The 52862-nt window shown below is 39.6% G+C and overlaps 3 protein-coding genes and 1 long non-coding RNA gene across 9 annotated transcripts in view; 3 read left to right on the top strand and 1 right to left on the bottom strand.

Moving 5' to 3' along the window:
* Positions 1–388: 388 nt before the first annotated feature.
* Positions 389–2855, top strand: LOC147652628 (uncharacterized). Its single transcript, XR_015288058.1, has 2 exons — positions 389–535; positions 1601–2855. It is a non-coding gene; the product is annotated as an uncharacterized LOC147652628 (long non-coding RNA).
* A 1198-nt stretch (positions 2856–4053) lies between these two features.
* On the bottom strand, positions 4054–25146 carry LOC111929581 (uncharacterized). 2 transcript variants are annotated; one of them, XM_086893258.1, is made up of 8 exons: positions 24980–25146; positions 14303–14424; positions 13075–13213; positions 12147–12223; positions 10297–10407; positions 6907–7013; positions 5433–5523; positions 4054–4264 (listed from the first exon to the last, which is right to left on the bottom strand). In XM_086893258.1, exons 1-8 carry the CDS (start codon positions 25074–25076, stop codon positions 4148–4150), a joined length of 861 nt encoding a protein of 286 aa, XP_086749384.1. In that variant the 5' UTR covers positions 25077–25146; the 3' UTR covers positions 4054–4147. The 2 variants fall into 2 exon arrangements, with proteins under 2 accessions (XP_086749384.1, XP_086749383.1); XM_086893257.1 differs by having other exon boundaries at positions 12102–12223.
* A 6-nt stretch (positions 25147–25152) lies between these two features.
* SRP54 (signal recognition particle 54) lies at positions 25153–41012 on the top strand. 5 transcript variants are annotated; one of them, XM_086893251.1, is made up of 17 exons: positions 25642–26106; positions 27712–27778; positions 29162–29270; positions 30659–30750; positions 31293–31377; positions 32287–32391; positions 34024–34090; positions 34204–34261; positions 34949–35099; positions 35988–36136; positions 37265–37365; positions 37473–37559; positions 37977–38050; positions 38315–38423; positions 39174–39344; positions 39823–39918; positions 40549–41012. In XM_086893251.1, the coding sequence occupies exons 3-17, from the start codon at positions 29193–29195 to the stop codon at positions 40638–40640; spliced, it is 1515 nt and encodes a 504-aa protein (XP_086749377.1). In that variant the 5' UTR covers positions 25642–26106; positions 27712–27778; positions 29162–29192; the 3' UTR covers positions 40641–41012. The 5 variants fall into 5 exon arrangements, with proteins under 5 accessions (XP_086749376.1, XP_023783656.1, XP_086749377.1 ...); XM_086893252.1 differs by lacking the exon at positions 25642–26106 and adding an exon at positions 27327–27391; XM_086893250.1 differs by lacking the exon at positions 27712–27778 and having other exon boundaries at positions 25153–25650.
* A 3285-nt stretch (positions 41013–44297) lies between these two features.
* Positions 44298–52862, top strand: part of FAM177A1 (family with sequence similarity 177 member A1) — a 15816-nt gene continuing 7251 nt past the window's right edge. Inside the window, exons 1-2 of the mRNA XM_086893263.1 lie at positions 44298–44479; positions 48486–48662. Coding sequence (XP_086749389.1) covers positions 44411–44479; positions 48486–48662 — 246 coding nt within the window. The 5' untranslated portion in view covers positions 44298–44410. The remainder of the gene's footprint in view (positions 44480–48485; positions 48663–52862) is intronic.

Here is a 52862-nt window from a genome sequence, read left to right on the forward strand (position 1 = left end):
TAACATACATTTGTTGGAAAAGCAGCACTGCCTTTTTCTCTCACTTATTTCTACAAATACAACCCACTCTACTGCAGAGGGTTTGTGACAGCCCAAGGGCATATGAGAGGCCATTTATTAAAATGCTGGCAAAGAGTACTGGCATTGTGCACATCAACTCCTGCTTCATCCAGGGTGGACAGGGGTAAACCAGACCCTGAATCTATTGTGAGGCCTCAGAGATGAGATGGAGCAGGGTCTGCTCTTTTCACTGGAGTCCCCACCAGGAATTCCTGGAGAGTACAAAGCAGCCCCTTAAAAATGTTTCTGTCATTATTCCAGCCTGAAGAGAGCCCTAGAAGCTGCTCTCTGAAGTTACCGGTCACATTTGCTAGTATTGTCTTCCAGTAACAGATAAAACGTGCAGGCTGCAGCCACACTCAGGCACAGCTCCTGTTGCACCACGGGCTGGTCCTGGCACTGGCAGCAGAGAGAGAAAAGACAGCTGAAAAGAAGCAAGAGACAGGAGAAACCCAGGAAAGAGAGGATACAGATGGTGAGGAATGAGGGAGCTGGATTTGGGTTTTTTCAAGTTTGCTCACTGTCAGGTTTTCCCAACCATGGGTCATTAGCCCCTTCCAGTATTGCTTACTGTGAAAAAAAGCACCTGGAGAATGACACACCTTTGAGAGCCAGGCTATTCTCACTAAACATTTGGTGATTTTTTGAAAACAAAGTCTCAAGTAAAGAGATTTGCAACATCCCCTTTCTGCAAAGTAAATCTTATCATTCTTATAGCTTGACCATTTTTTGTGCTACTACAGTGGATCCAGAGTCTTTTTTTCTTTTACTACTACTAATAATTTTTAATGGGTTCAAATTTCAGATAGCTCTTTCTTTAGAAAACAGGGTACTGCATGGTACTTAAGCTATTGGGGAATAGCAGAGCTGCTTTCCATGTGTGTCAGGAACTCCTGGTGATTATAAGTGCTGCAGATGTGCATCTCCTTCATTAATTTTTTCTAATTCAGGCCTACGAAAGTGAAATTTTGTGATTTACAAGTTGTTCATGACCACAGTGTACTGCTGCTGTAGCCAGGGCTGGGGCCTCTGTCAGGCTGCACAGAGCTGTGTTTTACAGGCAGCCGCAGCACACACCAGCTGTGCAGCACCAGAGCTATGTGGGGCAGCAGCAGCTTGGGTTGGCAGCTTGTGGCAGCCACCATGACATCTCCAGCAGCTGTCACAGGGCTGCCCTGCATGCAGGCCCAAAAATCTGGGTGCCAGACTCTCCCCTCTCCTTTCTTCCCAACACCAGAGACCATCTAAAAGCAAGAGCAGTGTAAAAACTGAGAGCACTAGGAAACAGCTATTTATGCATTTTCAACACTGTACTATGGTTAATCTGTGCTTCCTTTTCAATGCTGTCAGGTGAAGGAAAGAGCCAGAAAGTATCTCAGAGAGGTATTATCTTTGCCTTTCAGGTCTTTTAAATTAGGTCACTTATAAAGAAGAGCTCTGCTTTTTAACATTTTTTATATGACAATCTCAAAGCAATTGATATTCAGTTAATTCACAACCTTCTCTGATTTTGGATTTGTTGTTCTCATTTTCACTGTAGACATCAAGGAAGAGAAAAGCTCAATCATTGGCCAAATACCATGCAATTCAGCAGTAGCAGAACTAAGAACAAGGACTCGACATGCTGAATATATTCTGGCAGCTTCCTCAAGCTTAACAAGCGAAACCTGAATTGAGGCGATACACACACTCTTGGGAGGATTTCAGCTGATGTCTGAGGTCTTCTGAGCAAGCACAGGGAAGAGTGATTAGCTCCGTTTCACATGAGGTTTTGCAAACCACATCACACTTTACCTTTGCTACCCTTGTGTGTGGGAATGTGTAACAGGACTGAAGGAGGACAGCTGGAAAAGAGACAATTACTACCTTCTTTCATACACTAGTTGTTTCTAGTCTTCAGTAGGTGAGTTAGGCAGCTCATAACATCCTTAAGAATGGCCCTATGCTCCCTGGCCCTATGAAGTCAACTTAGGAAGAGGCTTCTACAAGGACAGAAGACTCGTAAAGACAGAAGAATTACCATCACCTCTTCTCAGTGAACATGTCAATGTGAGGGTTTTAACTAAGGAACCACTAAGGGCAGGGGAGGAAAACACACATTTCAGCCGCTTGAACTCACCTCTTGAATTTCTCCTGATGTCTAAAAAAGACAGGGGGAGCTTCCCTTTTGCACCCTCTGTTCCATATGAGCTCCAGATGCGTGCATGCTATTTTCAGAGTCAGAGGATACAGATGTCATTAAGTATGCTGGTGATCTGCTCCAGTCTATTGAAATTTTTTTAATCTGAGATCAACACCCAAAAAAGTATTTGAAGACTCAGCATGAAGAGGGGAAACAACTACAATGAAAGTTGTAGTTCCCATATTACCAAAACAAGGTGCAGGGCACAGATCATAGCCAGCATCATGAGCCCTAAGTCCTGACAATTGATTTGGGATATCTTGCAGGACCTCTGGAAAAAGCATAAAACATTCCAACATGGTGTTTTCTGCTCACATGGTAGTAGGGTTATGAAGTAGCTTTTTATGACCCATTCAGTTTTCCTTTTATAGCAGCCTATTTATACACTCCAATTCAGTCACAGCTTCCACTGTACTGATTACTACAGTGCTCATTTCCTCATTCTGAACTGCGCATGCATTTCTTTTCTTCATTTTTGTTCTCTCCTTATTAGATCTATTAACCTTGCATTACTCCTCCACCCTGTTGCTTAGCCTCTCCTAGGCTTCTTTTCTAGGGGCACTTGTCTCACTGACAACTAAGTAACCAATAAAATAAAATGTTTTAAGAAAAACTTTTCATCTTTTTTTCCATTTTTAAATGCATGAAGAATAGATCCAACACAGTATTTGAGCAGCGGCTCAGTATCACTTAAGTTACAACATCTTCTTCCACTCTGAACAGGCCATGAAAGTAACACTTCTTAAAACTCACTATGCTTTCTACAGTCCCATTTAGTTACTGTGTTGGTGAGTGCCTAAAGGCCACTGATCCTATTTGCTTACATCATGTATTATCAAAGTCACTGACCTGTACATCATTTGAAGACTGAAATCCAATTTGATGTTTTCCCATTTACACCAGACATAAGTTGTGCAGCAAATGTTTTAACAATGCTTCTAAATTCACAACACACTCAGTCCAAAACTCCTGAGTTAATATTTTTGCACTTGGGATTGTTAATGTTTGCTAAAACCTGAAACATTCTTCAGCTGACTAAAAGCTTTACATCCTTAGAATATAAAATCTAAATATAAATGTGGTGGGCGTATGTGGATCTTTTCTCCCTGAGGAGGCTCTGTTACGAATTTCCACTGTTTTACGCCACCACCAAGTCTCTTCTAAGCTGTGACACCTGTTCAGAATTTTCAGCTTCTTAACCCTTTATTATACTTCCTACCATCTGCAGCAGAAGTGCAGGAAAAGAGTTCCATCATCCTGGACTTGCTGTATTAATTCTCCATGACTCCTTGGTGTCCTTCAGTATTTTATATTAATACCCACCTTAAGGACAACTAACTAAATAGAGGAACTTGCCTCCCTCATAACATATGCCAGTAAATAATCAGGCTATCAAGCAGACTCTGGGAAGAAAACCTACAAATTCCATAGGAGGAACACCAAAGATAATACTATTAATAAATATTATTACTGATAATAATAAATGGTTTATACAAAAATGAAACAGCACCATAACTTTCATGTAACATTATGCTAAATACATTCTTATAATTCACATTTACAAGGATTCCCTATTCTTAGGTTTGATATATTTAGCAAACATTGGCAGTGCACAATGCTACTGACCAAAAGTTCTTTAAGCATTACTATGCAGATGCTCTTTTTAACATTTCTGGAAAAGACAAACCATGAGGATATCTCCTAGTTAAAAGTCAAAATACCATGTTAAGACAAAATGACTCTGTAAGAAAACATGTTTCAAAAGACTTTTTCATTAAAAACCACATATATGACTCAAATTAACCACAAAATGGATTTTGACTGGATTTATTCACACAGATCAATCCAAATTCATTTTAGGCCCAAAATATATATCATAAGGATACTAGTAAATTTTCCCAGGTACTAGAGGATCTTGTATAAATGTATCTGTTCGAGTGCTTCTCTGTCAACATCCTTTTCCATATACACATCATAGTTTAGCTGCACCTCTTCGACCCACTGACTGAGCTGTACATCTGTCTGAAACAATGAAAGCAGATCCTTAAATGAACACCATGTTAAGAAACAGCAGGAGTTTCAAGGTTAAGGAGTTTCAACATTAGGAAGGCAAGACATAAATAATATGAGAGATTAATCATTCCAAATTATATGGCAATGATAAATTCATTTATGGAAAAGCCATTTTCACTCAAATAGGAGATAATAAAGGTAACTTTAAAACTTATCTCAGTCAATAGTCTAGATTATTTTGTTAGCATACTACAACTGCTTTTCTTTATGCATTTGTATAAGCCCCAAGCATCCTGATCAGAAGGTGACATTCTGACAGACGTGCTGAGGGAGCAGCTAACAGTATTGTGGAAGAATCACAGGTATTTTCTTGTTTCACACCCAGGAAGTATTGTATTAAGGCTACAAAGGGCTTCTCAGCTGCTCTGTGACTACAGCCTGCTCCATGAAAAGTTCAAATAACACCATTGCTCTTGGGGATGACAATCTACTTCACCCATCAGCATACAGCAAACAGGTGATTCAATTTCTCTAAAACTAACTACTGTTGTGAGCAAGTCACTTTGTACATTACCTTGTCATGTCTGATCAGCATTTTGTTTCCAAGCTAAAGCTAGACCATGTAATTTGACTAGGTGTCACACAGACGATCTAGCAATGACCGATGGCAGAATGGAAAGAGAGCAGAGCGTGGCCGATCAGGTGTGTTTACTACTCAGGGAACACCACAGAGCATTCAAACATGTTTGAAAGATGCACTGTCGTTATGTTTGCTTCCAGCCACAATTTAAAGCTATGTAACTGATTCAAGATGCCTGATGGCAGTCACTTGGCTAGCTGGGAGACCACATCCCAGTACTAATCTGTACTTCCAGAAGCTCATCCTGCTGTATTAATACTCATGTATATACAATACTCATGTTAATACAATGATTCATGCAGCCTACTGACATAGGCTGGGATTTTCCTTTTTACAGGAGGACAATTGAAGTACGGGAAGATGTGTTGGTGGTCAACCTCAAAACAGAATCCAGAGTCTTCCACCTTTTAATTTCTGCAAAATATTATATATCCTTCCTTACAGCAATACTGGCAAGCAGCTAACTTCAACTACAGAAATGCCACTTCCACAGAAATTAATGATGTCTGTCAGCTAAAACAGGCTGAGGGAACTTACCTGGAGCTTTGAAAGTGATTCCTCAAGACTCGGAACTGTCACTAATAAGGACCCTCTTTTCCTTACATTACAAGCAATAAATTCCCAAGCTCTGAAACATATTTAAAGGTAGATGACCAATTTTTTTTGGGAAAAAAACAACAATATTCGATATACAATGAATCTAACACATGCAGTTTATTGGCAAGAGACTAACCTTAAAGACTTGCAATACATGTTTATCAGTCATTATTAATATCTAAGCAAATATATTTGCAGGAATAAAACAAAGCTTTGTATTAAAACCACAGGGAATATATGGTCTTACAATGTTAGATTTTGTAACTTTATAATTCTCATACATACATGCATATAATTTAGTATTGCCAAGACTTTCACTTTGAACAAGGATTAAACATTGACATTTGGCCCCTTTAAATTTTTGGGTTTGAAGAAAATCCAGTCCTGAAGTGCAGTCCTTTATTAAGCATCACAGTAAGTTGCTCTTTACATACATACATACATACTTCGTGTACAGTCGTGACAAAGTACTTCTCTTAAGACATTAGTAATCAGTGTTTAAATACAGCCCCCAGCGCTCCTTTTTTTTCATTTTGCAAGTAAGATAATTTCTCACAGCATGGCAATTCAGACTAAAAAGAATTTAATTTCCAGCATTCTTCAAATGTCATTTGTCTTCATGCTAGTAATGCAACACTAAACCACTATCCCCAAGTTATGAAAGAATCAAATGAATTCTCAGTCATGTGCCTGGAAACATATCTCCTGGCATTTTGAAACACCCACTTATCCTTTACCCATCCACTCTGTGCCTATGGTTGGCATTATCACTTGGTATCCTGGGCAGCAGGGTAAGCCTTAGCTGAAGCTGGTACAGAATGTCAGACTTGGCTGGGACAAAGTGGAGACACAGGTACTCCTTTTTGACTGCCCATTCTAAACTTTGGATGACCAAGTTATTTACATTTTAAACGGATGCTGCTGGATTAGGAAAAGCTCATCTGTGAGTGTCTTGTACCTGAAAGTGAACCTTAGCCACATGTTTTTTTGCTACCACATCCTTATTAATATCTATTAGAAATATCATTTATAACCATGCTTTGTAGTCTGTATATATTAAAGCTCTGACATCCACAAGTGAATGACTCATCTTATTTCTGAAGATTAAGCTTTATGCTGATACAGTTATTTCAGATTCTTTAGCAGCAAGATACTATTTTAACATATCAGTGAAAGGATTCAAGCCAAGGTTTGGGTAAACAAAGCAGCAGTGTTTAGTGGGTTTAACAATAGACAACTGCCAGAACACCTTAGCAGCTAAGTATAACAATTAAAAGTAGGCAGTATGAAACAATTTCCTTATATAAATTATGTATGTGCCTTCAAAAAGCACAACCTTAAGGTTTTCCATAATTCACAAGGTTACACACATATTGCCAAAGGAATAGGTAACTTGTTTGGACACAGAGCTTACCTGGCTTGTTCCCGTCTGTCAAGAAAATATTCAAAGACATTATTCATTACAACAACATCAGCCTTCTGCAGAAGTGAGGGCTGAGTACAGATGTCTGCATGAACCACCTGAAGGAGAAAAATTTCCCAAGGCATAAATTAAGAGATGAATACACCCTTTGAGAAGTCATGAAGCCTGTCAGCCTAATACAGCACCTGCTACCACCCTTTTGAACCAGTCACAAAAACAGGTATTTCACTGGCTTCACAGAAGATAAAACTGACATGCACAACGATTAATAACTTTTCAAAAATGAAAAAAAAAAAAATCAGATTTAACTCCTTTAATTAAAATACTCAATCCATTATGCTAAGTAAAATAAAGTGCATCGGAATTTTGGTTTAGAACCGTGTGCCATAAAAGAGGAGATGATATATGTGATGACTGTTACACTTCACTTTCCTATATTTTATCACAAATGTCCAGTAATTTCAGGAAAGAAGTTAAGCAAGTTGAAGCTATTTTGAGGACATTAAAAGGCATCTCCCAGAGTCAGTGGGTTACTGAAGGATTATAGCTAGAAAAGATACTACAGACTCAGATTTGACAGCTGAATTCTCACAATGCATATTGGGACAGGGAATGCTGGAAAGGCAGGATGCTCAGCAGCTCTGAAGGATCCTACTAAACAACTGCCTCTTCAGTCAGCACAGGAGGAGCTGTTTTGATTTCATCTACCTTCACCTCCCAAAAAGGGTATTAGCACATCATGTCATTTTTCAAAACAAGTGAGACAGGAGAATGTGGATGCTCATTAACACTTTGATGTGTTTGATTTCCTCTTAAAGACAGAGAAATCTATCAATCTGACTCAATGATCCATGTGGGTCCTTTTCAACTCAGTATGTTCTATTATTCTGCATCCCAAATCTGATGAGAAATGTAAATTGGAATATCTTTTGAAGGGATAAGTAGTAGTCAGCATAGATTCACTAAAGTGAAGTCATGCTTAACCAACCTGATTGACTTCTGTGATGAACCAGTTACCTAGATGGATGAGGGGAGATCAGTGGATTTTGTCTATTTTGACTTCAGCAGGGCTTCTGACATATTTCTCACATCCTCACAGGCAAACTCAGGGTGTGAGTGGGCAGTGAGGATTGAGAATTGACTGAATGGCAGATCCCAAAGGGCCATAAACAGTGGCACAGGGTCTAGCTGGAGGCCTGTCAATTCTGGTGTCCCCCAAAACTCAGTACTGGGTCCAGTATAGTTTAATTTATCCATGAATGTCTTGGATGAAGAGCAGATGCCTCCTCAGCAACTTCACTGATGACAGGAAGCTGGGAGGTGTGGCTGACACCATGGAGGGATGGGCAGAGAGGAACCTTCTGAAGTTCAGCAAAGGCAAATACAGGGTCCTGCACCTGGGGAGGAATAACCCCATGCACAGGATAGGATACTAATCATAGTCCTAGTATTTTAAACTACAATTCAGAAAGATCCTTGAACTACTGGAAAACTCTGAATATATGTTGATGTTTCCTTGACTTGAATGATACTTAAGACTTGACCTAAAATTACTCTGTATTTACAGAGCAAGTGACCATACTGACCAAGTCACCTAAGGGTCACTCTCCCCAAACACATTCCCCCTTAGGAATTTGGGACCACATAAGCATGTGTGGCTGCACAATGAGCCAGACCCAGGTACTGCTCTAGTCAAAATCCCAATTTTGCAGATTTTGGTTCTCTGTTCTGATCTGCTTGGCTGTGTGCCAGCACAACAGAGGAGGCAGCAACTGATTTTAAAACTGCCCTGTAGTCCAACAAATACACACCAAGCCTTTCATGACTACAGGCAATTTCTGAATTTCTGAATTGAGATCTAAAGTTTCCTAAGATCTGTTGAACTGTTTACTTTCCTCCCAGTATCTAAGTGTTTCCTCAAATGGCAAAAGATGCTGAGCAACCTTCTATGTACTTTAACAAAACAAGTGTTTACCAAAGAAACACAAGGTTCACTCAGAGATTAAGCCATTAAAGATACCATTTCACTTTGCTATCCTTTAGGAACATATTCTAGTAAAAATTCAGAATATCTTGAAAAAAACAATCTCTATTTAAGAAGAGTCTCTAGAAAGTTTTTCGAACTTGTGTCATGAATTATGACCAGCATCTGGATTCTCACAACTTTTCAAGCTGAATGTTCCTCTAGAGAGGATTCATTTGGGGGTGAAATAAAAATCTAAGATTGAAATGTTCAAAGCAGTGTGATAACAGGAATCACATGACTAAATTAGCATTTAATGAGACTCAAATAGCTAAGTCCTCGGGCACTGCTTTGAAAACCTATTATCTTATCTTTATGCTCCAAAATGAATACTTCAGCAGAATTACAAGGTGTGAAGAAAATACATAAAAGCTTATAATAAAAAATACACAGGGCTGAAAAACATGCTTATAGATCTCCAGCTCCACTAAATTAACTTGACAGAGTTCCTAACTGTACTTTCAGTTTCATCACCATAAAGTGTTATGAACACAAAACATACGCAAAACCCAAAGGTTATGGATAAACTGTCAGCAACTGCGACTGAAATGAGCAACCCAATGATACTGCTTACCCTGTGTTAAATATTTTATGTTTATTTTTTCTTTCTAGTTTAAAATTGGGTTACCTTAATACCAAAGAAATTACTATGCTCAGCAGTTTGTGTGACTTCATTCAAGAGCACATGCATTCAACACAGGATTAAAGCCAGTATTCTACTATGCATATTCTACTTACTAACTTTTGCTGGTAACAAAATAATAGGTATGGTCCAGAAAGGATTTTTTTTTTCTTCTTTAATATATTGGTAGCTATTCCCATAATGAAACTAGGGAAATGATGCCCATAATGATAGCATTTTGTCTGAAACCCATTTTGTTTGTGGAAGGTACATATACATGGACATTCTATGAAAGGAAATACAGATAATTCTAAATCATTTAGGTGTCCTTAGATGCAAATTTGCAAATCCTACCAACATTTTTCTGCTAACAAAAGTGAATCACACACATTTACTTTTGTGTTTGTGACAGAAATTCCTTATACACTCAACTTCGCAGAAGTGAGTGGCAATGATGTAATTGATTTCACTGGGAGAGTCAGCTAAGATGTATCTGTTTTCTGTGAACCAATGGGTAAGTCCAGTCAGGAAAAAGGCTAAGAGATTCATATTTTGATAATTTCCCTCTTCCTCTCTACTGTAAGATCTTTTTTTCCTAACGCAAAGCCTTTGTTTATTATCAAAAGAAGCAAAGGCAGAAATTTCTCAGAATGCTGGCTTGCCAGCCACTCACTTAAACCAGATACCTTGCACATAGTGGTTAAAAATACGTAAACTAAAACATACTATTAGTTACCTTTATTCTGTCAGTGAACTCATACTTGGTAATCATCATTTCTTGCAACTGGCAAAAGTCTGCATTCATTTCTACTCCATACAGCAGGGAAGCTGAGCTATAAAGATAACCCTACATTAGGAAAAGGAAATTTAGTAACTGTGATGCCTTTAAAACAAGTTCAAAATTTTCATTTAAAAAGAAGAGAATAAAACACGAGTTAAGATTAAAAACCATTTTAAAATAGTGAGTTGAGAAATGTCTTTCAGTGGATGTGAAATATTTTTCAGGGCTAAGCTCCTGATTTGGCAATTCCCACTTAAGCCTCACAAATTTTAGTAAGAGATCCAAAGTGACACATCAGCAAGAAGGAAAGGAAAGCTCCAAGTTCACCTCAACTACAAAACAGATGGAAAATAGTCTAAGAAAGAAAAAAGGTGTACAAAACAAGTTATGAAAATAGTGTTTAGGGAAAAGACTCTACTGTAGTTTTTGTTTTTTGGGAGAACTGAAGAAAATATCAAGAGAAAATAACAAAAATATTAAACATAACATAGTCAAAATGAGTGAAAATGGAGGACAATGTACCAATAATATAGTGGGATATTTTGATATCAAGTCTTTGCCAGCACCTCTAAGTTACTGTATTACTGACATTTTCAGATGCTTCATGCAAGTACATATGCAAAAAGAAAAAAAAGCTAAATTATGATGTAATTTTAAGCCCAAAAAAGAGTTTAGTTTTGGACTAAGATTTTGGGAAGTTGTTGGAAATGTTAAAAAAAAAAAGTACAAATACTTGAGCATACAGTGCTCTAACAAAGATACTGCTTTAAGTGCCACTGTCTCCATTGAGCACAATAATTACACTTTGCCAGACAAATAATGCTGATGATACAGAATATCTAAGATTCACATGTATTACAACTTCATTATTAAGGTTTTCTGAAACTGTTCAACTCAGAAAGTAGAAAAGCAACCTGTGAAGTCACTCCTCCTCCAAGGCAAGACCATGTTACAAAGCAGAACTCTTTTCTGAAAGAGTGCTTCCAGAGTATCTTCTGCTATAATAATACAAGGATTTAAATACTTCAAAACAAAATCAGCCTAGCCTAGTGTTACCATTTAAGGACCCAATTCTGCAAATATTTACAAATGGGAGTAACTTTCCTCATTTGAGTAATCCCAAAATTAGACTATTCAAATGAGTAAAATCACATGCTCAAATGTTTGCAAGATTGAGCCCTAAGCAGACACTGACTTTTTAAAGAAAGTAGTAATGTGTGTTTTGCATTGCTGTTGGCCATATGTTATACCAGCCATGCCAAAAGCAATCAAAATTGCACTCAAGTTTCTCGATGAAGTATTTTATGTGCATTTTAAAATGCAGAGCAGGACAATATGTTTTTAGAGACAAATTCATATCAAAGCCTTCCTTTGTGTATTTTAACAGTTTATCAGCTTCATAAAGGAATTTAACATAACTAATCTATATATAGGCATGGTCAAGACATGAGAGGACAAACTTACTTATGAAAGAGACAGCAGGAACAAGCAAAAGAGCAGCATGTGTGACAGCAATATGCTACTCTGTTGGACAACAGACTTTTTCTCTCCATAAGCAAGATCATTTGTAGTCCCTCTTGTGAGGAACAGAGGAAGAACTGAAATTGCTAGTAAACAGCACCTTACACTATTCAGAGAGTCAGATCGGAGGTGCCTCTCAGAATGACCCATCCAAGATTGAGTAATGAGAGTAGGCAGTCAGAAGAGAGGGAAAATGTTTGTCACAGTAATAAAATATGAATTCCTGTGCTGGAAGTTACCGCAAATAGCACTGCACCAAGCCTGGAGCCAACGTCAACCACTACCTTTCCTGTCAGGTCAGGCAGTACATGTTGATAAAGAAACTTCAGTTCCATGAGGGAAAAGGAATGCGAAATAAACTCTGGGAAATAAGAACAGAACAAAGGTGTTGGGTGGGCAGTACTAACTACTGTGTAATTAACCACTGAAATAGTAACCTGAGGAATTATCTTCACTGAAAACTTGTGTGGTTTCTTGACTGAACTAGTGCTGGGCACCCTGGAACACCAGGGTTTGCAGATCAGAGGTAATCAGCCAAGCAGCCTGTCCCAAGTCTGGAGATTCCTTGCCTTACATGGAGAATTTTGAAATTCTTCATGAAACTGAATTACCTGTTTCTGCACAGTAATGTGTAATGTTAAAGAATACAAAACAAAGTAACTTGGAACTGTTTAACTGAAAAAGGAAACGTAGTACCTAAGGCTCAACACAATTTGTGCAGAACTTTTTATGGGCAGACATATTAATAGCTTTAATTTCAACTCCAAAGTTTTAATGAATGGAATGTTCTCCATATAAACCATTCTTTCAATGTCTCTGCTATACTGGCACTGATCTGTACCACACCACACACAAGCTTTAAGACAGATGGTGCTTTCTACTGTTTTTCAGCATGTGAAAGGAGACTGAGGCTACTGCATGGACTCTACACTCTACACTTTCTCTTGCATCTTCCTCTCCAATGGTACATAGCCTGCCTCTTACCTGCCCAGTTTTTGGGCAACAATTGTCACTCATACACTGCAAATTAATTCAACTTACATGTGTAGGAGGCTCCTTCCATTGGTTATGGGAAATAATTCCGGCCTGTGTATTGCACCAGTCTGGACAAAGTCCTCCATCAGCTGGATGTTGTCTTGTCCAGCTGAGTCGCTGCACAAACCAGTTTAGTTAAACTCAATTTGTTTCTCTTGTTCCCGAAAGAACACTTACCTAGAGATGCAGTTTTGTATGAGCCACACTGTGTGCAGTAGCTCCTACTCATTTTCCCCTCCTCACACAATGAATCAACAACATCATCATCATACAGGAATGCATCAACATGAATCATGGGCAGTGGATGCTGGTGTATCTGAGAAGAAGAACAAAACCTTAGAAAGGCATAACCAAGTCTCTTAACTTCACTTTCATTGTCACATGTTAACTGTCCCACCATCCTACCTTTCCCAAAATCCCTGAGTTCCATGTTTTTCCCTATGCAACAATTACAAAAAAAAAAAAATTAAACAATAGAAATCCTGCATGTAAATTGGGTATTCAAATTCCACTGAAATAACCAGTACGTGGCAGATGACAAACGAAAGAAAACTGGTTTTGATACCTGAGTATCAAAATTATACCTGAGTAGGGCATCTGATGTAAATTTTGTCTCTTTAGTTCTTGCTTGGCTATAGAGAACATATAGGGTAAAGGAAGCTTCTTCTCTTCTTTTAATGAGGAGAATGTTACTTAAATTTAGCAGAAAGATCAATTCTGCTTTTCAGCCTCAACTGACTATTTTCATCATTGTGCCTTATGCCTCTATCTAGAAGCACCCCTGATTAACATGGGTGTCACTTTCAATCAGAAGTAAACCAGTTCTCATCATTTCAAAGGGCATAATCTTCATCCTCCTATTCATCTTTCCTCCCTTTTCCAGGCTTGCTGCATTGGCCAATCCACTTTTCCCACTGAAGAGCCACGCACCACTTTTCTGGAAAATGCATTAACTTTCCTTATATACTGACAGCTCAAGTAGAAAAGGTGCACTCTCTTCCCACAGGACTCACAGCCCACCTCTTTCTGAGCCATCAGAATCTGAAAAGAGCTGGAGATCATCTCTGGGCTGCCCACATTATAGCAACAGCAAAACACTGTCCTTGTGTTACTGTTGCCTTTAAGGGGGCTGTTAGAGTCTATTATGGAGCTAGCATTAAAGAGTCACTGTGACAGGTGCCATACCACACAGAATGAAAGCTATCCCAAATACATATGATCAAAATACAAAAACTATGAAACAACTTTCTTGGAGTCATGCAAATATAGAGCAACAGACCTGAGAACCAAACTGAGATTTCCTATACTTCAATCCATGTTCATTCTCTATTATGAACTACTGCTAAAAATGGTATCAGAATAAATGATGTGGTTCAGCAAAAGCAAACCATAACAATTAGCTTACTTTCTGAACAGCTTGATGTTCTGAAGTAAACATTGCCTCGATGGGTAAACGATTCCGCAAATCTTCAGCGATATTTCTGAGCACAACATCATTGTTACTCACCACAAGCTCATCAAAGTCATCTATAAATCAAGACAAACAAAACCCTTGAACAATCATATGCAGATCATGTGGACTAAGTGATGACCAGTACAATACAGTTGCAATACATAAACAACACCAGATGGATAAGGTTTTTTATTTGTATGCATTTTTCAGCCTTTGTTAGCTTTTCCAGCCAATGACAGATTCGGATTGTAATAACTTTGCCACATAAAATAAATGCACTGCTTTTCTGAAATCCTAAATTATTTTCATATTTATAAATTTATAACTCACATACGATAGTCTGGGCTGCCACCAAAGTGATACTGTTTCAGCTTAAGATATAAAAAACATCAAAGATGTTTTTGAACTATTGGAGAAATTACAAAAACTCAATAGTTGCCTGAATGCAGCCTCTTTTTTTTTTTTTTTTAATTCAAGTTTCTTTTTATACGTACGATCTTTCTAATAGACTTACAGAAAAATCGGGGATAATGCACAGTTCAACTCACAATATATTTTACATTACCTAAACTATCAAAATATCTCAAATGAGAAGAAAAATAGGAATGGATGTAAACCAATACATTTTTGCAAAGCCACACTGTAAATTTTTGCTGTTTTTCCAGAATATTTCTGCATTACTTTAGCACATTTTTTGAAGACATCTAGAAAAAAGATTGAGAAGGAAACCATGTGAAGACACTACTCATTTCTTCTATCAAGGCTCAGACAATACCAAGTGTCATTACGTCTCCAAACTGCTCTTTTAAAAATGATTTTTCATGCTGGAAACTCTACAACCACCATTAGCCGTCTATTCCAGTGCTTGACTAACAATATTAGAAAGGTATACCCTTTTTAATTACTGATTTAGATTTCCTCTGCCACTAATAACTATTTTCTGCCCCATTCACAATGGAAATGGAAAACTTTGTTCCTCTCCATTATATAGCAACTATTCCCTCCAGACTTATCATTTGTCACATCAGTCGTCTTTCCAGGAAAAACCAAGTTTTGCCTATCCAGACCTATCTGGATTTTTTTCTTCCTCGAGTGTAATGGTTCTCAACACTTCCCTTTGGATCTCCTGGACTCTCTTCATCCTTTCTGACCTGCAGTATTGAGAACCAGACACTCCAGCTGAAGGTCTGCTTGCTCTTACCAGACTTTTAACATCTTGCTGCCAACATCCTGCTTATACCCCTAATTTCATGTTAATAGTATGATGTTCCTAACTGGCATCTGCTGTATGCCTGTACCCTGCTCTTTTCTTGTTATGTTTTCCTCAAAAGAAGGACTAGATGAAATTCCTATTTGTCTGGACATCTCACTGCTTTGAGGATGCTGAACTGATTCTAAACAAAAGCACATCTCAGGTCAAAGTTGTAAAAGACAACTAACACCAACAAAAAACAACCACTAATCTAATCCTGAAAAAATATACCAAACCCATCTACTAAATCTAGTCTAAAACTGGACATGTATGTCCTCTCTTCCCCATACCTTCTGGTTGGCTTCTTGTTTTATTTAGACTGTAAACATGTTGGGCAGCAACTATGCTTTTTACATATACGTGCATCACTCAGAAAATCTTACAGCTTTTACAGGTGTTTTTAAAAAAGGCAATGTTTACCAGCATTGTTGTTCCAGGTGGGAACATTAGTACAGAAAAGCCTGATGGCAAACAGGTTAAAAATAAATCTACAGAACACACTACAAGTTTCTCTATGCTAATATATTTAATCTTTCCTGTGGATCACAGGAAATGCTAGAAAGAGTGAGAAATTTTAAGGCTAATATAGGAATCAGAAACTTACAAACCTTTAAACTATGAAATGCTTCTGAAATACTTCTTTTTGCCTAAACACTGTAGCGAGAGCAATATGATTAAAGAAACCATCATTCATTGGTGCAAAAAGCTCTCTTCTTAAGAGTGGAAATATAAATGGTTCTTTCAACACATCCAAGAATTAACCCAAGCAGATAATCCCGAATCACCTGTAGTAGGCAGCAGAAACTTTAAATTATCTGTATTCCCTTAAGATCTATTTGATCTATAATTTATTAAACGTACAGCAGTAATGCTCCAAGGCCCTGATGGGCCACTGCTACTGGTAGTTGTTACACTCCAGGAAGGCAATTCACTGCTCCAAAGTGCTTGCAGTTAGGCTCTCCAGAACCACAGCTCCTAAAGAGATGCACACTTTGCAGCCAGGAACACAGGAGGGACAGAGGCAGCAGCTGCAACAGCAGCAACACCAATACAACAGGTGCAACGCAGCAGCTCCAGCTTGTCAGCATTTTAATTTGAAACCTCTGATGAGCACCCATCCTGTCAAACTCACAGCCCATCCAACAATTTACAAGTTTGTCTGAACATCCCAGAAGCACAGCGATTTCTCCGATCAGCTTAGGGGAAGATTTCTATGGATGTGACTCAGCAGAGAAATAAACCCAGATATTATGGGAAGGGAAAGTGGGAAAATCTAACTGCAACTTAACTGAGACCATCAGCACCACAATATGCCCTCAGAGTGCCAAGGCGCCAGTTTGCTGAGGTGGATAACATCTGAGGGAGCAAGGGGAAAAATCCTGCTACAGACAGAACAAGAGAGTAGAAAGCTGATATTAGCAGCTGAACAGATCAGTGCCTGTGGGCAATAAGCCTCTACATCTGGCACTTGCTTTAAAACAATACTATTACTATGCAAGAGAGCTCATCCAGCTGTTATAGTGCCTGTTAAGAGTATCAAATTCATACATAGCATTTAATGAAACACAGGAAGTGTTCCTAGACCACCAGGCTAGCCACATCACACTGCAAATACAGAACTTCAGCTCTCTTCCTCCCAGATCTAGTGTGTCAATAGGATCTGCTCCTTCATGGCCTGGGTGACCTTTCCTGGCCAACATCAGTGACGGATAGCTCTCCGGACTATTCAGTGCTCCAGCTCCACAGCAGAGAAACACACACCTTCAGTGGGACACAGGTAGCACATCTGTCTTCCTCTAACCAAGAATATCCCTCCCCTGCCCTGAGTTCTATCTGTACACCACCTGATCTCTTCTCTTCTATAAGGCCCTCTGATCTCTTCTTGCGAGACAAAGTATGGCACACACAACTTCTTGTATGCTCTGTTCAAAACAAGTCCTAAGGACAACACATCAAAGAAAAAACTGTTGAAATGCTGACACTGAAAAATAAATGACAAATGGAAATGCTCCTTTCTAACTATTAGTTAATACTCTAAAGCACAACAAGCAGGAACAAAAAGGAGAAGGAGGTCTGAACAGACTTCATCTGAGATGACAAAATGGCAACTGCAGCAGAAGCTGTGTGTGCAACACACGTGTGTATAGTCTGTGACTGAACTCTGACACGGAGAGTCGACTCCTTCCTGTCAAAGCAAGAAACAGCAACAGCTACCACAATAACTCATTTACTTTTGCAGTATGCAAATATTTGTAGATTGCCATCATCAAGTAGGAAACACCACTGCCAAATATGAAAATATGCACCTCTGCTGGTAGTTTTATCAACTCCACCCTCGTGTTTAACAAATTGCTCACTCGAGAATCTCAGTATTGCCTTAAAAGGGATCTTCAAAGAAGAAACAAAAATAGAAAACTATTTTATATATCATTTTAGTAGCTGTTATATACATGAAATGTATACAACACGAAATGGAGAGTGTGCAAGCCAACCTGTGTTCATTGAACAGACAAGCAACCAGGAAAGAAACGTACAGTTCATGAAACACTGCAAGATGAATCACAATCATTTGTTTATGGAGGAAGTCTGAGTGCGTAGTGTTTGTATTTTACTTCAAAAACCGGTTCCACTGGATTTACTCAACATGCATTTATAAAATTTAATTAACACGTTGCAAAAAGCCTCATTATCACCCTGGTGCTAGTCAGCCTTTCTACACAAGCTAAAAAAACATCACAAAGCCTCACACCAGATAGAGAGCACCGCTACACCAACATCTGAACACCCCAGAACTGCAAAACAGGATTGAAGACAAGCAATGTGCGATTTCCAAATGACAACAGAATGTCACTGAAGAAGAGGAAAGAAGAGGATTTAGCAGAGGCAACCATAGCAGCAAGTACCTTATGGTCTTCTAGGTAAATACTCCAACTCACAGAAGAGAAAAGCAAATACTAACAGCCATGTTACTTAATTAATGGTTAATTTAGTAATTCAGCATGTTTTAATAATACTGGACAACCAGGTCAAGGAGGAAGCAGCACATCCCTAAAACTTTAGTACTGCCCTTTTTGGCTAAACAGTTTGAGAAGCAATATGTGACCTCAGTATATCAGGTACCTCAGGAACTCTAAATATTATTTCTATCTCAAAGCATACATAGTTATTGGTAGAAAGCAATCAACTTTTTCCAACATAAACATAATCAGAATTCATTTTATTAGTTTAAGTCCTTTACATTGGTTAATTGACTAAAAGAAGATTTGAAGTTAAATTCTAAACAAGTTAAGTCTCATAACTGTTTTACAACCCCTAGTTTTCCCCACCACTATTACATTTCAATGACTAACAACTTAGGGAGTATTTGGTATTCTTGAGACCTCTCTCAGACCAGTATCACTTGTCAAAAAAGAAAATTAATGCAAATTCCCAAAACTGATGATTCATCCAATAGGTAACATCCCATTTTAGTTTATCTAACAGAGTAGTAAAGAAGATTTTTTTTGTGGTATCATTTTAACAGGTAAATCCATTCCAGTAAAAGTGAAAATGCAATGTTATTTTTATGTCTTCTGAAAGGATATTTTACTTGAATAAATCACTTCTACAAATTTGGATATGAAGCCTTTTTCACATACACACAAACACAAAACCACATACTATACTTGTCCCATTGCAGAAACACACATTTTCATCCTTTTTAAAGATAATCATTCCACTTTAGTTCCATCTGCAATGACTGAAAGGAAACATTTAAAGAATCAAGTTTTTCTTATTGTGTTTCCTCTTCTTGTCTTGTCAATATTATCATCTGATAATTTTACCTAGCAAGTCAGAGAACATGCTAATTCCTAGATAATAAAGTACATGACAGAAAATGCTGGACACACTTGGTCTGCTCCTAAGAGTATGATGAGAAGTTTCTTCTCTGTATGCAGAACACTGTACTAAAGCAGCACATCCTCCATAATCAGTTAGGTTGATTTTATCAGATACTCCTCTCTCACTGCCTGTTAAAAGTCTGGATTTACAGCACTGACTGCCCTCAACTTTCAAGTCACAAGACTAAATTGTACACCAACCTCTTAAAAAGCTCGTTTGTTCCCAGTACAAGTGAATCCACAAAAAAAATAACTTGCACTTCATTATATGTTGTTTATCCTTAAATCAGAAGATGTGCAATGAGATTTGCAATGCTTATTAATCAATTATTATTTTGAGTAATACTCTTGTTTTTGAATATTTTGAGTACTGAAAGAACAATCAGCTATTCAGGCCAGTGTATCACTTTGAAATCTTAGCTTCATATTTAAGTTTCTAAGGACATGCATAGATTGGAAAAGGTTTGTAGGACTGTTTTATTACACTGTTACATGAACTGAAAAAAAGTTAGAAGTTAGTATCACAACAGTAAGTTTTAGCCCTGATGGAAAAATATTTCAATCTTAGACCCCATGACAGAACACAAGAAGCATTAAGGGTCTTATCAATTTATATGTGCTTCACTGACATTGACTGAGAGACAGGCTTTGTAATCTGCATTTAAGTGCTAGTACAGCAAAAGCATTCAGTAGTTGCCAGTAGGTAGAGTGGTTTGGTGACTTCAATCTCAAACTCAAGATTCAGATTCCTGTATTTACTTCCCCTGATTCCTGTGTTCCTGCTCATGTAAACAGACAGCTTGGTCACTTCACTAGTTATCTCCTCCAGCATTCATTCTTACCTAATGCAACATTTTCTGACACTGAAAATTTTAGAAGTCTGGGCAGTGGAGGTTCAAGTGGAAATGTGCCCCAGCTATACATCAAATGCTGGGACCCAACTGAATGGGATGGTCAGGGGGGGTTTTCCCAAGTGGTTTGAATTAGCTCTTGGGCTTCACCCAGGTTTTCTTAGCCGGAACTTCTGGAGCATGGTTATTGCAAAAGGATATTAAAACATTAATCATCCTATTATAAAAAAGTTAAGACACCAAAAGTTCCTGTTCTTTTTTTCCAACTCTTATTATTTAATTTTCTTTAAGATCTAAGACTAACTCAAAAGAAAAGCTGGAATGCAAGTCACCGTGAAATGACGTACATTTCACTGCAGTGTGTGGGAAGAGCAGGCTGATTGTGAAACAGCCAAGCAGTGTTGCTAAGCAGCTGCTTTAAAACAGTAACGTCTTCTTCAATCACACATGATTTGGAATTTCTAAAATTCTCAACACAAAAACCCCCACATTCATACGAAGAAAAAACTGATAGAATCTTTCATTCATTTACATTCCCGTAATTACTAAGGAAGGCTAGTCAGAAATCATTGGAGTGAGAATATGTTCAAAGTTCTTTCAGTTCAAAATATGTAAGGCTTTACGTAAGATAACTCTCTTTACTATAAATCATTTTGTATCATCCATGGAAGTTTCTCAATGACATTTCATGCATTCAGTGTGTGAGCCAGAAAACACCAACTAAGTTACAGTAATAAATAAGACTGTCTTTGCAACAACACCAATCCTAAAGGCCAACCACATTATGTAGGACTTTAAGGATGCATGTACACTTTAATTCAGAGAGTGGTGTGAAGAAGGAAAAAGCCTGACTACAGCTAACACTGGAATCACACCCAGCTCTCCTCAGCTGGAGGTAAAACTATAAGCTCAACAACTTGACAGAAACAGGAATGGGATACAGGAGGAGAAGGCAGGGAACTGACATACCACAGAAAAAGTTTGTCTGTGGGGATAACATTTTTGTTTCCATTTATCCTAAATTTTCATTCAGAATATTATCTCCCCATTCCTACCACTTTTTTTTTTTTTTTTTTTTTCATCAGAGGTTTGTTTCCTTCCTACATCTGTATCACCAAAGACTAGGCTTTTATTTCTGTATGGCACATAGATCTGGTCACCTTTTACATCTCCCATAAAACAGCCTTCTCTCCACACAGAGAGAACATCACATTCCCTAGCTGTATTCAGGGTACAGCAGCAGAAACTTCTACCAGCCCCTCAATATCCTCACTCCAAGCACTATTAATTATCACAGGACTATCTTGGGCAGAATAATTATTCAAATACAACAATTCTGAGGGGAAAAAAAAAGCCACACTAAAAGTTACTGACAGTATGCAGCCACAGAAGCAGCTCAGAGAAATAATACAAAGAGAAGCATCATCAAGAGTGCTGTGCTGAGGACATCACAGGAAATATTTGCATCTCTGAAGAAAATGCAAAGAGGCTAAAGGAATGCTACCTGCAGGACAAATGCCTCTGCTCACTTACTGTCCAATGCTGCAAGAGAATAAAAACAGTAAGGGAGAGATACTGATCTTGTACTCTAGTCCTGCACTCATCAGGGTGAAAGCTAGAAATAAAGCAGGACACAGCCATTCAGACAAAGGAGATTAGAAAAACAGGAACAGGTTAATGACCCCAAGAAGCAGTGAAACATATCTTGATTGTTTAACAATGTAAGCTTTTACACATAAGCATAAAGCTTTCTAATTTCCGCTCTTTTACATCTACATGTATCTACATGTAAACATATATGTATGTTAGAGAGGGAGACTGCAGCATCTTGAGAGAGCACAAGAAATTGGTAAACATTAATATTTTTCCACTGTTAACTTCTATAAGCCTTAGCATGAAACCAAATTCTATAGGCTGTAAATGTCTCCACAAATGTGGCAATCAGGGAAATAAGATTAGCCTAAGTCACACATTCTAAATGACACACCTTGGAGCAAATATGGTTGCCTATGGTATACTGCATCAGCACTTCACAAAATACAATCACAAAGTGTAAGCAAATGCCAAGGATGCAGATGTCTAAAGTACAACTTGATTTCTCAGAATATTAATTATAGCATCCAGCCACAATATTAGCAATAAGCATTTTTTTGAAAGAGAAAATTAGCATAACATATTATCAGAGCACAAGCCTGTAAGCAAAGAATCCTAAACCAAAAAATATTCTGAAGATGGCCTGACAAGGAGACTACAGAGATGAAATCATATTCATTATTTCAGCTGCTTGATCCTGATTGCCCCGTCCACTCTGTTCTCTGATCTGCAGCATATGAACTGGAAAGCCATTGAATGGCAACTGTAAAGCTAATTATGTTTAAAGGTGATGCACATAGTGAAGCAGCAGCAATCACTATTGATGTGAACAGTATAAAAATAGAAGGACACAGATTGCTCAGATATACCAAAATATACTCACACAAAGTAGCTCAAGATTTGGAACCTAATCTACTCTTTAGGTTGTATCATAATTATGAAGAGCAAATACGAAGCAAGAATATATGTGTCCTTTCATTGAAAGACCTAGGCAAAAAAGCTAGATCATCAAAATTCAGAAAAAATATTTCAGATATCATAATCTAACAATGGCTAGTAACCATAGCATATTATCTTTCACAGAAACCATCTATGGGAAGTTTTGGAAGCTGTAATATAAAAAAAATATTGAAATGTATTCACTGACAAAGGATTTTGGAGTCTACATAAACTATGCTATTGGCTAAAATCTCCTATGGCAGAAGTAAAACACGATCATAGAACTGAAAAGGAGAAAATAGTAAGTATGAGTTTCCTAACTGAAACAGTTCAGCATTTTCAAGTTTCACTAGTAAGCTCCCATGTGTTTTACTATATTTGTAAACGAGTCAGGAAGCTGAGAAAGCCATATATGCCCACCACACAAACTAATACAGTGCATAGGAGCTGTGATGATTTATGTGACGTCAATAAGCAAGATGAAAGATTGCATGTGAAATTCAATGAGGTTTTTATATTAAAGCTTACGGGAAGAAGAAAACTACTTCTAACAAGATTCTAACAAGATTGTTCACATTAACCCAAGCACAGAAGCTACTGTGTCCAGACAGAACCACAAAAATGGAAGGATGCAGTTTTTCTTTGGCATTGTGTCTATGCACACATGCAGACATATACTCTCATAGGTATATACATGCACACAGTATGTGTACATACACACAGAGAAAATAACAATGTTTAACTGCAATTAACACAAACTACTTCCATCAAAATTCAGCCTTCAAGTCCTGTGGAGGCCCGTCTCTGCTCTAGTCATGAAGGCTGACACCCAAATGCTCTGGAACATTTGGCAATGTCTCCCCTAAGAAAGAACCTGTTTGGGTGGGAGGGCTGCATGCCGGGCCACGGACAGTAAACACTGTTCCCAACTGGTTCTCTTCCACTAAATCCAGCAGAGGGCCTGCTCCACCTGAAAAGGATCTGCCCTACCCCTCCATCTGACTGTGGGAGCCACAAACCACAGGGCACAGGGCAACAGTGACTTTGCAGTTCCAAGTACCTAGACAGATGGATAACTTCTTAGTGACAGAGCTGGCCTTTGTGTCACAGTCCCTTGTGTGTTGGCTTAGGAAGTAAAGTGGACATGCTGGAACAAAGACCTAAACAAGAAGCATAACTCAAGCAAAGCAGGGCATGACTTGGGGAAGTACTGTATCGTATGATGAATTTCTCCTAACACATGACCATCAGGGTAGGTTTACCATCCCAGGAGACAATCATTAATAAACAGGACAAACACATACTAAATGCTTGAGACTGGATCACAAGATTGGAGGGGTCTTCCAGATTCCTAACTGCAATGGAAAAATGTACATATACCTAAAGACTAAGCAGCTTTTATACTATATTCAGCATGGCACTATGTGACTACAGCTTTAATGCACTGCCTCCGCTGAGGTTTTCCGTGTCATCCTTTGGGTTCAATTGCAAATTTACAGCTTCTGCACTGACCCATATTTACTTTCTTCTTGTGCCACAAAATGCTTGACTGCAGCACACTGATGAAATTACATCCAGGCATAAACAAGGGAGTAAACAGAAAGCTATGTTAACTTAAGGTGACATCAAGTGCGGAAAGCAGCGTTTGTAAACTAGCTCAAACCGCTATTTCCAAACTTCTCGAAGGCTGCTGTGAACACGTGTGAAGCTGAACAAGACAAGCCTAATACCCAAAGCCGACTCGGTGTTCCGCCGCGGGGTTTGAGGGTCACCGCGCGGCCCGTGACACGGCACCCGTGTCCCCGGACGGGGGAGCGCGGCCCGGACGAGAGGCAGCTGCGGCACGGCCACCCCCGATCGGAGCCGGGCAGGGCGGGCGGCACCGGCCGCGCTCTGCTCCGCCTTCCCGAGCGCCGCAGCCCAGCTGAGCCGCCCCGCCGGTACCCTGCCAGCCGCGTACCCCCGGGAGGGGCCGGCGCCCCGGCCCGGACACGCTGCCCCTTGCCCAAGGTCCGCTCCCCGCCCCCGCGGCCCTGGCTGCCGCACCGCGCCCCTGGGCCCGGCCCGCCGGCGAGGCAGAGGGGGTGTGGGCGCGGCCCCGCGCGGCGCTTACGGGCGTTGCGCATCCAGTGCAGCAGGCGCGGCAGGTCGGCGGCGCGCGTGCCCCGCACGGCCGCCAGCACCGCGCGCCGCGCCGCCTCCAGCTCCATCGCGCCGCCGCCGCGGGGGGGCGCCACGCGAGCCGCCTCACGCACGTGCGCGCCGCGGGAGAGCCCCGCCCTCCGCACGTCCACCCACCCCCCACTGCCCGCACGTGCGCATGCGGGAGGGCGACACCGACCGGAAGAAGCCCTTCACGCATGCTCGGTCCCGCCCTACGGCGCCCCCTCCCGGCGCGTGCTCGCGCTGCCGCTTGGCACCGCGCCCGGCCCCGCTCCCCATGACGGCACGGCCGCGGGGGAGGACCTCCACCCTCTCTGCCCCGCCCGCGGCCTCACCTCCCTCCCGGCCTTAAGACGGCGCGGCGCGGTTCCCTCCCGTGCCGCAGCGGGTACGGGCGGGATTTTTATGCGGCGCCACCTTAACGTTGCAGCTGGCCCGCGCGCGTCCCGGAAACGGAAGCCAAAGGGGGCCTGTGGGGCGACGGCCAGTGCTGACGTTTCCCTGGTCTGCGGCGGCCGCGACTCCTCGCGCTTTCAGCGGAGTCTCGCTGGGCGGCCTTGCCCCGGCGGGCTGGGCAGGGCTGGGAACGGCTCCGCCCGCGGGCCCCGCGCCGCCTTCCCGGTGAGTGCTTGCGCTGCCGCCGCAGCCGCTCCGTTAGCGGGACCGCGACCCGCGCCGGTTTCTTGTGAGGCGGAGGTCCCCTGGCCCAGTCCCGGCAGGGAAGGAGGAGGCACCGGTGCCTGTCGATCCCTGGGATAGGCGGCGGTCTGTCCTGCGGCAGCCCGGGCCGGACAGGGCCCTCAGTCCGCCGGAGCTCCGCGGAGCAGTTCTGGGCCTCCCGGACTCAGCCGCCGCTGTGGACAGCACCGGGACGGGATTCGCCCAGCCGGTGTCCGCCCGCTGTCTGTGGCCATCCCTTGGTGCCTGGGGAAGAGGCAGCAGCGGCCGGGCACATTTACCCTTCCCCGTTTTTCCCCTGAAAGCGAGGGCATTGGGCCATAAGTGAGACAGCTGTTCCCTGCTGCTGCCTTGGGAGCGCCTTCCCGTCGTCAGGGTAATTTTAGAAGGTGGAAACTCGTAAGTTGAGGTTCAGCGTAGCTGCAGTAGCTCAAGGCATTCCTATCTGTGAAACAGCCGCTTCTCTGTTACAGTGTTAGACTTGCAGTTGGTCTTAATCTATGTACTTGAACATGTCCAAGTTTGTTGTATAATTTTTAAGTGTTTCTTTTACTTGCTATCTTTTTAAACGGCTGATATCTTTTAAAGCAGCTGTTTAAACTGCTGTTAGCGGTTATGCCTGTATTTTTTTCGAAATCCTGTACATTAGAGTATTGCTAGTTGAGCTAGACGGCTTTGGGGGTTTATGCTGGGTGGGTGGGCAGTCTGTCTCTTCAGCGTTGCCTCACTGCTGGCTCGCTATGCCATGGTAAGACATCCACTATTTCTACTGCCGCCTTACCGCTAGAATTCCCATTGATGGCTGAAGCACAAAGCTCTTGGGACTGCAGCGGCACGGTGGCCTGGGAGCTCAGTGTGGAGGTGTGCAGGCTGCTGCTGCTGCTGGAGGACTCGGACTGCGCAGGGCTCGTGGCCTTGTTCGGCCCGAGGCCTGCTCGGGGCAGCCTGGCTGTGTCCTGGGGCCCGGCCGGGTTTAGCCCTGCTCAGTGTGTCTGTGGGGTGCTGCGTTCAAGCTAAACTCTCCAGAACTACAGCTGCTCAGCACATACACGTTCTGCAGTGCAGTTACTGCTTATGCCCTTCTGGCTATCTGCCAGCCCAAGCTGGCTACCTGCTAAAACATCTTACGTGTCTTTTTGTCTGGAGTGTGGTTCTCGACTTGGATGGACTGTGTCACAAGTTCTACTAATTTCTGTACTTGGCAGCCCTTAGAAATTCTGATGGCTTATGATTTCTTAATGTGCTAGTGAGAGCATTCATTTATATGAAAATGCTTAAAATCATCTCCTTAGCAAAGGATTTGAGTTATTCCTGTTGTAAGGCTGTTGGAAGAAGCTTTTGGAATTCTGCAGAGGAAACATTCACTTATTATTCATTTAGGACATAATTAACCTTCTGTATTTGGAGATCTGTAGAACTCTGAAAATTGATTTTAAATATTGAGTATTCTCATGATTTCTGGATATTGGTCATCACATCAAATTTCTTAGCTGATATATCCAAATGTTGTTATAGTTTTGTCACTGATTGCCATTTTAGCAGCTTAAAGCTTATGAGTTGCAGTGCTATTTTTAAAAGTTTTGGGTTTTGTTTTTTCTTACATGTTGTGATTATCACAGAAAATTACCTGGAAAACATTTTGAACATCTGTATTGCCAAGACTGTTTGATAGAGCCTATTGATGGTAATGCCTTTTTAGAATTATTCTGCAATAATGTGGCTTGCATCCATTTAAGGAAGCTGTGGAGCTTTACCACTTCGGTAACATGTAGAAGTCCCCTTCCAGCAATGTAAGAAGATGGAAATCAATTTCCATTAGTATACTGGTTTGCAAATACTCTACTGGCAGAGTTCCTTAGGAAACATAGACTGATTTTTTTAGTCAGTATTGAGATGGCATTGTAATGGATATTGCTGCTTGTACATTCAATGTACATTAAATCTAAAATGTGTAAATATATTTATTTGTGTAATTTGGCATACCCAACTCCTGTACTTACACAGGATTTATTTATCCTACACCTTCTGAAGCTCCTGGAGACTTTGTTCTGCATTGCGACCATAGTATCAGGTGAGGGTAGGTTAGACTGGCAGTTATTTTGGGAGTTTTGGTGCTGGTTTAACCTACCAAGTTGGTAACAATAGTAACTCTCAATTAGACAAAGCAATCTTGAGGTTGGCTTACACGGGTGCCTTGTTTTAGCTCTTTTGGAGAGTATCTTTTATTATTTATAAACACATTTTAAACGGTGCTTTTTGGGGTTTGTGCAGCTGATAACTCTCAACGTGTGTACACAGTGTGCTGCTTTGTTAGCCATGTTAGAGCCCTCTCTCTTAAATAAAATCAGAATGTAGCTACTAGTGCATTTCTATAAATGGACCGGCTTTCTTCTGTTTTCTTCTCATTTGAGGCAGGGGGAAGTCCCAAAAATCTTTGAAACTCTCATCTGTTTTGATTACAGAGGCTCCCATTATTGATAATTTGGCTTTCAGTTCTGAAAGTAGATCAAATGTGAGATTCTGATTTGGGCTATCAGCAAGGAAGTAGTTTCATCTGAGTGCAAGAAAGCAACACTTAGAGCGGAAGATAAAAAAAGAAGTGTTTGAAGTGCTCCGTTTCAGCAGTAGCTGTGGTGTTGCAAATTTTTGTTTTTCAGACAAGTTTTGTTTTGCCCTTATTCAGAATTTTAGATTGCTGATTCTACCATGTGTTCTCCTGAATACCTAATATAGGGGTATTAGGTCGTGGTTTAGCATGTTGACAAGATGAATGTGCATCTTTCAGAAACTAAATTTTTGTGTCTTCCTAAATGTAAGTTGTGGTATGTTTAGGCTTATATATGATATTTCTGTTTCTAGTGAACAAAAATACTCTGTTTTACCAATACAGCCATTAAAAATTATAATATGAATTTTGTTTATTAAAATGCAAGTATATTTGTAGGGTTACTGAAATGTGAAATTCAGTTTGATTTAGTGAAAGCTGGATGAAATGCAACTGATAAATAATGTTGAATTTTGCTAGCAAAATATTTTGCTTCTGGTCATACTGTCTTTGCAGGATGCAGAGTTTCTCAGCTATTCTGCTCGATTTTATTCTGTCATGTAGCATATTGCTGATAAGAGGATAGAAAGAAGTTGACACTCTTTCTGGAAGTCTATCTGGACTGTTTTGTTTTTTGTTTTTTTTAACATGGTGAATTCAATGCACATTTATTTTACACAGTGAAATCCTTCCTAAGTGAAGTGTGGTATCTCTTTTTTTAAGTAGGGCATCAGGATTGCCTAAAATTAGCTTCAGGCCAATATTTCCTAAAAATAACTTTAAAAAGTAAAACTTGTGCACTTTCTGGAATGCAAAGCAGGATTCTTACCCAAAAGTTACTTGAATGATTAATTTCTAAAGGCATAGCTTCAACTAGTTTAAAATGTTATTTTTTAATTTCTTTTCCAGATCTGTCTGAGTTGTACTTGAAGCCGCCAAAATGGTTCTGGCAGATCTTGGAAGAAAAATAACTTCAGCATTGCGCTCACTGAGCAATGCCACGATTATCAATGAAGAGGTATGTAGTGTACAAATGTGATGTCACTAACACTGGAAGAGTTCTGAGAAAAAATTCTCAAAGGCTGATGAGAAGCTTGAAGTGGCCTCCTGAGACACTTTTTTTCTACAAATATAAGTTCTGCAAGAAGTAGAACTCTTAACAGTACTGCCAGAACTTAAAACTAGATTTATATGTGGGTCATCGCCTCAAACATAGTGGGTCCCATGGTCAAAGGGTCCTTGAGCCTGGTGACTGTACTTAGGGAGATGACTGTTCTTTGGAGGCAGTGTGTACCTGAATTTGGATGGAAGGTAGGTGTCTGCTCGGGTTTCCTTGTGTGTGCACAGACAGACTATGGAGATGTGTGCTAGGCTGCTAGAAGCTGAAATGTGGGAGAACAAATGTAAGCTTTGCTGTCTGAAATGTGAGGAATGTGTTGCATTTGCTGCCTTTATATTCAAGCCATTGTGTGGTTCTGGAAGTTTGTTTGGCTTAGTATGGTCTGTATTTTCTCTAATTAACTCTAATGAAGAGTTTGAAATTAGAACTTGATGTGTTCTGTCATAGGAGTTCAATATAAGATGGGAAACTAACTAATGTGATGGTTTCAAAGTTTCTCTGAGTACACAGTGCTAGAAACTCTTTTCAGGTGGAAAGATGGATGTGTTAAAGTAAAAAAATAGGCTCATTGAGACTGTAGGGTTAGAACTTACGCATAGAGAAAATGTTTTAGTATATCTTCTGCTGGGAGACAAAAAATCCTTAACTGAATCAAATACAACCCAATCAAATTTTTTTAGCAATGGGAACTTTTACCCTGCAAGACCTCAAGATGTGAAAATGAGGGCATTAATGCAGGTGTTAATTTCAGAAAAATCTTTCTGTTCAAGAGTTTGAAAAGTCAAAATAAACAGGGTTTCTAACTGAGGCACCTGCTTGCCTAAAAGGCATACAATCAGAGCAGCTGTCAAATTTCTGAAAATGTAGGTAGTAGGGTGTCCATTTTTAGCTAAGGATTACTGTTACTTACAGAAATGGTAGTGTGATCTGTGATTTTTTTGGTGTACTCTCTAAGGAATACCCAGAGGAGAGTTCAGGAAGTCTTGCTGCCATATGAGCTGTTGGCCATAATGCAGTAGGAAGTCTTTTGTGCTGGTGTTATAGAGTGTGCAGTTGTTACAATTGAAAACCCTTCCCTTTTAAATTGTATTTATGTAGGAACAAATGCACATGGGTTTTTTTTGTGACAATTGATGTAATGATAGGATTGCATGCATTTAATTTGTGAAAGCCATGGTTATATCATAATTTACTTCCACATTCTTATTTTGACCTAATAGTGGCCTAGTTACTCTCTGTGTATTGTAACACAATTTTTTTTCTGATTTTTCTTTTATACTCCAAAGGTTTTAAATGCTATGTTAAAAGAAGTATGTACAGCATTACTGGAAGCTGATGTTAATATCAAACTTGTGAAGCAACTCAGAGAAAATGTCAAGTAAGTGAAATAATCAAAATGCATTTAACTTATTTGTAAAAGTTGTAATTTGAAGTTGAAAAGGCATAACTAGTTTATAACTTAATACGTTGGGGTATTTTTAGACACACCCAGTTTACTTTTAGCAGGAAAACAACTGTTTGAACTAAATGTTTAGCCAATTCCATCAAAAGAGTCTTTGGTCAAATTTAGCCATTTGTTGCTGTTACAGACTTGTTTCAAAAATCTGTTGCTGTCATCCGTTGGGTTGTCTGATAGACAAGTTCTTAATTACTTCATGGACACATCATCTTCACATGTTCTGTGCTGGCTATAAATAGATCTGTGTATGTGACTAGCACTGTTACCTTGCCTATTTTCAGGTGTAATTTAAGTAAATGCAAGTCTGAAAGATGCATTTTAGAAACCTGTTTTTGTCATCTGCATAAGAATGTCTCCAGTGCATGTCACTTCTCAAGTAAATCCTATATGAAAACTCAGAACAAATCAGGGTGCTGTTGCAGTTGCAGAAACTTAGTGTTTCATCTTTTTCTTAAACTCAGGTCTGCAATTGATCTTGAAGAAATGGCATCTGGCCTTAACAAAAGAAAAATGATCCAGCATGCAGTCTTTAAAGAGCTTGTTAAGGTAGGACTTCAAAATTCTGCAGTGCATCATTTTCCTTGTACAGTCTGGGCTTGGAAGTAGAGCAGTACTGAGGTAAGCTTTTAGGTGGTTATGTGGTACCTGCAGTTATACTTTATGATGTGAGGCTTCTTACTGTTGCAGACAGTAGTAGTCTCATTGAAATTACATCCTGGGCATTTCTCAAACCATCTTCAGTTTAATTTTTAAGTTCAATTGTTCTTATTCTTAAACTGAAATGTAAAGACAAGAGTAAAGTACTGCTAGCTTCTAGACTGTCTTTGGTTGTCCCAGAACACACCTTAGCTACCCTAATGTTCAGACTACTTAAAAGCCTTTGGAAAAGTGGTAAGTAACAACCGAGCAGCTCAGTGCAACATTTCTCATAAATCTGACTGCTTAGTCAAATCAGGACTTGGGCATCTGTAGTCTGCCCTCTTTCCAATGAACAGTGTAGTCATTCTTCTGTAGTCTGTGTCCAGACATATGATACCTCTCAGGAATGTATGTACTTTCTACTCATTTCACAAGTTAGGCAGCAACCCTGAAAAGCCTTCTGTGCTGTAGGATTCTCACTGGAAGCCCATCCCAAGCAGTGACAGGAGGGGTGGAGGTCACCTTTCTGTGTTGGTTGTTATCCTTGTGCCATATATACAGGCCATCCTGACTGTGCTTGGTGTTAGAAAGAAATTAACACTGTTTGTTGCAGAATTATTATGCAGAACATTATCTACTATAGATATCTTGCAAGGGCTGTTGCTGTTCACTGTAAAGCAGCAGAAATCTAAGCCAAATCAAAGATGAGAATGTGCAAAAACTGTTTTTCTGCTTTGAATGGGATACCAGGCACCTAGCATGACTGTGACACCAACTTTTTTGGTTCTGCTACCTATGTTACTCTTTGTTCTTTAGCTTGTAGATCCTGGAGTCAAGGCATGGACACCTACCAAAGGAAAACAGAATATTATAATGTTTGTTGGTTTGCAAGGAAGTGGTAAAACAACAACTTGTTCAAAGGTAACATGCACTGGATCTTTTTGCATGGTTTTTGGTTTGTTTGTAGGTTTTCATTTGCTTGGGGAAGCTGGTGGTCATTGGGCTCCTTAGGTAGGATTGGCTTGTGATCTGTGCTGGTTTTGTTAATAGGAAAGTTCTAACTCACTAGCATGTAGAGATACATTTGCAGAAGGGTTTCTGAGATGAGATGAATGTTGAAAGTAATATTCTTTTGGGGTAACTTATGGCTTGTAAAACTTCTTTGAAAAAATTTTAAACTGAACTCTTGATGAAACAGTATCCTGTAAGAGTCTTTCTGTTTGTCCCTGTACTTAGTGGAGTTAAACTACAACACTGCAGTTAACTTTCTAGGTTTAAGACTAATACTAAGAATGGATGCTCATTCCATTACTTATTTAGAAAAAGCAGTGGAATTTGGCCTTTGTACTAGATACCTCAGTTAGGTATAAGCTGGTGATGTGAAACCTCTTCCAGTGCCAGCTTCATTGAGGAAATTTGCATTTGTTATTTTTTTAAGGCTAAAAAAAGAATGCTCTGAATCAACATATCTTCACATCTGCCACGCGGCCTTCCCTGTTAGTGTAAGGTCAGACAGTACACCATTCCTTGTGGGATCATCCATTACCCATGGCAGGAAGTTGTAATCTCTGCTTTCCATTTCCCAGGAACATCCTGGACTGTTTGTTTTTCACTCTGTTGCTTCTCCAGCAAATGTCAGGGTAGTCAAAGTCCCCCACAAGAACCAGGGCCTTTGGCTTTGAGGCAGCTTGAAGCTGCCTGTGGAAGGACTCATCCACTTGCTCCTTCTGATGGTGGCCTGTAACAAACACCCACAACAGCATCACCCTCACTAATCTGCCCTTTTATCTTAAACCATAAGCTCTTGACTCAATCATCATTCACCCCCAGACAGGGCTTGATACATTCCAAGTTGTGAGGAGAAATTATCCTGTGGAAAAAAGACACATCTTTGTTGTTTTTTGTCATCTCCATTTGAGATTCACACACAGTGAAATATTCAGTATGGCCTGCTGTGATTTCAGAAGACTTTCTTAGTGCTTATGTAGGTGAACTTTATTTTGAACATTTGTCTTTGGTCAGTGTTTGGTGAATACACATAACATTCACCACATAGAAGCTGAGTGTGGTAGGAAGGATTGTTGTTGATAAGGATTCTATCTACTGCTTTAAAACATGTCCTTTCAATGGAAATGTCTTTGTTCCTCTGGAAGAAACATTGACATGTACAAGTTGTGGCCATTATGGTACTTAATATTGAAGTATTATTTTGGGTAGTTTCTACATGCTAGTCCAATCTGCAGTATTAACACTAAGAAGAACTCAGGAGTTAGTAAAATGGGAACTTATTTGTAGTCATTCTTAGAAATTACAATTTCAAGAAATTAAAATCAGAAGCAGAGTCAAGGAGGTGTTTTCACCTTGCCATTAATAATTATTTAAAAGATGCTTTTCCAAATAATGGCCATGCTAACAATGATCAGTCTTACTCTGTGGCCTCAGTTATGGAAAGACTGGCTTGAGTTTGTGTCTTCTGTGTGTGACTTTAAGCTGTTAAAGTGTCACGTCAATGGGACTTTGGTGTAACTACTTGTTTTGGGTTTCATTTCACAGTTAGCATACTTCTATCAGAGGAAAGGCTGGAAGACTTGTTTAATATGTGCAGACACATACAGAGCAGGTAACACAGACTTTAATAATATTTATAATATTTATATATTTATAATATATTATAAATATTTATAATATTTGAAGATTTTCTTAAGTAGTCCCTTGACTATACCTGTCTTACAGGTGCTTTTGACCAGTTAAAGCAGAATGCCACAAAAGCAAGAATTCCCTTTTATGGGAGGTAAGCATCTTTCGAATCACCGTGGAGAACAATTCAACTCCAATTACGTATTGTCCTGTATTGAAAATTTTGCACTAAACCTCATCTAGCATTGCCTAATTGCTTTCATTTTAGTAATATATTCTGAGTAATAATTGTTCTGATCAGATGAAAATTCTGCTCAGTTCAGCATACTGCCAGGAGCAGCAGGTAGGATAGTGTACAAAGAGATGAAGTGTCCAGGAATAATTTCCTATAGTGCTTATGTGATGTATAACAGTTCACAAACTTTGACCAGACATGGCCAGATTTTTGGGAAGTATCTCACAGATCAGAGGATATTATTTTTGGATACTTAATTTTTATTGTCAAATAGAGACAGAGGTGGACCTGAAATGTTTTTTATAAAGCAGTAAATAACTTTCCCCTAAGCTTCACTGGAGGTGAACTGTCTGGATGCTCAGCTAAGTCTTATTTGAGGGAGGGTCTTATAGAACTTACCGCAACTTCCAGCACGTGAGACAGACTTCAGTCTTTGTGCTTCATTTCACTGAGCAGTAAGGGTAAATGGCTTTGGAAGACATATTTTTGACCAATTTTTGCTTTACATAAAAGGAATTCCCTTTTGAAATCCAGATAGATGTATAGTTAACAAATTTATAGTCAAGTGATGAAATTCTGAGTCTCTTTGTTTCTCTTTTTGATCAGCTATACAGAAATGGATCCTGTAATAATTGCCTCAGAAGGTGTTGAGAAATTTAAGAATGAAAACTTTGAAATAATCATTGTTGATACAAGTGGACGTCACAAACAAGAAGACTCTTTGTTTGAAGAGATGTTACAAGTTGCTAATGCCATAGTGAGTAGCTTTGAGAAATGCAGTAACTTGGCATCGTCATTTGATGATAGTTGATTCATCTTTACCCTAATGTTCTGTGTGCATTTTGCTTTAACTCCTAGACTATATTAGAAATGACAAACAGATAAGAATAAGCAAAGCACTGAATGATCAGTGCTTGTTAGTTTTGTGACAGTTTCAATTCTTCTGTTCAAGGATGCTTGCATATAACCAGACTGCCATTCCTGCTTTTCCTTTTCAGGATCTTTGCATTGAAAAACTAGATAAAAGAACCAGTCTGGTCTGGTTTTCTTTAAGTATGAATACTAAACTTTCTGTGATTGTCACAAATAATTGCACTGAAACAGAGAAGATGATTGGATAACTTTCAACAGTTTTGATATGTAAATGAAGCTGTTGTTTCTGTGGGTTTAAAAAGTCTGGCTATTTGCTTGGTTCTCTGGCCTTGCATGACAATATGACACTTCCCACACAGTTCCTGCTAATGGCTAACTCACTTTTAGAGGAATGGATGTCTTAAATATCTGAATGTAAAATCAAATGGAAGATGCTAGCTATTAATTGCCTGTAGATACTAATTATCTTATTGGCTCAATATACTGGCTAAAATAACTTGAGTCATAACTAATAAGCACAAACCTGTTAAATTGTAATATTTTGTGTTGTAGATAAATCATATAGTCTTATAGCATCAGAAATTTTTAAATGGTCCTTAGATAATAATGTTCATAAAACAGTGGTCCTGTTTTAAACTCTAGCATACAGCTCTTATATACTGTTATTGCAGTAAGTTCTGCTGCTGGACCTACATAAGAATAATAATAATAATGTATGAACATTGTTTAGTAAAGCAGGAAATTATTATTTTGTGCATCTCATTTCTCCTAGCAACCAGATAACATTGTTTATGTGATGGATGCTTCCATTGGCCAAGCTTGTGAAGCTCAAGCTAAAGCTTTCAAAGACAAAGTAGATGTAGCTTCTGTTATTGTTACTAAGCTTGATGGACATGCCAAAGGAGGTGGAGCTCTTAGTGCGTAAGTACTGTGCTATAATAGTGTCCAACATGTGGCCATGCACAGCCAGACGAATGCGTTAGTGTCTCACAGAAACCTGTCCTGTGGAAGTGTCACTGTCACACTGCACAGAATCTGAGTCACGTAGATTCTTATCCTTCTTCTGGTGGATAGGATCACCTGTTGATATTTAACATCAGAATCCAATGATATGATGTATTTTCAGTACAATACCTTGTATTGTTACAGGTCAGACTTTTGTTTTCTGAAATCAGCATCGAGCAATATTCATTGCATATTGTGTATTTGGCATTTTTCCAGAAAGATAAATTTGGGCTCAATAGATATGACTTACAAGAAGAGTTTTACATCTCAAGAGTTTTTTTCCAAGAGGGGAAAAATTGTATCTCATCATATCCAGTGACCTTAAAACTATAATGCAAATCAAACTTCTGGATTGGCAGTCTCCAGAAACTTGGTGGAAAGTTGTTAAGAGTTCCTAAACTGCCATACGTATTTTGCTTTATAGCATAATGTTGGAAGACTAAAGCTTTTGGTGTTTTCATTTTGCTTTTGTTTCATGTGCTTGTGTGCCTTAAGTGTGCTGTGTTTGCTCTGTACTGTCTGTGGATTGGAAACTTGAGTTACATCTAAAAGCTAGTGCCAGTGTGGTGGAAAGATTCTGAGTTTTCTTATATCTGAGCTTTTTCCTGTGTTGAAAATGAGATTGTCTTTTGTTATGAGGTACCTTGAAGAAATTGTAATCAATGTCTGTCATCTGACAGTATTATCGTTAGTATCAGTGTATGTATCAGTAATATCCCAGTATTAGGATAAACTGGAGCTGATTTATTTTTCTTTCTTTCCTCTCAGATTTCTTAAACTCGACTATGAAAATTAGCAACTTCTATTTCTGCTGATGATTTTTTCCAAACAGAATTTGTATTTTATAAAGTACTAATGAGAGAAAAATCTTTTTAACTACTCTGAGCTAAACATCCAAATGTTGTGTGTTTTTTGCATTAATAGTTTGAGGAATAAGGCAGATTCTTCAGACAGAATACAAAGTGTTGATGTTGCCTAGCTGAATGTAGTACAAAAGATGGATGGTATTTGACAGGCTATTTCATAAAATATATTTTATTGCAGAGTTGCTGCCACAAAGAGTCCTATTATTTTTATTGGAACTGGCGAGCACATAGATGACTTTGAACCCTTTAAAACACAGCCTTTCATCAGCAAGCTGCTTGGTATGTCCTATGTACAACTGTACTTAAAAGACACTTAGAATTGGATAACGGAAAGTCAAAATGTAATTTTTTTTAATGCTAATTTCAGATCTGTTTTCTTTATCCAGGTATGGGTGATATTGAAGGATTGATAGATAAAGTAAATGAGTTAAAGTTGGATGATAACGAAGCACTCATAGAAAAGCTAAAACATGGTAAGTTATTCCCAAGGCCTGAATAGCAGATGCATTACAGTGAGCCAACCGTGGCAGGTTCTCTGCGACAGAGACCACTGAGTTAATTCGTGCTGTGTGTAGACACGAACAACTTGTTCATGTGCACAATGAAAAGGAGAAGAATGAGAAGAATGGTTATTCTTTCTCTAGTAAATATAGCAGCCAAGTAAATTGTGTTTTTAAGTCTGTCAGACTACAGCTGCAGAATAACTAGCTTAATGGTTCAGCATGTGCCATCTGAAACTGTTTAGCCATTTCAGTTAGTGAAGAGATTTCTCTGCTTATCTATGTAGCATAGTATTTACCTTATGAATACAAAGAATAATTGAGAAGGGAGAGTAAGACCAAAATGCTAGTGTAACTTCTGCTAACTTTTTTTTTGTTGTTGTGCTTTAGGTCAATTTACATTAAGAGATATGTATGAACAATTCCAAAACATCATGAAAATGGGACCATTCAGTCAGATCTTGGTTAGTTATCCCCAAAATAATTTCATCAGCTTTTCATTGATATTTGACAAATTTCTTTAAACTTAAAACTCTTCATTTAAATTTTTAATCTATGTTTATAATGTGTTATAATCTGTGTTCTTTGTTCTTCAAAAAGGTGAAATGATTTGCCTACTTCAGTATGTAACTATTGAACTAACAGTTGCTGTCTGTATTGCTTTCTGCTTAATTAAATTTAGCTTTGCCTATTCTGACACAGCTTTTGTTTTCTCTTCTTAAAACAAGGGCATGATCCCTGGTTTTGGAACTGACTTCATGAGTAAAGGCAATGAACAGGAATCAATGGCAAGGCTAAAGAAACTCATGACTATAATGGACAGTATGAATGATCAAGGTAAAACAATTTTCACCCACAATTTTTTTCTAGATTGTTGAACAAGCTTATTTAGGGAGATCTTTCTGGAAACAAAAAGATCTGTTGCAACATGTACAATGACAGAAAATGACAAGAAATATTTAACATTCTTGGGAACAGCAAGGAGTACACGTGTCTCCAAACTGCTTAATAAATCTAAACATTTAGAGATACTTTACATGTTGCTTTTCTGTCTTGTGTAGAGTAGGTGGAGTATTTTGAATAATTTCCATTATATTGGAAATCAGTGTATTTTTACTCATTGTATTGTACCTGTTCCTAAATTATTAATGCTATACTTGCAAGTTAATAAGGTGTGTTAATCTTTAATCTGGCATTGCTGTCTTTTTCCTACCCACCCTCAAATTTTCTTGGTGACATAGATCTCTGGAATTCAAAGTGTTGTTTCTAGTCCTTCAGTATGCTATTACTCTTTTGCTAAACCCATTAATACAGCTTAAGACCAAGTATCCCAAGAGCATAATTTACTCACACAGTTTTTTTTTTGTATTCTGGTGATTAACATATTAAGAGAATAGCTTTTCAGTATTACTTCCTAGAATATTATGTCTCAATGATTTATGTAAAATTTTGTATTGTCGCTTCTAAAACTAAGTTTTTATTCTCTGGCTCAAAATTAGATTCTCAACAATGAGATTTGCTACCAATTGTAACAGTTTTTAATGTCAGTGACTCAATGGATTTTTCTTTTCCACACTGTAATTGCAGAACTTGACAGTACAGATGGTGCCAAAGTTTTCAGTAAACAGCCAGGAAGAATCCAAAGAGTAGCAAGAGGCTCAGGTGTTTCTACCAGAGATGTTCAGGAGCTTTTGACCCAATACACTAAGTTCGCACAGATGGTGAAAAAGATGGGAGGCATCAAAGGGCTTTTCAAAGGTAAAAAAAACAAATAAAACCAACCAAAATACTCCAAACCAACACCAAAAACCCCACACTAAAATTTATTAAACTAGAGGGGGAGGTCGCTTGATCTGTGAACACAGAGGAAATGAGAAAACACTGATCAGGGAGAGGAGAAGGTGAGTCGTAGCTTGCTTACTTTCATGATGTTTGAAAGTTGTTTTATGTGACTGGTAAGAGCTGCACTGTTCTTCATAACACAAACGTGCAAATTAGCAAGGAAAGCTACTGTATTTCTGTCAATGCAGACTTGATTACTACTATAGTACTAACACTTCAGTCTCTTATGTGGAGTGCAGGGACTGTTGATCCTAAATGGACTTGTAATTGGCTGATGTAGTAACTTCTAATAATGGACTCGTAGATTTGAATCTAGAGTTAGGAGGTAACATTTGGATTTCTAGCACCATATGTTAATCCATTTTATTATGATTGCTCTTTTCTTTTTATTTAGGGGGTGATATGTCCAAGAACGTAAACCCATCTCAGCTGGCCAAACTGAATCAGCAGATGGCAAAGATGATGGATCCAAGAGTTCTTCATCATATGGGTATGTGCTGACTTTTTATAGCTTCAAGGGAGGACTGACAATTGTAGTGGAGTATTTGAGATACAGAAGTGGGGAAGGGGATGGGAGACTATCTGCATTATATATTAGTATTAAGTATTTCTAGGGTTTTCTAACAATAATCAGAAAGTTTAGTCCAAACACTTTGCACTTAGCAGTGCTTAATCTAGTCTTTCATTTGAATTCAGCTCTCAAAATGACCATTTGGAATGGTGAAGGATGGCTGTGGTAAAACAAATCTTCCTAGACTTCCCTTCTCTTCTAAGATTTGCCTCAAGTAATTAAATTTGACAAGAGCAACTTCAAATAAGGACTCCCATACCTGAACCTTACTGATTGCTAAAAGTCATTCCATGAAGTTTTTTTCTTTTGTCTAGTACTTAATGCACAAGTCATCTTAAAAACTACCTAAAGCCTCGTGTTTTTCAGACCTTCCTGTAATTACTCACTCCGTCATTTATTTTCAATAGCTGTTTAAACCTAGTTTGACAGTCTTGGGCTTCTGCCTTTGTAGATTACTGGAATAGTGTGTGTACAGTAATGATGCCTCAAGCAAGAGAGCTGTGCTTCAGACTTAATTAACACATTCATGTTCTCACTGATTTTCTGCAGGTGGCATGGCCGGTTTGCAGTCAATGATGAGACAATTTCAACAAGGTGCTGCTGGGAATATGAAAGGCATGATGGGATTCAATAATATGTAAAGAAGCCTTAATACAAATGGACTTGGTTGACTCTTCATTGCAACTTCAGTGAATGAATTTGCTTTCTTCCTTTTTACAGTGATGAGAGAATGGTCTTTTGAAATCTTATCCAGGCTTCTCAGTTTCTACATCTAATTTCTGAAAACTATTTTTGCTTAAATTAGTTCCTCTCCACTAATAACTGATGGCACAAAGAGTAATTCAATTTAATAAAACAAAATCATGATGTAAAATTTTAATATTTAGAGACACTTTTTAATCGTTTACATCAAATGGCAGCCATTATATTTGTAAACAACCCTGATCTTTGGTTATAGTAACATAAAATGTCACAAATATACTGTAAAATAAAATTTAAGTGGTTATAAACAAGGGAATGGCCTGTTTCCTCAGTTCCTTTTAACTGTCCTTTATCAGTATGTAATGACATTGTTTTCTTAGTTTGATTTTTTTTTTTTCCCCTAAAGACTTCGGCATAGATACTATAAGAATAGTTAGAATAGTTCAGTACCTGAAAATGTGCTGTTGGTGCTCATCTGTGAGACATTTTAGAATGTGGATGTGCTGTGCTCAGGTTTGTACAAGACTTTGTTGTATAGAATTTCATCCTTCTTCCCCTATACACAAAAAAATCAAGGGACTGAAAAAATACAGGCATGCAGATACCAAACTGTCTCATATGCTGAAGGTCATCTTCATACCAGCCTGCCAGTTAAGCAGTTCTTTTGTTCTGGAGATAATTTCTAAAGCACATTAGGTAGAATTCTGTGCTGGTAAAACAGAGATAGTTGTATCTAACAGAGCATACTACCCTAACTCAGCTGCACTCTGATCTTCATTCCCTATAGCAGTTTGGTATTTCAAGCACACTTCAGAAAGTAGGTAGACCAAGATGAACCTTGAAATCCAACATAGACCTTGGCAAATATAGTGAGACATTTTATCTTAGGGTAAGAGGGTGTATTATAAATTTTAATATACTGCTGTGTTTGGTTTGTAAATGGACACCTATTGCTGCTGTCTAGATAAAAGACAAATGCAGTAGTTAAAACAAGTGGGTTCCTCTTGTCAGCCAGTTCTCTGAGATGGTGGCAGCTAATAGGGAATGTCTTATATACAAAATTATACTCTTGCACTAATAAAACATAAGCTAGGCTGTGCTCTTAATTTATGATGTGAAACTATCTCCTGCTTGATTAATGGTATGTGTTCAGTCTATGGAGTATGCTGAAAAATCTTCAAATATGCCATCTACCTAAATGCAGTGCATTTTATGCATAGCATTAATCTCTAAAAGAATCAGTTAAATTGAATATTTGTATTTTAAATATAACAAAGGAATGAGTCCTTGTGTATCACCAGCTTCATGGGGAGCTGTCCTTAGCTACTGAAGTAGTGTGCTTATTAAAACCTGATTTTTCTTTTTTATAGCAATTTCAGTTCTTGAGCAGTATTAGCCAATGCAATATGCAAAACTATGCAGGAAAGAGTATGAAATCTTGGTTTGAAATGCAGTCTGTAGGGGAGAGTGGATGGTTAATGCTTTTGATGGAAATCAAACATGAATAGGGATATTGAGGATGAACAGTGAAGCACTGTGCTCCAGGACAGGCTCAGTCAGACTGTCAAGTTACCAACAATTAACTCTGTTTTCAGTTTGTGGCCTACATTTAGTTTTAACTTTTAGTTCACCATTTCCAAAGTACTAAAACTGCAACCAGATATGAAGAGACCTGTCACTAGCTGCATGTTGGCAGAGACAAGGGCAAGTTGAGAAAGCCTTTCCTTTAAAATATGTGTCAATTGTTATTTCTAAGATACATGCTGGAATGAGCAAAGTGTATATTGCTCTTTCCTTTGCAAGCCATGTAGAAAATACTTTGGAGCCTGCTTAGAAAAACTGCCTGAGGATCTCAAGTCTGGGAAAACACCACATCCATGATGGAGGCACTAAGAACAAAGAGTTCAGCTGTATAGGAGCATGTCTACATGGATTGATGACTTACATGGCCTTTCATAGCTTGATGCAAATAAAACTCTCCTGGCAAATGTCTAACAACACTCCCAGCACCATTTTCTTGCATTAGGGTTTTTGTACTCATCCTCTATGGCATCTCAGAGAAATTTTCTCTAGCACACAACAACCTTGTAGAGCTAGAGTCAAGCAGATGAAATGCTTAGAAGACTGAGGTCTGTCTTGCTGTGTGTATCTTGCTGAAAGCTGTTGCTGCTGTCAGCCAAGCTTTTGTCTGAGCTGTTTGAGCTCAGGCTGCTGCTGAGCAGCCTACTAAGAGGAAATGGTTATGATGGTCAATAGATATCTGTGTGATAGAAGCTGGACAATTAACTATTAGCACACAAAAACAGCTATGGCTTTGTTTAACTCTTTACCTTTCCATAGGACTTTCAACATTAATGTGCTAATTTTATTAAACTTGTCCAAACTGCAAGTACCAATTCTTCTGGGACATGAAACATTAAGTTCAGTGTGACTGTTCAGCTGCTATAACCACAGTAGAGGTGGAGGAAAGCAAATCTGTTGGTTGCTGTTTCAATGCTGCACTTGAGGAACTGTTACTCTATTCCAACCAATCCTTCACTGAACAGAATGTATACACTGTTGAGGGTAAGAAATATTTATGTATCCTAACATTAGTTTGTTTATTTGCAACTTTAAGTGTTATATATTCGTTGTAATCCCTTAAGCAGATACTCTGTTTAAGCTCCATACTCTAACCTTTCATTCTGTAATCATGACAAGGGAACATTTTCTGCCTTATGCTAGTATAATTGTTAGTCTGATGCATCTGTACTTTACCTGGGCTTTTGTCATGGGCTCTGGATTATGCTTTGATGATATGACTAAGAAGGTGTCCAAGAGCCCATGTTGTACTAGAGTGTAATTTTTTGGAAACTATTCTTAATGTTAGAGGGTTGAAAGACGGCTCTTGCTGTCATGTAAGTGCATATTACAGTCATTGGCTCCGCCTCACTCCCCCTAAAATTAAAACGGCTTCCTTCTCAATCCCATAAAAAGAATGTTTCAGATGCTTCCACCTCCAGCTGTTTTCACTGGTAGTTGACATTTACCAATGTACATTTTGTCGGGATCAGCACACACTGGAGGCAGAAGGGCTCCCACCTCTCCCCAGGAGCAGCTGAGCAAACCTCTTACCTGGCAAACACTTCTCTCACCCTCCTGGGCACGCATGTTATTTTCTTACCCAGACGCAGCTCAGGGGCCAGGGCACTCTCGGTGTGCATTTGTTTCTTGTTCAAAGGTTCTTTCTTTACAAAGGGCTGAATTGCCTGAACCGACACCCAATCCTGCAAGGGTGGTCCTGGGCTACTAAGTCTCCTAGATGCTGTCAAGGAACTCCATCTGCTTCTTAAAATATTATTGTACTATTTTGCAGGGCTGCACATTATTTTGGGGAAATGATGTGTGTGTTACCCCAAGTCGTGTGCTTTTCCCTCAGTGCAGTGGCGGTACGGCTGTCCCTGGCATCCCGGCTGTCTCTGGCCTCCCCTGCCTCCCTCCCGGCTCCGGTTAATGCCGGGCTGCGCAGAGAAGCGAGCCGCCCCGGGCGGTGTGAGCGGTGCCCCAGCCTCAATCGGGCGGCTCCCGGCCGCCGTGCGCTCCATCCCCGCGGGCCGCAAGCACCGCCCCGGCGGGCGGTGTGACGGGCGGTGCCGCCCGGCCGCTCTCGCCTCCCCGGGCCGCGGCGGGCCCGCTGCCGCCCTCCCCCGGCGCCGCGGCGGGCGGGAGGATGGAACAGGGGCTGTCCGCCATCACCCTCTACTGCGCGCCCGCCGCCGGCGCCATGGAGCCCGAGCAGGTGAGCGGGGCCGGCGGGGCGGCTCTCCCGGGGGCGGCGGGGCCCGGGCGCAGCCGCTTCCGGAGCGGGGCGAGGCGGCGGCGGGTCCGGCCGGGCTGTGGGGGTGTCCGCGGCCTGAGCTCCCGGCGGCGTGCGGGGCTGGGGGAGCCCCGGGTCCCCGCGGTGGCGGTGGGCTGCAGTGGCCCGGCCGCGGTCGGGAGGTCTGTCTGTCTGTCTGTCTGTCTGTCTGTCTGTCTGTCTGTCAGCCCGTGTGCCCTTCCATCCAGCGCGCTGTAATTACAGTCAGCGCGGCGGGCACGCGTGTCTCCGGTGCCTCCTGCTCGTCGGCGGACAATGCCTCTGACAAACGAGCCTGATGAATATTGAAGAGAGACAGGTTTCCACTTCCCTCCTGTCAAGTTGGCGAAGGCGTGGGAGGTGATCAGGTCCAGCAGCTCTTAATTACAGTGCAGCCGGGCGAGCCCGCCTGGCCCTGCCGCGGCCGCTCCTCGCACCGGCCTCGGCTTCGCCCTGCGTGTTGTAGGCGCTGCCGCTGCCCCTTCCCCGGTTATGGTGCCTTTCCAAGGCTTGTTTGCATAGTGTCTTTTCTAATAGTCGTTCTCCGGCTCTGTCATCTTGATATCTTTTGTTTCTGAAAGACTCGTGCTGTTTAATTTCAGTTGAAACACAAGGGTGGAAAGTCAAACAAGCAGTATGAAAAAAACCCCAAACCACTCAATCTAAACAGCCCCAGCCCCCGAAACCTAGCCAAAAAAATTATCAAAAAATCAGTAAGATAGCCAAGATAGCATGGTAGAAATATTTTTCATTAGCCATTACCAGCCTTCTAGTGACTAGCAGTGTCAGGTCAGTAGACCTGTGCAAATGGAATTACTCATCTTTCTCACAGAGAATGGACATCACACACTTCGGTGCTTTGGGTCATAAGCTCTTCAAAGGATTCCTGCATTTGACAGGTTAAAAGATGCCAAAGTGAATAGCCTCGTCTCCCTATTACTTTTTGCTTTTCTTCTTTGTCTCCTTCATGAAACTTTATGTTATTGCATCACCTAATACTACTTGTGTCAGCTCTCCCAGTTTGCCTGCAGGTGTCCAGGCACACCTTATCGTTAATTGTCGTTTATTTATTTTGGCATTTTACATGTGGACTAAAAGTCTATTGTGCTGGGTATTGTATCAGCACTGTCAAAAGATCCCCTGCTCTCTGTTTCTGGACAAAGGGTGAGATGAGTGGGTGTAAAGAAGGTAAACAAGGAACATGAGTTTCAGATCCTGACTGCCTGACAGGCAAGTTTTGTATGTGTGCCATAAAGCCAAGAAAAATCCCAAGAGGACATTTAAAAGAAAGGGGAAGTTGCCTTGCAGTGTTTGCCGAGTACCTTAAGAGTGTTAGCTAGTGTGGCAAAAGCACAAGAGTGACATAGTTGCTGGAATAGCAGCCAAAGTAAATACTTCTGTGACGTGGGCACAAATGCTGAGTCTTTCAAGACTGTATAATGTGTTAGAGAAGGAGGAGCCTGTGAAAAAAAAAAAAAATGAGGTCAGAAACCTGACTAAAGCCATGCACTTTGTAAAAACTTCCTAAATTGGAAAAGAAGATCGAATTTGTAAAGGAAGATCAAAAGTATAAATTCTCAGACAAGAAATCCTGTAACATTTGAGCCATAAAGTGAATCTGGCTGATAACTTTAGAATAGATCTGCATTGCCACAGTTTTGGAAAGATGAAATTTATTGGTGCTGAACTTTCTGCTCTGGGCGAGTTGGCTTTTATTGATGCTGTGCAGGTAAAACTTAAAAGGCCAGTGATGACTAAAACCCACACTCAGATTTGTTGACTAGGTGATAAGCAAAACAACAGATGACATACATTATTTTATTTAATAATGTAGGACTTTGAGCCAGATTACTAAGGGAACCAAATTCACTGTTCCTTGGTGCATCCTTGCTGTCTTTAACTAGTGCTTTTGTCTGAAATGTTGTAGCAGTACTGGCTTTGTGGAGCTGCTTACTGTAGGTAGTGTGAGTGTGGGATGGGTGTTCAGGGAACTGAAGCTTGCTTTTAAAACTTGAAATATTGAACAAAATTTTTTTAAAGTTAAAATAATTCAAGCAGTTGTACTAAATTAGCCAAAATCAGATGAAGAGACTGCTTTTAGAGGAATTCTAAGGAGGGGCTCACATTGCTTGCTGTCATTAATCACAGTGATATTTATGATGTTGTGTTTGAAAGAAACAGTGCTCTTCAGTACTGTGACTAAATATAAAAACAGTGTAATTGTATGATGCCAATAAAGGAGTGTGGAATGTTGATGAAGAGCTGATTCTCTGGTGCTTTTTGCACAAAAAGATACAGAACCGAGTCACGGGAAGTGGCACTTCTATAATGGCAGCTTTTATAATGGCAGCAAGGAGCGCTCCCTGTGCTCAGGCTGCTTCACTGTTTTCAGCATTTGTGGTTTTGTAGCTTTGCTCTGTTCCCAAGACAGCAGAGAGATTGCACTGGGCCCCAGGTAGTCAGTTTTGTCTTTCTACATGAAAATGGGGTTCTGCCTGAAAATACAATCCTATTTCAGCTGACTTACCCCATTGAAAACTTGCTGCTGGATTCTGCTCTGCTCCTTTAGGAAAATGCCTAAAATGTGCCACCATGGCTAAAGAAATGCTGGGGGAGGCTGAGATGACTTGCAGTTTTCAGAAGCAGTGGTACAGGGCTGGGAGAGATGATGAATGGGTGCGCTCCCTCTCCGCACTGTGGAACTCAGCACGTGATCCTCCTTCCCTCCTGCTTCTCTGTGGGCATGAGAGGAATCCGTGGCTGGAATGAAGGAAGCAGTTCTGCTCCCCAGGACCCTCTGCTGCCTCTCTCTCCCATGCCCACTGTCTTTCCTGGCTAGCCAAGCCTGCTTGCCTTGCAAAGCTGTGCTGTGTAATCTAGCATGAGAGGTGGGGATGGTGATGCTGCACAGCAATTAAGGGATGTCTTAAAACTCTGTGATAAAATATGTATTTTTGTTTATGATCCAGAATTGTGCTCGGTGGAGATCATTAGGTTTGTATAGGAAAGAAGTTAGAAATTGGAATGCATTTTATGCAACCTGGATTCTGCAGACACTACGCATGTCATTCCTTATGATACAGTTTCAAATTACACCAGCTCATGCATTTTTAAAAACCGTCATGGTACATCAAAAACATGTGGTTGGCATTTCCTAACCTCTGTGGCCTTCTCTTCATGACAGAAGTGTTTTCAGCAGTTTTGTGCATTTGATGCAGTAGCATCTGAAGCTTTTACCAAGATGAAGGCTCTATTTTGATAGCTGCAGTACAAAACCTTACTAAAATTCTCTGCCTGCAGGACTGACTAGCCCAAAAAATTATTGACTGGCCTTTGAACTGGAAGTATATATTCTTAATGCTTGTGACCCAAAGACTGCATTGTAGCATTCAGCAGCTAGAGAGCACAGACAGACATTGTACTTCTCACTTTGTATGTTCTTAGCCACAAAACTAAGTGCTGTTCTTTTACCCTGGTCCCTTGTACTAATCGTGGTTGCTGATGAAAGCCCACAGGGGCAAATTCCTTGGTGCATCTTTTTAAAGCTTGAGCCTGGCTGCTTAGTTATTCAGTTCTCTTTTGTGTTAGAGGTGTCTGGCTGAACTTCCAAAGAGGTGGCTACAGCCTATGAACTACTTGATTAATTTCATTAGATATTAATTCCAAACCCAACAATACTTTTAAATACTAAAATTTATGTGCTTATCAAATTATTTAATGAAATGTACTTCACCCAGAAGAAACCTTTTTGTTACTTTTAGAGAAGGGATCAGTTTTTACATATCTGCAAACAAGAATGTTTGTCTTTTACCTACAGGCAAGCTCTTATAAATGTCCACTCTAAATGCTAATCCAAAATATTTTAAATATCTCATGAAGTTTGTTAAGGGGGAACTTTTCAGTTCCAGAAGCATGTACTTGAAATAATGATTTTTTTTTTTCTTTATAGCAACTTTCAAAGGGAGAGAGTGGCTTTGAGAATGTGGAGCTGGGTGTCATAGGAAAGAAAAAGAAAATCCCAAGGAGGGTTATTCATTTTGCAAGTGGAGAAACAATGGAAGAATATAGCACAGATGAAGAGGAAGATGAACAAGAGAAAAAAGATCTGTTGCCACCTGTAGATCCTGTAGGTATTTTACTTGATAAATTGCTACTTCTGGTTTACTGGACAGCTATAAACATTTTATACTTAATTTTTTGTGTCACAAATCTGATACAGTCTTTAGTATTATAAATTCTAGTAATTTGATTGGCTTAACTGACTTGTAAATCTGCAGAAAGTATTACTGGGAAGTTTTGTCCTGGAGTTCTCTTCCACTAAAGTAGCCTTATTAATTAGGAATGGGTTTAATTTCTTCACAGTTGTAGTTTGTCCCCTCCAGCATTTTAATTTCTAATAATAATTGCTTTGTATCTCCTTGATTTGTACTGTTGTTTAAAAAAAAAATTGCAAGGGAGACATTTTTTTCCTTATGTTTGTTGACAGTGGAGATTTCAACCTGCAACTTAGGGCTACCATAACAACAATTTGATATAATTAAAAGAGTATAGAAGGTAAAGAAACAGGTGAGTTGCAGAAATAAAGGAAGACTGGTGTAGTATATGAAAACCAGATTTTCAAGGACCTGCGTAGTCCATGTAAGTAATGTTCATCTGTGTTGTAAATTGTTGAGATGTTGCTCAGCCTGTGAATAGGGTTTCCTTTTATTGGTCCAGATTTCAAGTGAAGTCTCAACAATTAAAGCCAATGGTGTGCATTGTAACTGCTAAAAATGAAATGACTGCTGCAGTGTTGTTTGGGAGTCCATAATTAAGAAATGTTGTGAATGAAGCTATTTACAGTAGTAGGCCCTGTATTTATTAATGTGTATCCATCCTGGGAGAGCTTGGCTTCCTTGAAGGGGATGAAGATTTTGACTTTCTGCTTGTGCTCTTCTGAAGAAGTGGTGGACCCCAAGAGGTTTGCTTTGACTGTCAAGCAATACCTTTCTTTCCCTCTGTAAAATTAATTTGTCTTGAAGAAGAAAAAGGTCTCCAGTGAGACTGTGGGAATTCAGGTGGGACTGGGGGTTCCACAAGTGAAGCTGTTGCATTGTGTTTTCTATGGATTGATGGCATTGCTCTCTTTCTTGGTAGGCAGTTATTGTATACAACAAAAAACAACATTAGCCTGATATCAGGTAGGATATTATCACTGTTAAATACACACAAAGTATATAGTTGGAAAAGAACTGTATTATAGTCACAAACAATGAGTAAGATGTTAAGCGGTCTTGCTGGGTACTAGGGTGGTTTTTTTCCTCCTTGAGGATCTTCTCAAATAAATGCAGGAGCTGTGAAACTTACTGGCTATTATGGTAATGTTCAGGTATCTTCAGAGTGAGGTCTGTTCCCCATTAGGCAGTTATGTCAGACACCCGTGGATATCTGAGACATTTGTGTTCCCAATTATAATGATCAGGGAACAAGATGTGTATCGTTTTTTGTGCCATTTCCTGACAGTAGAAGAGCTCCATGGTAATGCAGTGATGGAAGGCTCACAAGCCTTGGTGTAGGTGTTGTGAGGGCAGAGACATGCGTGCTGCTGTGCAAATGGACACTTAACTAAAGAGCCCTCAAGTGGGCACAGCAGCCAGGAATGCTGCGTGATTGCTCCCCTCCATTGCTAATACAGATTTCTTTTCTGAATACCAAAAAGTATATTGTATGGTGGAGTTAAGATTGCGTTGTTCTCCTTTTATAGTTTATTAAATCCTTAATTTTGAATACACTTTTTAATAAAAGGACCCCCCAAATCAGAGTAGTTTATTGTGGAGCACACTACGCCTTATTATGCATTGCTTTTTACCTCGGACAGAATGAACTTGATTAGAGCAGGAGTTGCCATTAAGTGAGGTTTACTTTATCTCCTGCATGCTTTGTGTATCCCAGCTGAGCCAGACAATTGAAGAAATGTTAGTCCAAGCTGAGCTTTGATGTTTTAGCCAACAGCTGCTTTTAAAATGTTATTTTGTAGGATTTCTATAAAAGCAATTAAATAGTCTGTTTGCTGAGACCAGCATGTCTAAAACTTGTTATCTCAGTTGGGATACAAAAAAGTATGTTGCAAGTAATAGCTGTTTCTGGACCAGTTTATTTTTGGAAAAAGCACATTTAATATTTTGAATGGAAACTTTCCATCACGAAATTTCAAAGCTCTGCTGGTTTTAGCATCCTGGCAGTTTTTGAATCAGTTTGAGGGAAACAAATATTTTGCTATGTTGTAAAGAAATGTCTTCAGCAAGTACCTTGGTTTAATTGTGTTTTAGAACTAAGCAGGCAATGCTAATGTGTCTTACTAAACCAAGTATTATGTATATATCCTGGTAATACCATAACCAGAACACTTGGTTTGGTGGATTCCTATTACTCATAACAAAACAAATTCTCAAAAACAACTGGGTTTTAAATTTTCTTTGAAACAACTTCTGGTGCTTCTACTGGTCAGCACTCAGTTCATTAACATTGTTGGACTGGGGTGTCCATTCTGCTGTGTTTTGTATTTTTTAATCCATAACATGGGATATTATTTTTTAGATAATGGCATTCAGTATTATCTGAATGTTCTCACACTGAAATTCAAATGCTTTAGCAGCATAAACGTATTTTTGATTATTTTGTCCTAAAATGTAGATGTTTGCACTCTATATGTGTATTTTCTTTTGTTTTTGCCCACCAAAACTCTATTTTGTAATAATTAAGAAGATAACCCTTCTGTTTCTCCCTGGAGGGACACTTGGTGTAAACTCTTAGCTGCATTCACATATTAGATGAGTAGACAGAAGGTGGAGTGTAAGCCTTCACAGAGGAACTGTGAGCAATATATGACCAAGAAGACATCTGCAACAAAGCTCCAGGAGAGATGTAATTTTCTTAACCATCAATGCTCAGAAAGATTGAAACACATCCTTGCAGGAAGGTTATCTTGGTATCCTGTAGTTAAAAGGGCCTTAACTTCAAATAGCAAAAATTCCTCTCTGAGGACCATCACATTCTGATTTTCTTTTAGGAACTTGAGGATGAAGGAGAAAAATGGTTACTGACTAAGTAATAACTACTCATAACATGGTAGAAGCTCTTGATGGAGGATGGTGTGTGTGTTCCGGATCTTGTTTTCACTGACTTATCTTAGATGCCAGTTTTACATGGTCTTACACAAAATAACCTGTTGTAGCATTGAACAGTCATTGATTAAACTAATTTGAAATTTATCTTGACAGAGTAAACAATGAAAAGGTATTATTTGGTGGTGTATATTAACTATTAAATACAGGATATTTTTTTTTTTCCTTAATCAGGAAATTATTATTTTTCTCATTTTGCCATTTTCTCTGACAAAAATAAACCCTACATGCCTTGGAAAGTTTAAGTGTTATTAGGACTGAAATCTGCCAAAAATAAATACATATGTGGATTGTTTAGGAACATGGTGCACTCAGAAATTCAAGGGAACATGTGTGCTCCCTTCGGCAGCCCCATACTAGGGAACAAAATCATGTTCTGTTACTGAACCAGAGGCCCCTTGGTTTTATCAATGATGGAATCCATTATTTTAATTCCTATTTAAATTAAAATTACACATTAAGATATTTTGTAATTTAAAAATCAGTTGTCAAAATCATTGTCTTTTCCATTTTAACAACAAAATAAAGTCAGGATAGCTGAATAATATTAAACATTGTAGAAATGTCTACTAAAGGCATTGATTGCTAGAGAAATACAATAAACACTGTATGCGTTTCATACTGTCCTGTGTTTCCTTTCAAGAAATACAATATTGCTGTGTCCTTGGGTTGATTAAAGACTGAAGATTAAGGCTTCTGTGGCTGGCCAAAGGAAGCTGATATACAGTATCTGGGTGTGTAGTTCTGCAGGTCTGTGGGACATGACTTGGGTACGGTTTTCCAGTTTCCAGCTCAGTGTATTAAAGCTACTTCACAGACAAGGATTAATTTGATCAATGTCATGTCACTCGAACAGCTCCAGTTCCCCCAGCACCAGTTTTTGCCTCACATCTGCCATTTCTGCTTCCATCTCTGAAGTGCTCTGGGAAGGCACCCAAATTTACCCTGGAGAGGTAAAAGGGGAATGCATGGAAAAAGAAGGTGATTCCTTGGATGCGTTTCCTTGCTCCTGGTTGTTCCTGGTGTTTTACTCTGCAAAGCATCTCCTTTCTCCTGTTGATTTCCTGTGAAGTACCCTCTCTCATGATTTTTATATTGCCTTTTGAGACACTATAAAGAAAGTTATTTTCTTAATTGAGGAGTCTGGCAAAGCCTTGCTTGTC

The sequence above is a fragment of the Cyanistes caeruleus genome, chromosome 6 (genome assembly GCF_971803275.1).
Source record: "Cyanistes caeruleus chromosome 6, bCyaCae1.hap1.1, whole genome shotgun sequence".
NCBI lineage: Eukaryota > Metazoa > Chordata > Aves > Passeriformes > Paridae > Cyanistes > Cyanistes caeruleus.

Coding starts and splice junctions, on each gene's coding strand:
- SRP54 (XM_086893250.1), top strand. CDS start 29,193: ATGGTTCTGGCAGATCTTGGAAGAAAAATAACTTCAGCATTGCGCTCA. Junction 29,271..30,658: donor CCACGATTATCAATGAAGAG/GTATGTAGTGTA, acceptor TATACTCCAAAG/GTTTTAAATGCTATGTTAAA. Junction 38,051..38,314: donor GACCATTCAGTCAGATCTTG/GTTAGTTATCCC, acceptor TCTTAAAACAAG/GGCATGATCCCTGGTTTTGG.
- LOC111929581 (XM_086893257.1), bottom strand. CDS start 25,076: ATGGAGCTGGAGGCGGCGCGGCGCGCGGTGCTGGCGGCCGTGCGGGGC. Junction 7,014..10,296: donor AGTTCACTGACAGAATAAAG/GTAACTAATAGT, acceptor TTTCTCCTTCAG/GTGGTTCATGCAGACATCTG. Junction 4,265..5,432: donor AATCACTTTCAAAGCTCCAG/GTAAGTTCCCTC, acceptor TCATTGTTTCAG/ACAGATGTACAGCTCAGTCA.